Source organism: Callorhinchus milii, unplaced genomic scaffold (assembly GCF_018977255.1).
Source record: "Callorhinchus milii isolate IMCB2004 unplaced genomic scaffold, IMCB_Cmil_1.0 Scaffold4, whole genome shotgun sequence".
NCBI lineage: Eukaryota > Metazoa > Chordata > Chondrichthyes > Chimaeriformes > Callorhinchidae > Callorhinchus > Callorhinchus milii.
The window spans coordinates 62,986,901-63,047,848 of record NW_024704745.1 but is presented as its reverse complement, the minus strand read 5'-3'; the positions used below and the strand labels follow the sequence as shown (position 1 = coordinate 63,047,848).

Genomic DNA, 60,948 nt, shown 5'->3' with positions numbered 1-60,948 from the left:
CGCTCTATTAAACTAAAGTAGCTATACTCAAAAGTTAAAGGCTGAAGTTATATAATTCCTTAACTACATTTGCAAATGCACATTGGTTTTGAAACAATTTGTGCAAATATGTAAACTTGAGTTTTAAGTTAACTTACAGGCCCTGAAAAATATCAAGAGGAGCCACAAACGTGGAATCCATCCTTCACCATTCTATGATGTAGAATATAATGATAATAATCCTTGCATTTGATATAGCGCTTTTCACGTCGGGAGGACGTCCCAAAGCGCTTCACAGAACACACTGTAAAGTGAATTGACTATATTTGTGGGCGAACGCGGCAGCCAATTGCGCACAGCATATCCACAAATGAGGCTTGCCTCTCCATTTCACTTTTGAGTTACGGTGAATGGTTCATCATAGCGAGTGGGCAGTTTGTGTTTGTATGTAACTATAGTGCAAAAAGACAGAAGTCAGTCACAAATGTGTCCTTTTTTTAAAAAAAAACTGTGAGAGGGATCAGTAGCTGGTTTCTCAAACACACATTTATACAGTTCAGTGGCTGAAAGAGACCAGACAGCAGCTTGTTTACCTGTCCTCTGCCATTCAATATGTGGTCCAACAGGAAAAGGGGAGAAAAATAACTTTGGGGAGACAGGAAATTGCATCTGCACACAAACACACGATCACATACACCACACAGAAATACAGGGAAAAAATCTGCATACTGAAATACAAATGTACAGTTTGGGGGGGACATTGTCAGAAAATATAAGATGTTAAAGTACCTCATTACATATATTTTAAGTTATTTAACATCCTTTGCTAAGAAACAAATATATTGACTTAATTTGTATTAATATTAAAAAAATAAAATATTCTTGTTCTAAATGTGTGTATTCAGCTTTGATCTTGCTTTAATGGCTTGATAGTATCCATCTTCAATGTATGGGAATCATGCCACAAATCCCTTCAGTACTTTCGTTTTCTTCACATGTTGTTTACATTTTTGGTACCATACAAGGGTGTAATTAATTTAGATAATTGATTTACCCACATTAAAGTCATAGGAAACCATAACAAACCACTGAATCCTAATGGTTATGTAGCTGATAGCCTTATGCTTATACAGTGACATATTATGACAGTGATGAATACATTGGAATTTGTTTGTTAAGATCATGCTTAAATTTATGAGGACTCCACTGTCACCTGACATGCAACTTGGGTAGACTTGCAACACTAATTTTATGTGCAAGAACTCAACAGTTTCTCAAGTCTGGATGCTCAGTGCTAATGGACAACAGATGTGACAAATAGGATCAAACTTTAACTGAAGAAAAAAAATCTTACATTCCTTTCACATTTTGAAGACATTAACTATTTTAGTCCAACAGGTTGATCGTAACATTCATTGAATAATTCTCATTTACAGATAGAGACCCATTGCCACAAGACCAAATTGCATCAGATAACGATAAACTTCAATATCCCCTTTTCATAATTACAATCATAAGTATATGGGTTTATCATGCAAGTGTCATGCTAATTCTGATATGGCTTTCATCCATTTGAGTAGATAAACTGGGCCATTAATCTAATTTAAACAAAACCTGCTCAAGACCAATTCCTTTTCTGTGAAAATACCTGAAAAAATGTTATTTTTCAGCTACAAATGTTTGCTAAGTCACTATTGTGATACAAAAATCAGATTTAGAAGTGTCAAAAATGACTCTTTTATGAATGCATTACAGATTGAGGCTAATTACAAGCCAAATCCGCAGCCTTCTGAGAAGTTGATGTAATGACCACTCCATCATCACCTACATAAGAGAGATTGGTGTTTTTTTTCTGAAAAAGCTGGAATGTTAAATTCTTATCCCATCCATCTTTATCTCAGTCCTGACCAACTGTGAAGATATGATGCCCAGCCAGAGGACCTTGAAGTGTTCTCTTCTTCTCCTAGAAAATCAAAAATGGTGTCATTACATTAGAATACATTAGAATATACAGCATAGAAACAGGCCATTTGGCCCAACTGGTCTATGCTGGTGTTTATGCTCCACATGAGCCTCCTCTTGCCCTTCCTCAACTCAGTCTTCAAGCATAACTTTCTATTCATCAGCTTGAAAGGGAAGAAGTTTAGATAAAGCTAAGTCCTCCATGGCCTTTCTCCCTCTCCCTCCACTCATCGTGCTCTGGCCTGCTTCACATCCCCTGTCCCTCCATTGGCAGGCGGGCCTTCAGTCAGTCTGCCCCCACCTCCTGAAACTCCATCCCGCAGTCCCTCCGCCTCACCCCCTCCCTTGCCTCCTCCAAAACCCGTCTCAAGACCTTCCTCTTTGACCGTGCCTTCAGTCACCCTCCTTCCCCCCCTGCCCTCCACCCTCCCCGATCATGACCCCCAGCTCGGGTCCAAAAAATACTGATTGTCCAGCGCCTTAAGACATCCTCCCAACATGAAAGACATCATACAAATGTAATTTTGCTTATTTGTGTAAGTATTTCACTTCAAAATAAGGAAAGAGTACATTTCTGAAAGCATAGTTTTCATAGGTCAAGGAATCCTTGCTTTTCTAGAGTATCTAGAACATCTCCTGTTTCCATGATTCTCTCCCCTCCCTATGTTAAACTCAATGTAGTCACTCAGGGATGATCAAGTGCGAAAAAGAATGGCTTCCTCACTGCAAGGAAAGTACACTTTTACCCCTCTGTACCTAGTGACATAGTTCAAAAGAAAGTACTCCCTCTAGAAATTTTATCCACTTCATAAGTTTTCCCCTAGATTCATTGTGCATCTAATTGACTAAGGGTGAATCTGGTACTGCTCATCTTGTAAAATTATCGAGAACATCGTGTGAGAAACTGCTTCTTGCCATTCTGTAGCACAGGACTTTTTGGTTCATTAGTGTGTTGTGGTAAAGTATAGCCTTATGTTGAATGGTCAACTTAATGTGTACCGATATCATCATTCAACATGTTTATTTCAAGGTTGAATTTTCTTGATTTCATTCAACTTACCTTGAGCTATGACCGCAAGCTTGGACCTCTCTTCCGGGCTGAGTTGCAGCATTGTATCAATGACTGGGAGCAGGTTCTGTCTCTCGCTCCCTGCATTTAGGAATATGAACTTCAGCAGAACATTCTTCAAGTACTCCAGGTTTGCAACAGACTTCTCACGTTCCTGGTTCCTTTCTAGCCTCCTCACTTCATTTTTCAAGAGCTATTGGAAGGAACACATGAACATGAATGCTAGAGAACACAGAATGGGAGGCTCAATTGGAGAAAATTGGGTTATAACCTTTGATAATTTTTGCTACAGAAAAGAAAGCTCATTGCATGTATGGGGTTACAGGATTCAAGCAGTCTTTTCTATACTAGCACAATCCCAAATAAAACAACTTAAAGTAACTAAAAAACTGCAGCAAAGGAGTTTGACAAAAGTCATTTTAAAGGAACAGTTTATTTTTTGGGGATATAAAAAAAACTAAAATTGCTGTAGTGCAAGCTTTTGATAACATAATGTCTAAACACAATTAAAATGTTCTGTCTTCATTTGTCACATTTTACAAAGCAAAATCTAGAACAAGCAACTTCATCCTTGCATTCAGTACTAAATATACACGTCACTTGGGTACTCCTGTCCGTAACCACTTGATAATAGTTTATATGGACTTTCAAAAGGCATTTGACAAAGTGCCACATGAAAGACTTGTAAGAAAGATAGAAGACCATGGTATAAAAGGGACAGTGGCAGCATGGATCCAGAACTGGTTGGAAGACAGAAAGCAGATTGTGGTGAACGGCTGCTTTTCTGACTGGAGGGAAGTGTACAGTGGCGTCCCCCAGGGATCGGTATTAGGACCACTGCTCTTCTTAATATACATAAATGATCTGGACTTGGGTATAGCAAGCACCATTTCCAAGTTTGCGGATGACACAAAGTTAGGTAGAGTAGTAGACAGTGAGAAGGATAGTAGCCAACTGCAGGAAGACATAGACAGAATGTTAAATGGGCAGACACATGGCAGATGAATTTCAATGTGGAGAAATGCGAGGTAATGCATTTTGGTAGAAAGAATGAGGGGAGGCAATACAGGCTGGTAATACAATTTTAGGGAGGGGTGAAAGAACAGAGACACCTGGGGGTTCAGGTAAATTAATCCTTGAAGGTGGCAGGACAGGTAGATAAAGCTGTAAAACGGGCATATGGGATACTAGGCTTTATAAATAGGGGCACAGAGTACAAGAGTCAGGAGGTTATGATTAACCTATATAAAACACTGGTTAGGCCTGAGTTAGAATACTGCGCCCAGTTCTGGGCACCACACTATAGGAAGGATGTTAAGGCATTGAAAAGAGTGCAGAGAAGATTTACAAGAATGGTACCAGGAATGAGGGACCTTGATTATGAGGAAAGGCTAGAGAGGTTAGGATTATTCTCATTGGAGCAGAGAAGGTTACGAGGAGACCTAATAGAGGTCTTCAAAATCATGAGGGGATTTAATAGGTTAGAAAGGGAAAAACTGTTTCCAGTGGTGGGTGTGTCGGTGACTTGAGATCACAGATTCAAAATAGTATCTAAAAGAAGCAGAGTGGAAGTGAGAAGAATTTTTTTCACGTAGCGCGTTGTTCGAATCTGGAACGCATTGCCTGAAAGGGTGGTGGAGGGCGATTCGGTAACTACTTTTAAAAACGCGATGGATGGGTATTTGAGGAGGACGGGTTTGCTGGGTTATGGGGAAAGGGCTGGGGAGTGGGATTGACATTACATTGCTCTTCTCAAAGAGCCGGCACAGACTCGATGGGCCGAATGGCCTCTTTTTGTGCTGTACGATTCTATGATTCTATGATAATTAGCAAAGCATTAAACAGGTTCAAAAAGTTTTTAACTGGAATCTAAAGTTAATTCATTAAAAAAANGTGATTGTAAAAACATCCCAAACACATATCAGACTGGTTTTCAATAACTGCCAAACAGCAGAGGGAGCTCCAATTGTAAGTTTCTTAAATTCTATTTCATACATTTGGTTTCCAGTGACTGGAACAAGAAGAGCTTCACTCACATGATGATTACTGTAAATTTCAATACCATTTCAATACCAACTGACAAACCGAATCAACATCTTAGTACTTAGTCTAAAACCTGATCCATTCATTTGCATTTTCCTTATAACAACTTGAATATTTGTATAGGACATTTCATATAAACAACAATAAATTACATTTATATTGTGTCCTTCACCGAGGGAGGACACTCCAAGGCACTGGACAGTCGAGGGTTTGCACCTGAGCTGGGACTTAGATTCCAGAGCGGGGAAGGAACAGCTAATCAAAGGCACAGTAAAAGAGAAAGGTCTTGAGATGGACCTCGAAGGAGACAAGAGTTGGTAGAGTTTTAGAAGGTTACAGGTAGGGCAAGGCCATGAAGGAATTTAAAAGTGAGGACGAGGATCTTGATCCTATGGGGATGGGGAGCCAGTAAGGCGGGATAGATTCACGGAGCTTAGTGCGGGAGAGGACATGAGCTACAGAGTTCTGGATGTTCTGCAGCTTGTGAAGGGAAGAGTTGGGAAGTGCCGTGTGCAGAGAGTTGGTGCAGGCTAGTCTGGACGCAATAATCGTGATAAAATAAGCAATTTGAAACAAAACAATGGCTGTTATGTAAGGAAATTCTGGAATTCTCCCTCCAAAAAGCTGTGGATGCTGGATCTATTCACATCTTCAAGACAGAAGTAGATAAGATATTTGTTAGGTCAGGGTATTAAGGAATACAGGGCAAGGGCAGGTAATTGGACTTGAGGTACAGATCAGCCATGATCTTAGAAAATGGCGGAACAGGCTCGAGGGACTGAATGGCCTATACGCCTGTTTCTATGTTTCTGAATTCAGTCACTAATTTGTGCATCGGCCAACAACTGAGATAAGTAAGCAATTAATCTTATGTGGGAAAGGGGGGTTGGGGGGAGGCACAGAAGTAATTAAATGAAGGAGAGATATTAGCCATAACAATCAGGAGATATTCCCAATGCTTTTTTGTAATAACGGCAAGAGTTCTTGCCGTTATTACAAAAGTTCAATGCACAGTCATTTGAATCCCAAGGCAGATAAACAGCTGGCAATAAAAACAACTAGGTATATGGACAAAGGGCTATACAGTGGGATTAATAAACAAATGGGGTGATTCAGGAGACCAAGTAGCAGTGTCACAGATAGGATGGAACAAATGACCTCATGTGCTAGGTTTCTACAGGAGCTCAGATTTAATAGCTCATTTTGAAAAAGGGATGATTTGGAATAAATATTTAAATTTATAGAGAAGTACATAACATGAAAGCATCCCAAAGCATTTAAAAAGTGGCTATACTAAATTTTGATGACACTGGCATAATATTTTATTAAGGAATTAACAGAATTACGGTTGATTGTTATGAGTACATTTCACAAGCAATGTTTTCACATTTTAGTGGTTCTTTTACTACTACGCAGAACTGTTTGTACTCACCGTGATTTGTTCAATAAGGATGGCATTGGTGGCTTCAGTCTCACGGAGAAGCCCATTTAAGTGGTCAATGCTCTTTGTAGCCGTGTTTAACTTTTGTACCATTTCATCTTTGGATGGCTCAGGCTGCCATTGGGGAGCATCTAAAAATGAGTGTAACAGACACAGAATAAAGATCAGCATTATTTTGTTTACGGTTATTACATTTGTTGCAACTTTTTTAAAAAAAATAAGAAAGCATTTCAAATTAAGAAGTGGAAAGTAACTTTGCAGTTGGTCATTTCATATTCTCTCTGGTTGAGAGCAGGTAGCTGACCTGTTTCCAGATGTCTACCTACGGTCACCTTCCCCCTCCCATTGGCTCGGCCATTAAGCGCTCTGAGACACCGTCCGGCGTGGAGGGCACTATATAAATGCAAGTTGTTGTTGTTTTTGTCGTCTAGGACACATTGGAAGAAGGTCCAGGGTGATTGTACCTAATACCCACTTCCCTGCAGGGAATTCATAAGTCTACACTTAATAATAATTCTTACATTTGCTAGACAAATCAGGATGACGTCCCAAAGCGCTTCACAGGATATACTATAAAGTGGAGTTACTGTATATTTTGTGGGCAAACACCAATTTTTTTAAACAGCATTGCCCCACAAACATGAAGTGAATGACCAATCGGATGAAACTCCCTTCTCTCCCACTTGCTGCTGCCCACCAACCGACTATCCACTGGTTTAAGCAAGATTTAGAATTTATCGAGTGTGGACCAATTAAAATCTCAATGTGCAGAAGGTAGTATTACTGATAAGCAAGTGCTGCAAACTGCATAAATTAGTTTTACAAAAACTTCCACAAATATGAAAAACTTCTCAAAGATTTATTTAACTATAAATTAGTATGCGATGAGGCTTCTTCTCAGTCTCAGTAGAGGACACATTCAGTGATTAGCTTGATACATTGCAGATGGTGAAATAGTTTTCCCTTGGCTTCAATTATACATTAGATAGTCACAAAGTAAACTATAGAGAGCAGGATAATTATGGGTTTATGACCCTGAAAATTTTTGTAAACATTTTTATCAGATGCGAAAGTATATCAACACTGTTGGTAATCAGATAAAGGCAAAAAAAATACCACCATGGGACCATTTTAAATTCAGAAGTTTTGACCAACCTAACTTAACCTCAGGAGAATTGAGCAGTTGCTCAAGAGAACCAATTTGTGTGCTGGAGGAAGACACTGACTCGGTTTCAATCATTTCCATTCCTTCCCCTTCCTCTCGGTCAATGGTATTAATATCCAACACAGGTATGTCCCCGTTTCTCCGTTCTCGCAAAGGCTTCCCTGATGGCTGAGGTGGTGAAGGACCTTAAATAAGGAAAAAAAGAGAAAACAGAATCAGAACAACAAATTACATTCGTATAGCACTTTCACGTCGGGATGACGTCTCAAGGTGCTGGATAGTCCGGGATTTGGACCCGAGCAGGGTGTTGGGATCAGGAAGGGTGTAGGGTGATCAAAGGCATAGTCAAAGAGGAGGGTCTTGAGATGTGCCTTGAAGGAAGCAAGGGAGGGAGCAAGGCAAAGGGACTGAGGGATGGAGTTTCAAAGGATTGGACAGAAAGGTCGAAGGTCCAACCGCCGATGGTGGGGTGGGCAAGGTACATGGAGCAGGCTGAGCCCGCTGAGCGGAGGGACCGAACAGGTCAATATGGTGTTAGCACGTCATAGAGGTAGGAAGGAACAAGGCCGTGGAGGGCTTTGAAGGCGAGGAATTTGAACTCTATCTTTTGGGGGATGGGGAGTCAGTGAAGCCGGGCAAGTGTGTGGGTGTCAGGGTCATACAAACAGTGGGTGCTGGAACGAGACTAAAGCAATCAATGTGTAAGTTATTCAAATTATTTAGAACATACTGTATTTTGCCCAATTTCGCATATCTGCAGTTATTACAAATGTTATCTTGCTTCATGAGGGGGAACTGGCTTTTTTGAAACATTGGAATTTCATAACAAAATCCAAGTCAATACAGAAGAAACTGCTCTTTAAATAAAAACAAAGAATTGATGAGTGACGATATACATTATTCAGCTACTATTTAATTTTTAGGAATACTATATTTATAATGGGAAGGTTCTTACTAAGAATTAAATGAAATAGTTGTTTTGAATGGTGAATCAGAGGCTAGTTTTTTTNGTAGTAAATTTGTAGCGAAAGATCTAAAGACCATAAATAATGTTCAAGAAACCAGGAGCCATGAATGATTCATGTTCAGAGGGCTTATGTAAGCAGAGTGAAAGCAACCAAGCAGCTTGTTGAAATATGTAGGTTAGCAGGGGAATATGAATTGAAACAAAGAGGGGAAATAAGTGAAAGGCAAAAAAGTTAATTAAATAGAACAGTTTACACCTTGCAATCATTTCATTAAGAACATTGTAAATGTGAACAAACAATCTGTGCAAGAAAAACTAAGTTTGTATACACCATAACTGTTTTACTTAAAACATTCATCTTCACTCCTACAGCTCAGTTGGTAAAGTCACCTATAATAAATTAGATAGTAACCATGTATCTGATTTGAATGCATCAAAGTTCCTCTCCGAATCCAGAGATCTCTGAAAAACGCACATGCAGATACTGGATAAGGAAAGGATTGGATTTGTCTGTGAAGATTTCCCATGATCAATTGTCCTAATGACTATTGCTGTTTGGTCTCTATGGCCCAGGTAACAGAGTGCTCATATGGAACTATATCTTCAACATTAGAGAGTGCCTTCACCAGAGAAAGACATAAAAATGGTGAATAAGCCAATAAATAATCAATTTCTTTGGTTTGAACATTTTCTCAAATTTCATTAAAAATCTGACTATCTGAAAATTGAAGCAAATCAGACCAATAGAAATTAGGATGAAAGCAAAGTGAAACTGCACTCAAAATTACACAGATGATTATTTTCTGCCCTTCTGGACCTCATTCATTCCCAATGTGAAGTATGTAGTTAAGACTGCTTCAGGGATTGGTTTGAACTAATGCTTCAGTAAATGTTTTAGTTGGTCACAAAAATAAATGGCATTTATTTCTACAATTGCCTATTGTTCAACAATAAATGCCTTTAAGAGGAAATTAGATAATTTTTGAAAAAGAGAAATTTTATATTTAAGTTTAAAATTAAATGTTTAAAGGGTATAAGAGTTAAATAAGAGAGTGTGATTAGATTAGTAACTCATGTGGAGAAAAAATACCAATAAAGAGTTGAAGGGCTGAATAGCGTTTCTGTGCTGTAATCATTGAATCAGTGATACATGCAATAAAAATGCCTTTATATCAACATTTCCTTTTAAATAAAACATTGGACAATATTTCCTGTTCCAACAAGCCTCTTTAGATTAACAAGATAGTTCTCTTAAATTAAACACCGGGTTACTCAGTGGGACGTAATATTGGTTGCCTCAAAGTGCAATAGTATGGCTCGAGATGGTGAGGGAAAGGGTGTACATTTCATTCTAGACAAAGGGAGATTTCCATGCACAGGTAGTTTACTTTCAACCACAAATACATTGCCACAAAATTAGTGCAATCTGTCATTGGGCAGAGACATCCTGACTCACTTGCTAAAGTGCTTTCACTCTGGAGTTGGAACAGTTGTGCCTCCATCTTGGACAACTGCTTTTGTAAGGTTTCGACCGTCTTTCTGTGTTCCTCTTGCAGTCGCCGAACCTGCTCTCGGAAGCTTTGATGTGCTGCATCGTTCTGGGCAGTCAGCTGACTCACAGCCTGAGTGTACTCTGATTTTAGCACCATATTTTCAGATTGCACACAGCAAAGCCTGTAAATGATTATTTAAAAAAAAACACAATTGTCCTCCATTAAGTTCTTTGAAATTTAGTTTTAAATGTAAGTGATCAGTACAAAATGTAACTATAATCATCATCATATAGTTTCATACCTCTTTCAAGATCCCTTATCATGTACAGGACTAGGAGGATCGGTGGATCAGGAGAGCTCCTCTACAACCTTTGGTAATGAGACTATCCTGCTTAATAATAATATTAAACCTTGCGTTTGATATAGCGCTTTTCACGTCTTCTAGACGTCTCAAAGCGCTTCACAGAATATGCTGTAAAGTGATTTAACTGTATATTTGTGGGCAAAACGCGGCAGCCAATTGCGCACAGCAGTGTCCCACAAACAGTCGTGGATTGAAAATGACCAATTTTTTTTTGTTTTGGAGGGAGTATTATTAGGCGTGTGGAGCAAGGAAACTTGCCCAAGGTTTCGCCCTGCCTGGAATTGAACCCAGGTGTCTTGCTTGCAAGGCAAGTGCTCTAACTACTAAGCTGTAGGGTTGCTTGGTGGATGACGAGGTGTGAGGGGAGGTAAGCAGGAACTCCTTAGAGTTGACGTAACTCCAAGGTGACATGCTTAGCAAAGTAATGTTGGATATAGTCACCCTTTGTGATGGTCTCAATAGTCAGGTTCCTGAGTTATGCGGGTCCGCAATACTCCAGAGCCCTACTGAAGCCAGACAAGTCAGGCTGGCTCATCAGGAGGATATGGAAGGGCTGACCAGTCACTGGGGGCAGGGACTCTTCCCACTCAGCTCCTGTTAACCTTGCAAGCTAACATCCTAATTGGTGGGGTGGTCCTAGCTAGACCAGTAGTGGGAAGCTTGCAAGACAGTACTTTCAATGGCAAGCTATCGTGGTATTCAATATACAATTTGGCCCCCCAAGCCTTCACTCTTGCCAACCAGTGCCTAATATCCCTCGGAAGTAGGTAAGAAGGGTTCGTCCCTCCAGAGAGAGTATGCACAGACAATTCCAAAGAAAGTTTCAAGTGTAGGTGATATACACATATGTAACTCTCAGTCTGATTTGGATACTCTTAAGCTCGGTGATGAAAGTGAATGGGGAAAGGGCACGGGAGTGGAAGAAAATGGATGTCTCTTTGAAAGAGTCAGAGTGAATGGCTTCCTTCCACATTGTAAAACTGCAAATTTACTGACAAGCAGAAAATTACCCTTTTCAATGTTTCTAAAAATAGATGCATTACTACATTTTGAGTATTGGCTCTTAACACTGAAAATAAATCTAAACTCAGTGAGAAAAAAATCCTTGCTGTACAGCACTTAAGAAACAGTAACTTCAGGTTCAATTAATCAATAATCGTAAGAAATTACTTTACACAATTTGTATTCGACAGACAGTTGACTGCTTTTAGTCTTTGCTCCATCTCACTGAACTTCTAGAACAAGAGCAATTAGTCCTCAAGGTGAAAGAGTGAATTCATACACATCATGCTGTAAAATCTATTAATTTAAAAAACAAGTTTATAGGATTAGTGCAACAGATGCAATTAGTTATTTTTTACTCCTGACAATTTTTATCCGTCAACCATCCCTCCTTTTCTGAAGGAGTTTGATTATTTTTTCTTTCCATAGGCACCAGATGGACTATTATTCTGAGCCTTGACAGTGAGTGCTAGCAGGCTAATCGACTGGTAAAGGGCATGCGGCTAGTGAACCAACTGTTCTCACTCGGTGTCCACAATTACACACACTTTCCAGCACACAATTTCCAAAGGGGTTAAAAAAGGGTTCAGTTGGGAAGCTGCAAATCACCTCAACACTTCACGCCAAACAGACATAAGGACCTTAGTTACCGTGGATTAATTGTGTAATCTGTGAGTTAATACATTTACAGTATATCCCGTAAAGCACTTTGAAAAGCTTGACATTTCAAAAGGTGCCATATCATATGCAAGGATTATTATTATTATTACACCAAAACCTACTACAAGTTACATGAAGGTATCCCATTTAAATTATAGATTCCTTATTAAGGAATCCCATAAAGAGATACCGCAAATTAGAACTATATGGAAAAAAATACCTATTTTGTACCACTTTATGTAATTTATAGCCTTTCATAAAACATGACTGAACAGAAACAGATCAACTAGTCCATGCCAGGGTTTATGCTCAAAAGTGGGCATGGGTTGAATAGCCCATTTCTATGCTGGAGATTTCAATATAATTCTATAGTTACACAAACTGGTACAAAATAGTTATCTAAGTTTTGTGGGGAACTATAATATTTATAACTATTTAGTAACTGACAAGTTTGCATGTTAGTGTGAAGAGCTTAAATAATCAAACGAAAACACATACTTTTCTCGAAGTTCTGCCTCCTTCGACACAGTCTCCTGCAGGATCCTGTTGTGTCGCTCCAACAGTGTGTCATGTTCTGACTGTAATGCCTGCAATTCAGCTACATTGGCCTGTAGATTACACTGAAACTCTTGTAACTTGGCCTTCAGCTGATCAATTACCTTTTCTAGGTGCTCTCTACAAAGAGGAAAATACACATCCACTTAAATTTACTGGATTCTGTCTTTCTCCCAGTCACTCATCAAGGTTACCGATGATAACAACTGTAACTATACTCTGGGTCAGGCATGGGGCAAGCCACTTTCAATATGCAGTTATATTACATTGATCCAAAGATTTGGTACTTGGGTTTATGACATTCAGCAGATTTCGGACAAAGGAGTCAGTCATCCTACTTGATTACATTGGATTTGAACCTAGAACTCAATTACAACTGCCCCAAAGAAGCAGTTTTGTCATTCATGTAAAACATAGGGAAAAGCTAATTAGGAAAATGAACATAATCAGCCTGGATTGTTATTCAAATATCTCAATGTAGGTTTTATGACCCCGTAGCAGGGTTTTGCAGTAGCAGATTTGGCCCAACAATCTGAATCAAAAAGAACCTAAAAGAACAAAAGGAAGTGAGTGTGATATTGGGTCGCAGAAGCACATCAGTCAGGTCATCACAGGTCAGTAGGCAAAGTTCACAGCTTAGATCACACTTTCCTTGTGGTCAAAGGAGGCAGTGATCACAAATAGAAACAGCATTTTTTCATGTTATAAATCCACTCATCAGTAATACAAGCTTTTTTTAGGATCCAATAACTTGCCTTTCTTGCTTGGTTAACTCTGTCTCACTTTGGGCAGCTGACCGGTTTTTCTGCTGCTTTAGTACATTGTGAACACGGACTTTGTAACTTTCAAATTCGGCTCCAATTGCAGTCTGCTCGGCCTGCAATACCAATAAACTTATTTCAATAGGAGTTTCCATTGACAAAATGCAATCAACATTTAAACAAACATGCTTATGGCTTAGATGATTTATATACTATAAGGTGAGGATGATGTTTTATGTCATCAAAATATGCCCCTGAGCACTTTAATTTCCACAGGAGGCTCTATGGTAGAATTTAAGTGAATATTTTTACAATTTGACAGCTATTTTCTATCCTGCCAATTTGTGTGCATAGCGCTTGCCATGTTCTAGGTGGTGATAATGTGACAGGAATGCTAATTGATGTGCTATGTGGTAGTGATGTATTTTGTTTGAAGTTGATGACTATTTTCTTTTTAACAACCACACTGACAGCAAGGATTTGGACTTGCAATATTGTGAATCTAGTCTGTGGTATTATTCAGACAGCATGAACACAAAAGAAGATTTTGCTGAAAAATATTACAATATATGTTTGCTATGTTGAAGAATATTAGATTTAGTGACAGATACATAGAAGGAATCTTATGGGAAATAGGATACATAGGCTAAATGACAAATTGTACACTGTTTGGAAAAGTTACTGTGTTACTATTAATCCTTAATAATAACTATAAATAATCTCTCAAAAGTTACACCAATTATATCAATTTTGGTCAATATGCAGTAAACGGAGTTGCAATGTAGTTTCATTTATTGGTTGCACATATTTGCACAAGGTTACAATATACTGAGCATGACTGTGAAACAGCAGCAGAAGGTGGAGGTTTGAGGTTTGAGTCTCAGAGCACTTTCAGAATGAACCATCAGTGGTGGCTTCAGATTCTACAGCCTTAACCTCTGGAATCTCTCCCTCTACCCCTCTGCTCAGCCCCTCTCTATTTTTAAGTTCTGCCTTAAAACATACCTCTTCATATGTGCCTGTAACCACCTCCGCACTCCCCATGCTCGGCGTCAGACCTTGTCTGGTGCTATGAGACATTATCTTAAGTGCCCTATATAATATAAGTTGTTGTTTAAAAAAATGATTTTTTTCAGTCTCAGGATGCATCGGTTTCCATGAATGTTCACACATACAATTGTGAATTCAGTTGTGTGCAAGTACAAAGTTGTGTAGGAGTTTAACAGTGAAACAGTTTCAGCAACTCCAGTAATTTCACTCATGCACACAAATGGATTTTTGTTTGAGCTGAAGGCAAGTCTGTAATACAGAATAACCCCCTTATTTGGGGTTTGGATCCATAAACCCTAACCCAATGAACCATAAACCGGTGCATTATAACAAACGGGGCACAATAATAACAATAATAATCCTTACATTTGACATAGTGCCTTTTCATGTCTTCTAGATGTGTCAAAGCGTTTCACAGGATATACTGTAAAGTGAATTGATTACGTTTTGTGGGCAAAACACAAAGCCAAAATGGCCACAGCAATATCACTTCCCGCGCACTCTGCATGCAGGAAGCATGGCATTCCCGGAAAATGGCCACTACTGACATCATCAGCACTTTGGACTGTCCTCCTGACATGAAAGGTGCTATACAAATGTAATTGTTGTTGTTATGTCCCACATGCTGTGCATGTGCATGAAACACTGCTTACACCAATTCCTTCTGGTTACTTGTTTTGAAAATAGGGTGCTTAAAAATGGGGTTGCCTGATATATGGTTTCCACAAAACCTTCATCTAATTTTCTTTTAGTGGAAATTGGCTATTACATTTAATCTATTTATGATTTCCGTCATAACCAAACTATTCTAGAAACTACAGGGAGCATTGGGACTAATAAAAACATCTGCTTTGTGTACAGACATGCCCATCTGAGCCACAGGGCCAATAGAGACACTGCATTTGTACGTCATTGATAAATAATTTCTGAAACCACTGCTGAATGTTGTTGAAGTTTGCATCAAAGGTGTTTGTTTTTTCTCTGCTCAACAGATTAACCAAATCTTCTCTTCACAAGATATCTGCAATTTGAGTCCATCACCCTCATCCACCTCAAAACATTCCTCTTTCACCACGCCTTTGGTCATCTTCCATCCTCTCCTGTGCCATTCCCCTTGGCTCCCACCCCAGCTTGGGTGCAAACTCTAGATTGTTCAGCACCTTGTGATGTTCAACATGATGAATTGAACTTCCCAATGGGCAGGGCGCTATACAAATCTAAATTTGTTGCTTTTTTACATCTATCTTAACTTTAGAGCAAGTCAGAGTTGAAAGTCTGCTCATGGTGCAATCACAAATTGTACCTTTGCAATATTGCGCTCTTCTTCAAGAGCTGCTGTCTTCTGTGTTAACGCACTCACTGTACGATGGTTCTGTTCATTTGCCAGCCGAAACTGTTCTTGAATTCGGTGTTTTTCAGCAGTTAGCTCAGCTACCAGGATCTACAATATTAAATAGTCTGAATGTTCAATTCCAACCAAGGTTACACAGTCTAATTTCTACAGATTCTCTCTCTCTCATATATAAACAGACACAAACATTTCTTTTTAAGATTCAATAAACCTAACTTGCTACTTGCATTGTAATAATTTTTAAAACTTGTTTAGATTAAATTTATTATTTTAAAATTTAAATCATGCTGAAATTCAGAAAATTCGTAAATTTAGCCTTAATTTTGAAGCCACTTTTTCTCAGCTCTTAAAAAGAACTGGCTTCCAAATCAAGCTTGATTTTAAACACTTCTATCAATTTGCCAAATTCTTAACTTTTAGAAAAAGCCCTCAAGGCTAGGACCATGACGGTGAGAAATTTCAGGATATCTACAGCAGAAAGGAACAAGGATGAAATCTCAAATTATAGCCCTATATTAACATAACCATTTAAAAAAAAACTGATTGTATTGTGCAAGATTTCAAACAGTTTTTTGTTTTCCCGATAATACAAATGTTATACAGTACATTCAAAATAGATTTTTTTTCAAAGGTATTACAAAAATTTTATCTGATGATCGCACTGTATACTTCAACCCACCACATGGTACATGTATTTTATACTGAACTAGCGCCACGACAGGTAAACTTGCACAAACAAATTTAGTGCTTTTGATGATGCCCAGAGGGATTTAGCAGAATCTGATTAATAATTTAACAGTGGATATTTGGGTTTAATTAATCATCAAATGAATTCTAATGTTAAAAATGAAATGCAGCTCGCTTTGATTATACACAAGTCATAAAAGGTTCTTTCAAAAAAAATTCCATACTGTCTGATAAAGATTTTAACCCAAATTTAATTTAAACCCAAATTAGAGCAACAGAACAGTGGCTGAGAAATATGTTTCAGAAAGAAACTGGGTAACTAGTACTAGACTTGCTGATGTGATTCAAGGAACAGTGCCAGCAATTCAATTTAAATGTTCAAACCTAAGCTTATTGGACATTAAAGGGCACAGAGTACAAGCTTATAAGAACTACATAGCTGAAACACACACGACCATATGTAGAAATCAATTATTAAGAAAATAAAGTTCTGGCTAGGTTTGCAACACTAAGTCATGTTTGATCCAGGTGAAAAATGGTTGCCAACTTTAGTGCGACTCTTGGAACATATAAGCAATCACCACATGAGTATTGGGATTGATTAAGAAAGTTGTTTTGAACTACACACTCTCCAAGAGTGACTACACTTGACAGTAATTCTCTGAAGCACTTTGAGATGTTAAAATATGACAAGACAATACACTGTAAAACTTAAATTTGTTCTTTACATAACCCACTATACACCCAGAAATATTTTGTATTGAACGTAGTCAGTCCATGTCTCACTTTCCAAAGTACTTAAAGGCAAACTTTACATAAAATATACATGGTGTGTCAAGACGTGTTCAATAACCCATTACAAACTGGACAAATCTAACATTGTGGAGTCCTGTAGCTCAGTGGTTAGAGCACTCGCTTTGCAAGCGAGAGACCTGAGTTCAATTCCAGGCAGAGCGAAACCTTGGGCAAGTTTCCTTACTCCACACAGAGCCTAATAATAATCCCTCCAAAAACCAAAAACAATAATAACTTGTTCATTTTCAATCTACGACTGTTTGTGGGACATTGCTGTGCGCAATTGGCTGCCGCGTTCGCCCACAAATATACAGTCAATTCACTTTACAGTGTGTTCTGTGAAGCGCTTTGGGACGTCCTCCCGACGTGAAAAGCGCTATATCAAATGCAAGGATTATTATTATTATTATTATTGTACACTGTACAAATCTTTCAAAAGCCAGCTCAAACAAGTTAATTCCTATTTGCTGGAATTCATGGAATGGTATCACAGTGCATAGTTGGTACATAACCTGTTTGTGACATGCTGCTTTGAAGTGATACATTTCAAAGCATTTTGTTCAATTATAAATTAAATTACCTTGCAGTTTTCCACTTGCTGCTGACTTGCTTCCAATTCTCCCTTTATAGAAGCTTGGAGAACTGATTGGTCCGCTTCCTAAATAAGAAAATTAATCAATTCCACATTGATTATTCATATGTATTATATAATGCACTTCATTATAATTCAAGCTCGCTTATGGAGCATTGGGGTGTGGACACTGCCAGTAACTTAACAAATAATGTAAAGTGTGTGCAGAAAGCTAACTTGTTGGGACAGCTTCTCCTGTGCTAAAAAATGGCTGACTGCCAGGTAATTAAGTTGCCGCTGATGTCACATCCTGTGGACATTAGCAGTGAATTGGACGTCAGCCATGTTTTGGTGTGGGAAGCCAGGTGGCTTTATGTTCGATGACTGCAGAAGTGCAGACAATCAATCATGCCCATTGTAAAACTGGTTGGATTTTATGGCCTCCAACCACGGAGCTGTAATGGGTTTCCAATGTTTTGAAAATGCGTTTTACAGCAGGGTTTTCCGGATAATCTTCCGCTCTCCTGATCAATCTCTAGTGCAGAATGATGTAAAGCTAGTGAGTATACAAAGACTGCAGGCAGATGGACCATCATGATTAAGGTAACTATCCTGCTAAATAGGAGGATGGAATTAGAGGCTGTTTTGTACTGTATGTCCATGCCTGTGGTGAACTAGGTTGAAACCTATTAAATTTACAGCCAAAAGACAAAGGAGACCTTCAACCCATGCGTCAGGGCTTTATACAAACCTGGCTTCAAGAAGTACATCACATAAAGAGGTGAGAAGATGACTGAAAATGCGGTTGAAGAGGAAGGTCTTCAGATGGACCTTGAAAGAGGCGAGGGAAGGGGCAAGGCAACTGGATTGTGGGATGGAGTTCCAGAGAATGGGGCCTGAAAGACCAAAGTCCTGACCACTAAGGTGGGGTGGGTAGGGCAGACCAGTGACGGCTAAGCGAAGGGGAGCAGGCAGGTTGGTATAAGTAGCTGTGTGAACTGGGTTTGAAACATCCTCTCAAAGTGAAAGGCGCTATATTAATGTAAATTTTAATTTCTCCCTCAAACTTGAATAAGGTGAACCGGTTCATCATATAGCAATTCGTACAGAGACGTGTATGGTACAAGTCTATAAATGTTGTGAAAAACATGCTTTTTGTGGTGATTATGGGCAAGCTGGACCAGTTGAAGCTACTCACAACTCTCTTTGAATCAGCAAGCTCCTTTTTAGTTTTTACTAGGATTTGTTTCATCCGGGTATTTTTCTCTTTTTCCTCCTCCAGGGTTTTCTGAAGAGATACTGCAATAGCAAAGATAATTTTAAAAAATCAAAAAATTTATTTTGCTTCAAAGGCCAAAACAAAGATTCAAAGGTGTGAAAAAGCTTTAAATCTCAATTATATTATACTGGTGGTGTTGATTTGTGTTTATGATATTATTTTTAAATTTGTTTGAAAATATACCTAAAAGTATTGCCCACTTGTACAATGTCCCATAATACAATACAACTTACATTTTTAGAGTGCTTTTCACATAATGAGATGTCCCAAAGGGCATTCACAGTGCTGGATGGAAAAGCCACTCTAAGCCTCAAATAGCAAGATCGGCTGGTAACTGAAAGAGGATCATACCAACCAATAGGTACTCCATCTCCCCGTAATCTACTTCAGGTTAGTAGAATCGCCACATCATTCTGATCCACTTTTAGGAGTTGCTATTTGTGACTCATAGAGTAATGAATATCACATTTTAGCTCAAATTCTAAACAACCCAAGTAAACCAATTTCACTGCTTCTAAACTAAGATTCAACACGTTTATGGAACGTAGACAGTAATAGGGATGAATTTGTGTAGGAATGGAGAATGCAGTCCTAGAATCGCTTCTGAAACAGTCAAGTTTAAATCAGCATTAGATTTTGTCCAATATTCTCACCTCCTTTTCTGAAAGGGCTGAATCTTGCTATGGTCTGCAGGCGCCAGCCAGACTTGTTCACAAAGTCTCTATATTTGCCAGGCTATTCAACTATAGAGACTTGAACTGCAGACCAATCGACTCCGGATGATGTTCTCACTCAACGTCCAGTCAAGGGTATGCATCACCAGCAATCACTGGATACCCTCAGAACCAGCTGATGTTCACTTCCTTACCCCAGGGTGCTCATGCCAATGCCCCAACTGGAAAACCTTTCAGCTCTATTCATAAAACCACTGGGGTAAACCAGCAATAGATTTAGAGAATTCAAACTGTTTAACTTACTTATTTCATCTTCTAGTGTTTTCTGTTTCTGCTTGTATAAAGCCATGTCTTCTTCAAACTGTACAATCCGGTTGTCTCGATCACTAATTTTTTGGTTGAGCTCTTTCACAAAACGCTCATAGTCTGCAATCTCCATGTCCATCAGGGTGCTTTGCTGAGCATCCTAGTACAGAATCACAACAGCAAATATTCAACTAAAATGTTCACAATAATATTTGCCTGGAAAACATGACTTTTTCTATTAAGCTTTTATTATTACATAATGCACCACTACTTGTAACAATATTTTTTTCCCTTTGAAATGTTTAATGTTAAACATTGTAACTGTACCAAACTATACAAAGACCATACAATATTTGTACTGCACTAAATGACTCATTGCCACCTTCAGTTTAAATGATGCTACTACAGCTCTCTGATCGCTTGTTTTTGTGTCATCTGAAGGTTTGACACCTGCTGGAAACCCATACCATCCTTTAGCGTATTCAAACCAGCCAGAATTTCAGACATATACGCCACCTACGTATGGAAATTGCCATGTGTCTGGAATGGAGTGTGTACTCTCTCCCTGGAAGAAAACACCCTGCTTCCCTAGTTCTAGAGAGTATAAGACAGTTTGCCAAGAGCTGAGGCTTGGGGACCTCAGATTATGATGAGCTACTGCTGGAGTCTAACCAGCTAACCACATAGCTTGCCTTTGAAATCACTATCTGGCATGCTTCCTGCTGTTTGTCCAACCAGGACTGCCTACCCGTTTGGGCTTTGGCTTGCAGAGTTAAAGGGAGCAAAGTGGGAAGAGTCCCTCTCCTCAGTGACTGGTCTGCCCCTCCAAGACTTCTGATGACGAGCCTGGCTAGCTGGACTGTTCATCAGCAGGAATGCTGATGTTCTGCAGACCTGACTAGCTCAGGAACCGGGCTACCAAGACTGCCAGAGGATTTACTTGATTCCAACAATCTAGTGCCAAAGCCCCTTGGGAGCCACCTCGCAACCTATCAAAATCCTGATAGCAAACATAATAATAATCCTAGTATTTGCATTTGATGTATTACCTTTCACTTTGGGAGGATATCTCAAAATGTTTCAGAGGGTTTACTGTAAAGTGTAGTTACTGCGTATTTTGTAGGCAAATGCGGCACCAATTCGCACACACGAATGTGTGACAAACAGCCAATGAGAGAATGACCACCTGGAGGATTGTTGACCAGCACTCTGGGAAAAACTCGCTTCTCATTTTAAATAGTGACATGGGATCTTTAACGTCCATCTGAACAAGCAAACGTGACCCCTGTCTAATGTCTCATTTGAAGGATGGAACCTCCCACAATGTATCACATCCCCAGCAGTCTACTGGATCAGTGTTCGGCTGTATGAGTTCAAAATCTCGATGTTGAACTTGAACACACAACCTTTTGACTGGGGTAAGAGCGCTATTAACTGAGCTGACACAGCTTATTAGAATTATAGGTTGACAATTTTTTGAACCGCATTTTTAAAGATATTCCGAGGTTTTTTTTTACCTTTCTCACAAATTCTAGTTCTTGGACAGTTTGTTGCAGCTGCTGTTTCTCTTTCTGAAGTTGCTTTTTAAGTTCATCAATTTCTCTCAACACCGTGTGATGCTCCTAAATAGAACAGCATTCAGTTTTTTGTTAAATAAAACGTAAATCTTAAAAGAAAATAATAGAAAGTTCCATGGAATGCATCAACAACTGCAAGGCACTCATTTATGTTCAGTTTCCATTACCTTTGTCTTCTGCTCCCTAAGAAGCTTTTCCCCCTCAAGCTCTATTTCTAGAGCTGACTTGGCTTTATGCGATTCTAAGATTTGCACTTCAAGCTGCCTGGTATTTGACTGTAAAGTCTCCACTCGAGCTAACAAATCTTCTTTTTCTGAAGTCAGCTGGTCTTGCTGCAACGAACACATTAAAAATATTGAACAAGATTAAAGAAGTGACACAGTATTCCCACTCTGGGGCTCTTCAGCCTCAAAAACATCTCAAACTGAACCGTATATATAAAAAAGCTTTATATGATGTTCAAAGGGATAGACAACTAAACCCAACAACAACAAATTACATTTGTATAGCGCCTTTCACGCCTAATAATAATCCCTTCAAAACAAAACAATAGTAAATTGGTCATTTTCAATCCACGACTGTTTGTGGGACACTGCTGTGCGCAATTGGCTGCCATGTTTCACCCACAAATATACGGTCAATTCACTTTACAGCATATTCTGTGAAGCGCTTTGAGATGTCTAAAAGATGTGAAAAGCACTATATCAAACATAAGATTTATTATTATTATTATTATGGTTGGGAGGACGTCCCAAGGTGCTGGACAGTCAAGAATTTGCTCAGAAACTGTGGGATGGAATCAGGAGGAATACCCACTAAAATTAATATTAAACGTATTTATATTAAAAANTTTAAATACCCAGAACTGTATTTTCAGATACACCAAAGTACAGGGACAATCCACCATAGGCTGTGAATGACAATTTTAGGAAGTATTTCATCACACATATGCTAATTGGCAGCTGAAATGGGTTGCTAGGAAAAGGTGGTTGAGATCAGGATGTGAGATTAGTTCAACAAATAGCTTGATACTGTAATGGGAAGATGATGGAAGGATCAGATAAAATGAGCTGAGTGGCCTTCTGCTTCCGAATCGGAATAAATGAAGGATGTTGGTGCGGACTGAATAGGAGTTTTGTAAGAAAATGTTTACTTTTCCCTTGAGGTATCTTGAAAACTTTCTTAACATGAAGCAAACAGCTGAAATGTATCACAGTTCCTAAAATTCTCATTGAAGAGCTAGTTAAAATTTTCAGCTTGTAATCCAAAGCACCATACTTTTTTTAATAAATCAAAAATTACACTTTACCTCACGACTTAATGAATGCTCTGCATTTGCTCATTTTTTAATTGTACACAAAACAACCTTTACTAAGTTGCTAGAATACAGATGGTAGTGATGGGACTTATAAACAGAAAATGCTGGAAATGTACAGAAGCTATGAAGATTAATTCTTATTTCATTTCAAGATTCATCAAAATAGGACAAGATTCCTTTCAATACCTGTATGTTTTACTTAAGGAAAATATTGCTGTAAGCCTGGACAACATCTAGGCTTACATCCTGTGAGACAACATCCTCGTACCTGTTGAATAGCTGTCTGCATGTGTCGTGTAAGCTCCTCCACTTGAAGTTCACAGTAATTTGCTCGCTCCTTTTCCATATCCAGCCGCTCAGCTTGTTTATCATACTCAAGCAAAAGATTCTAAACCAAAGTAAAATGGCTTTAAATTAGAGATAGTGTACCTTAAAAAGGAATCTTGGTCTGCATTTCTGTCATTTAGGTTGGCTGATTTTTTACAAAAAAAAACATATTTTAGTTAAAACAGCCAGCATTGGCGGGATTTTTGCCTTACGTGAATGGAGGGGACAATTGGAATGAATTAACACTTGTTTAATCTTGTTGAATGTAGACTGAAGCTCTCCAAATTCCTGAGAAATCTGGTCTGCAAATGACAATGCAGTGCATGTTCTTAATCTCTTAAGGAAGCAGAATAGCTCCACAAAACCTTCAATTGTTCACGTTCAGTCATAATGCAGTTCAGATGGAAACTGGGATCACTGCAACCAACTTTCCAGGGAGACGGAATAAACAGACCAATGAACAGCTGAAAGAAGTCAATCACTCTGGGTTAAAGATTCAATTATCTTGAATAATAATTTAACTGCTCATACTGTAGACTCATATTAACTCTTTCAAATCTTTTCTTTTGAACAAGATCTTTAGCATCTGCTGTTTCAACACACAAGTGCCTCGTAGGTTTTGCCCAGGGCATATCCTTCTTTGTTAAACTTGAAAGACAGGCACACATAATTATCACAGTTCAATAAACGTCAGCCTTTCTCAAGTTTTTTTTAAAAATCAATTTTGCTACTTAATAAGCTGCTTCTACAAAAAGTGTTGATCATCCAACATTGTGCTGGAGAGGAGATGCGTTGCCTTACTAATTTTAATTGGCCTAATTATAAGTTACAGCGCAAATTGGATGCTTTCAGGGCATTGGTCTACAAAGAGATTAAAGGACCCCCACGATTGATTACAAGCAATAATCTAATACGGGGTTGAGATGATGACAGTTATAAAACCTCAGAAGCTTTCATCTCATGATTTATAATTACCATTTGAACATGAGAAGAGACTATGCCTTAACATCATTCTCAAGCAGAATAATAATCTTTGCATTTGGTAGAGTGTCTTATCAAGTCAGAAGGATGTCTCAAAGCACTTCACAGGATTTACTGAAATGGAGTGACCGTGAATGTGTATTTGTTGGCAAACACGGCAGCCCAATTGTGCACAGCAATGTCCCACAAACAGCCATGAAAAGAATAATCAATTTTATTTGTGGGATTGTTGGCCACACACCAGGAGAAACTGCCTTCTCTTTTTGAATAGTGCCATAGGATCTACAACATCCACCTGAACAGGCAGACGGAAACTCAGTTTAATATCTCATCTGAAGGATGGCACCTCCGACGATGAAACATACTCCCAGCACTATATTTGTGTGTCAGCTTACACTATGTGAGTTCAAGTCCTAATTTCAAACTTGAACCCACAACCTTCTGACTCAGAGATAAGAGCGCTATCACTGAATCAAGCTGACACACACATTGTATCATATATTATGTCTAAAACAATATCTATTACAATAAATGCTATAGATTTACTGCATACTCTTCCCTTTTTTATTCTTTTCCTGGCAATCAATATCATGTCAGACATCAATGACCAGAACATTGGATTGATGTGGGTTAATACCCTTGAAGGTTTGTGACATAATCAATGCAAATTTATCAAGTAATAATTTGCAGTTGATCATGAGAAAATAGTAGGATCAACATAAAAGTTACATTTTTATTAAAATGGAAATATAAAAATAATCCTTTCATTTTATATGGTGGGAGAACTTCCCATCATATCAAATGCTTTGAGACGTCCTCCCATGTCAGAAGGACGTCTCAAAGCCCTTCACAGGATTTATTGTAAAGTGTAGTGACTGTATATTTTGCATGGCAATGTCTCACAAATAGCCATGAGGTGAGTGTCCAATTTTATTTGGGGGATTGAAGTCCCCTCCCTTTTCGAAGAATGCCATGGGATCTTTAACATCCACCTGAACAGGCAGACGGGTGGATCTCGATTAACATCTCATGCAAAGGACTGCAACAATGCAGGGCTCCTGAGCTCCTGTATTGAAGTGTCAGCCTAGACTGTGAGTGCCAAGTTCCACATTTGGCTAGAACCCACAACCTTCTCACTCAGTAGCAAGAGAGCTACAACTCAGCTAGGCTGACACCTTAATATAATTGCATTATCTCCAATTTGTTTTCAAAAATGAGCCACTTAAAACAGAACTACTTCCTTTCTTAGTTTTTTTAATGAGTTATGTATGATCTACATAAATCAATGTTTGGTTTCTCTAATAGTAGACAGTAATGGAAAACCGGCAGCCTGATGCAGGATGAGGAAATAACAGGCACAATTTGTAGGCAACTGTAATTCGCTAAAGTACAGTACTCATTTGTTTCCAGTGCTTTCACAAGTGTAAGATATTACTCATATGCTGATTAAATCAATGAATTGCATATTTTGTAATTGAGACAGTTTCCTGAACTGGATAACCAAGAATTATTATTCATTATTCTAGGCCTCGAACTCTCCAATGTGCATGAATTGGTTGCCAATGTATTGGTCTGAGCTCCCGACATCCCTGTCTTCCCTTTAATTTTACTCCATATTTACTAATTTTTCTTTTCTTTACTCTCATTTTTCTTTTTTTCCTTTCCTTCTCAATTTTACTCTCAGTTTGTAGAACGTTGCTGGCCCAGATTGGCTGTCACATTTGCCTACATACCAGCATTTTATATTAAGTACAATATTATTATTATTTCCAGGTCATCATTCCAGATTTTCATTGCATTATCAATTTTAAAACCCATTTAACCTTGTGGTTCAGTTGGATAAAGAAGGGATCACCACTTCACTGACTTTTCACAGAAATAGCTTACATTCACCTTCAGTGTCAGCCTAGACTGGGTGAGTTCAAGTCACAATATGGGGCTTGAACCCATAACCTTCTGACTCAAGAGGCGAGAATGCCACCATTGAGCTAGGCTGAAGCATGATAGTACATACTGATAATACATTCTATAAATTAATAGTGTACCTTGTAACCCTCTGCTCCTTGGATAAGGTCTTTCATGGCATCCGATAATCTGTCCCTCTCGGATTTCACAATTTCTATTTCTTCTGTTAATAGCAGCACCTAATTGGAATCAAGATCAATTTTTTTTTACAAAAAAAATCCCACACTGCAAAGACTAAAACAAAATCCTGAAAGCATGCTTTACCTGTTTTTTGCTGCCATCAAGTTCTTTCTTAGCTTTTACTGCTACCGCTTTGATCTTATTGAATCTTGTATCTTTGTCTTTACTTGTGTTTTCCAGAGCAACTTTTTAAAAATAAATAAAATCAGACAGGAGTCAAAATTCATTTTTATATTGTTCATTTTTAAAGTTCATTATCTGCAAGTACTATGCTGTGACTTTGTAATATAGTAAACTCCTAGTAGCTCAACCCTGGCTTAACTTGTCATTAAATCATCATGCTATCAGTATCCCAGCTGTATTTATTTATATATTTCACGACACCAGGGAAAAACTCTTCTCTTTTTGAATAGTTCCATGGGATCTTTAATGTCCATTTGAACAGGCAAACAGGACCTTGGTTTAATGTCTCATCCAATACGATGCCACTTGCAACAAGACAACGCATTCCCAGCACTATAATGTTGGGACCAAAACCACTTTCAAAATCCAGTGACGATACTGAATACATAAAATGACCTCAAAACATATACTATATTACTTGAATCGTACATAGTTCAATCCTTTACTATAGCCAGATGTAATGCCATATATATTGAAGTGTAAATCTAGACTAGGTGAGTTCAAAGTCCCAAGGTGGGGCTCGAACCCACACCAAAACCTTCGGATTCAGAGACAAAAGTGCTACTAAGTTTGCTGACACCTTGCAAGAAAAGTTAGCATCAATGCTTCAAAATAAGAGATGCTTGTTTTTGATAAATTAAATAATCCTTGGCATAAGGACATTGTCCCCACTGTATACCATGGGAGAATTATGCTCAACATCAAAAGTGGCTCCCAGGTGGCCTTTTGACAGCTGCTTAAAGGGAGCTAAGAGTCACCATCTGTATAAGGAAGAATGATTATGCAAGCATATATTTGTACATCAAAACAAATAAGACTACATTTTGTAGACCAGGTGTTTCTGTACATAAGAATAAAAAGTTTTGGTGCTTTCAAACAGCATAAGAGGATTTTAATATACTTAGTTTCCATTTTCAGCAGTTGCAAGTCTAGACAGTCTTTCATCAAGACTGAAATATACTAAAATGAAATTCTGACTGAGAGGAAAATATTTACAGATTTGGCATTACATCTGGCTATAAATAAAGAATTGAAGCATTTATGATTTAAGTAATATATGGTTTGTAGTCATATTGTTCAGCATTGACACTAGATTTTGAAAGTGTTTTTGGTCCTAACACTATACCAGAGGTTCCATTAATGCAGTCTCACTACATGTTATGTCTGGGTTTGTATTTGGACCACTCTACATCTGTGACTGGAGACTTGGAATGATCTGCTACCTATGTGGGTTACCATCCCAATAAAGACACAAGGTTACAAAACTACAATTTACATTTATATAACGTTTTTCATATTGGGAGGACATACCAAGGCGATGAACAGTCCAGGATTTACACTTGAGCTGGGGTTGGGGCCGAGGGTGGGAAAGGATATTAATAAATAATAATCCTTGCATTTGATATAGCGCCTTATCACATCGTTGAGATGTCAAAGTACTTCACAGAATTTATTGTAAAGTAAGTTGACTGTATCTTGTGGGCGCAACATGGCAGTCAATTGTGCACAGCAGTGTTCCACAATCAGTCGTGGAGTCAGTTTCTTTTTTCAAGGGATTATTACCCTTGGAAAGTGATCCGTCAATCGACTAACAAACGGATTGCTACAAACGCTAACATGATCTTAAATTTTCCAACTGAAAATAAGATAGCTTAAGAGAGTAGATGATGCATTGTTATGAAAGTACATAGTTTACGGCCACAATTAAAGATTTAATTTAATATTAGCTTGCTGGGGCAGTTATGATGGTAGTTCAGTTTTCCTGTTATTAGGGTCAATTTTATTAACAGGATTTTAATCAAATTGGAGGAAAAGGGAAAAATATGCCTCCCTATGAAAATATTAAAACAAACTCCAATTCTATACAGTTTAACTGAATGCACGTAACAAAACATTGATAATTTAAGTTAAAGGAAGCCGTACCTATTTTGTCATTCATCTCTACGACGGTGCTTTGCAAGCTATTCTCTTCACTGGATGATTTTTGCATCAAGTCCTGCATTGAATCAAAGAAGCAAAAGTTTTTTTTTAAAAAAGTTGTCCTGTATTAAGGATGACTTCATTTTAAAAATTGGAACGATCATTAGGTTCCAAAAATGATTATCCTGTTTCCCAATGAGTGCTTGAGTTATGGACATTTCACTTTGGAAACAAATGCTGTATCTCATTATTAATAAGAAGGAATTCTTTATCCAAACTGGAACTGACCTTTAGCCTGCTAAATATCCATTGGTTAAAAGTGTGAATTGGTATGCAGTATGGTAAAGGCGATTTGCTGCATAAAAGGGAATCCCCTATTTAATTCAAACTTTTAATTACATTTTTTTTAGAATTTAATACATAAAAAATTCAGAATTGATCTAATTAAACAAATACTGTGTTAAGCTTACCACAAAAGGGGACCAATACCTTTTAAAACAGATTTTTCAAAACTCCTAAAGAAAGTCAGGCCATCTTACAGAAAAAATAAAACACATTATTATTGTATATTTTATAATTACAAAGGCCATTTTATATAAATGGCATACAAAGTGTAATTTACCCCTAAGTACCTCACTGAATATTAGGCATTTTAGCTGCAACTTGAGGCTAGCAAATAAGAGTTTAAATAGAACAAGCTCAATAGGTTGAATGGACTCTTCCAGTTCCTATGAAACTGCCTAAACTCATTCCAACATTTATAGTTGACAGAATGAAATGGTCATCCCTTTGGTGTGGCGTAGATTAGAACACACCCCAACTTGGTGAAAATTCACTGATCTATCTTGTCACCAAGTTTCTATAATAATATTTTGTCTTTTTTGATATTTCTAATTTTGCAAATCGGGAAAGGAGACAAATACCTTCAAAGATTCCAGCTCCTGTTTAAGCTTTGACAACTCAGAATCTTTCTCCTTTAGCTGGTGCTCCAATTGCTCCTCTTCCTCAGTGCCCTCGGTCGCTTGTTTTTCACTCCTCTCATTCTGTTCGTTCTTCTCTTTTTCCAGGTTCTCAATCTTTTCTGTGGCATTCTGAACCTGAGCCAGTAGACACTCATTTTCAAGTGTGAGTTTTTCACTGAGGTTCTGCATCTCGCACACATCCCGTTGCAGCCCTTCCTTATCCAACAGAGAGTCATCCAGGTGCTTTTGCAAGAAGGATTTCTCTTTGCTAAGATCATCAATTAAAGACCTAAACTCAGCTTGTTGACCACCATTTGCATCTCTCAGTGTGTCCAACTCTTGCTGGAATTGTAGCACTATAGACTGCCTCTCCTCCTGAATTTTTGCTACAGATTCCTTCAGCAGTTTCACAGACTCCAACACATCCAGCTCAGGGCTATCATTTGCATACTTGAAGTCCACTTGTTCAAGAATATTCATTACTGTAAGTCTAATATCAGTCAGGTTTTGTTTTTTAATTTCATCTGCTTGTTGGAGACTGTCTCTTCCCTGAATTACAGCTTCCAGATGCTTACTGAGATCATCTCTTTCCCGGATCAGAGATTCGAGTTGTTCATTGATATTGTGAAGATTTTCATCCCTGACTTCCAGATTTTCACTCTCTTCTGTGTCTTTCTGCAAAGCCTTTTGCTTTTCTAAATTTGTATTAAAGTCTTTCAAATTCTTAATTTCAGCAACCAGATGTTCCTTCTCTGTAACAGCTGCACCCAGTCTGTTCTCCAACTCCTCTGCTTTATGATAGCTGGAGTTTGTTTCTGAAATTGCCACGTCCAACTTAGCTGCAGTTTCGTCCAATCTTTCTTGCAATTTGTATCTGTCCTCATAAAGTACTTGTATTTGCTGCTGAAAATCTACACATTTAGCCTGCTCCTTTTCAAAAGATTCTTTCAACCTACAACTTACCTCTTCTGAGGTCTGTGCTGCAGTCACTAGTTCCTCCTTCTCTCTGAGAGAAATTTCTAGTTGTTCCTGTGTTTTAGTTAACGTTGACTCCTTCTGCTCAATTGAAGACATCAGATCTTGAATCTTCACTTCAAGCTTACTCATTTGATTCAGCTCTTCAATTGCCTTGTTTTTAGTTTCCACTTCAGCTTGTAGCCTGTTCATAGTTTCCTGAAGAGAATCCTTTTCACTAAAAGCTCTTCTGAGTTTCTGTTGCAAATCGTGAACCTCGTTGGCCTGTTGTTGTTTCATGGCTTCAAATTCATGGCTGATCTTTGAAGCAGATTCTTCCAGTTCAGTCTGTAATGTTTCCATGTTTTTACGCAAGTTTTCATAATTAGTCTGTGCCTCTTCCTTCTCCTGCAGCAACATTTGGCATTGTTTTTTAAGATTCTCTGCCTCAAGTAGGAATTCTTGGATATCTTTTTCAGCAGCAGTACGCAAATTCTCCTCTAAAGTTGAAAGCTCTTTAGCATGTTGCTGTTCTATAACCTGAATTTCATAGGATTGCTGGTTCATCATCAATTCACAGCGGTCATTGACAGATTTGACTTCTTCTGTTAACTTTGTAGTTGTACTCATGTATTCCTCTTTAGAAAGCTGCAGTTCGTTTATTTTGAACTCCCAGTCTTCTCTCTCATGAAAAAAGTCATCCTTAATATGATTCAGTTCTGTCTCCAACTTCTCTTTTAAATTTGTTGTGTATTTAAACTCATCTTGCACCAACCTATGCTGCACTTCTAATGCTTTCAAACTTTTCTCTAGACATTTCAACCGTTCCTCTTCAACAATTGATTCTTTAGGCACTTCCCCTTGCAACTGCTCCGTTTGCTTTTCTGTCATTTCCCTTAACTGTTCTTTCAGTTGATTTAACTGATGCTCGTTGTTGGTCCTACAAGTAAGCAGCTCATCCTGGAGACTTTTCCCCTTTAGTAAATATTGCTCTGCTAAGTCTTCTTCCAACGTCTTAAGCTCTTTTTGATGCGCAGAAGCAGCAGATTCAAGCTGTTCTTTCAACTGTGACACTTCGTCACAATGATTGGTTTGCATTACCTGAAATTCCTCCTGGAGATTTTTTCATTTTATTTTGATATTCTGCAACAGAGTTCCCACTGGCTTCCTGTAGTCTTGTTATTTCATTCTTCTGTTTCTCAGCATTGGCTTCAAATTGTTGTCTCAACTGCAAAATCTGTTCCTCAGAAGTAACCTGAACTCGATTTATTTCTTCTAAAAGTCTCTTCACTTCATGTTGTTGAACTAAATGAGCTTCAAGCTGTTGCTCAAGTTGTGCACTCAGGGTATTGTGTTTGACGTTTGATTCTTGAAGCTCATTTTCTAATCTGGTGATTTCTTCTTTGTGTTTTTCATGAGCGGTCTTCAATTCCTCATTCAGAACTTCAATCTTGTTCAAATGCTGATTTTCTGACGATTCCTGTTTCTTCTGGAGATCCTGTACTGCTGCCAATGCATCCTAAAGAGGTCAAGAAAATATTGTCAGGGATTCTGCTTTAACAAAGCAGACACACTGGGGTCTAATATACAGGTTTTTGTAACAGAATTTGGAAATATTAAAACCTGAATACACCCAAACGGGCCTTGTTTTGAACTACCAGAGCTCTTAAAATGTTCTTAAATTGGGAATTCAGGTGCAGTTCACAACAAACTGCTACAAATCATACAACATAAATTGTATACCACATCGAATAATCAATACACCTGACAGGCAGGGCATTCATCTCAACAACTCAAGTGACGAGTCTAAATAGTTTAATTCTTAAACTCTTGAAAATCCATTGCAAAAAAAGACTAGGGTAAATGAAAACCCTAAATGAAAACTTTTTTTTCCTCAAACTTTTGTGCTCATCAGGGTGAGACTTTTTTTAAATGTGGCATAGATAGCGTCAATATCAAACATAAACAGGTCAAATGCACAGAATGCAACCAGAAAAGTACTAAAACTGTCCAGGCTGAATGCAAATCTCAGATCTCTGCTCTCTTCAAGACCTGTAGTAATATTTCCATTTTCAAATCCAGGTATCCATATTAATGAACTACCAATTAGTATTCAGTTATGGGCTTTGGGTCCATGACCACCAGTAATTGGACTAAGAATGCTGCAGCTAGTTTTACCGACAACTCTTACAAATAAGACAAAACTTTCATTATAACAATCTATCCCAGATTTGCATAGATTCAAGAACACTGTACCATCCAGTCCCAGAATACTGGTTTCTTACAGTACATCTAAAAGACAAAAAAAATGTAATTCGCTAACCTTCAATTCTTCCTTTGTTTTTTCATTCACCTTTCTGAGAGAAACCATACTTTGATGAGACTCTGCTTTTTCCAAAAGTACAGACTCCAGCCGAGTTGTCAGCTCCTGCTCAAGTAAACAAATTAGTGCAAATTATATCAAAAAGAATATTACTGCAGTTTACAAAAACAAATTCTGTTTTTGTAAACTTTACTTTGAAGTAGGTAGCTTTCTAATAGCCATAGAAAATAAAGAATTTACACCAAAATACTGTTTATTGATTTGTGTCTAAAGGGACCGGGTAGTCACACAAACCATTATAAATTATTTCTATTTCAACAAATGCATATGGTTAAGTCTACTTATATTTTAATCCCAGTTCTACTTAAACAATTTCTCCCTCAAGCTTGCAAATGTGGGAGATTTCCATACATTCAGAGTTGCATACAAACAGTGATTTTAAAGAATATTGTCAGTTTTGCTTTCTCTTTTAATAGAAGCAAACTACTTTATATCCTTGTGGAGCAGTTTACCCTATTATAAGGAATGTGAAAAACTATTGCCTCCACAGCACAACTAATTACAATTCTCTCATGGTGTCCTGGTAAAACCTCGCTTGCTCATCTTCTCCATCTCTCCTGGTACTGCTGGAAGAGCCTATGTCTGTACATTTGTGCAGATGAAAGTACAACTTATATAGTGCCCTCCACCCAGGGTAGCGTCTCAGAGCGCTTAAAGTTACCTTACCGATTAAGGATTTTTTTCTATAAGATTATTTAGGATATTTATTTATGGTTAGGAATATTGGTAACCATGCACAATTCTGTTGAACATAGTCAGTTCCACTTGCATGTTTGTTTTGTATGGTCTACATCACTAAAATAAAGTGATGGAATGAGCTTCTTGGATTGTACCTGAATGACAGCATCATCAGTTCCACCACTTGATTGTGTTTTCAGCTCTTCAATTTCCTTTTGCAGCTCTGAAACATCACATCATTATGAATTTTGAAGTCACACAAATGCTTTCAATTGTGCTAATATTTCTAGTCCAGTAGAGGGATTAGCCTCATCTAATACCAACCATTTCTAGGATACAGGCTCTATGTTTTTAAAGGAGAAATAAGATAAAGAAGAATGCACTGGTAATATTGTATTGAAAGAACACACTGGTAAGTAGTCATGTAGGTTTGAACGATTGCTGGACAGCTGAATGATGGTGTAAATCCATTTTTTCTGTGAGCTACATAATTCATAGGACTGTCCTTAAAATAAAATATAGTACGTAGGGAATACTTTTTGTTCAATGTACTCCCACTAGAAAAAGAAAACTTACTTTCCTGAAGGAAGGAATTTGGTCCTTTTGAATCTAATTGCATATTTTACTGCAAAGTGCTGGAGCAGCTCCATAGTGTTTTGGTTCACTGGGAGAATACAATATCCAGTACTGAATTTCATTGGGGTCAGTTCACAGAGGGTCCAAAGCTTTCCCTCCCTCAGTAAACTAAACAAAGTCATTCTGACTCATCTCTCTATCATGAGTTACCTGAGTGGCTTAGTGCAGGAGGATGCAGGTCCCTGAACACAAGATCTGCACTCATCATTTATTCAACATCTTCAACAAAATAGAAAGAACAAGGCAGAATAATACAGCTAATTGGCATTAATTCTAATTTCTGATTTTAGAGAAGTGTACTACTGGTTGTGGATTCTTTTTTCACAGAGCAGCACTGCATACAGTATATACATTACCAGTGCATTTCGATTTGGCCTTCTGTAAAATCACAATCTGCTTCTTCACAAATTTTATAAGGTCTTCCTTTGATAGTGTATCCAGCTGCAAATATAGAAGAACCTGAATCAGCTTGAGGGCAGCAATTTACATTTTTGAGTTACAAGCAATTAGTATGCAGATAGTGTGGAAATAAAAGTTCGTGGAGAAATAGTGCATTTAAAGACTGAACCAAAGGAAAGTCGAACAGAGGAAACTGCTCATTATACCTTTGATTTCCCTGATCCTGGAGTTGCTGGTGAAGCCATTCCATCCTGACCATCGCATTGCTAAACAGGTAAATAATAAAGGCATTATGATGATTTATGAACCATGTCAGAGATACTGTTTAAACAATTTATCATTGCTGTAGCTGTACTAAACATTTTAGCAACAATTCACCATCAAACATCCAGTATACGTATTGTGGTTGAACCAGCACAAATCAAATTGTAAACCTGGTCCTGACATCACCTGTATGAGGTGGATTTGCACACACTGAGGTAAAAATGTGTCAGGCGCTTACTCTCTCTCATGGTCTACTCCAATAGCAAGCTCATTTATCTAAAAAATCATCAAACAAATGTTACTACATTAAAACGCCAAGACAAGCACCTGGTTATGGTGTTTTGCACATGTGCCAAAGTGGAAAAATCACATGTTTGTTTTTTTCACAATCTGATTTCACACAATATGGAAATGGGAACTATACATCAGGCTTGCCATTCTACTTCACTCTCAGCAATATAACAGACCATTTGATGTATGTTTCTAATGTTAATTGACAGGAATAACACAGATTTGTGTACTGGTGCATTTACTATGGTCAAATGCATATCCAGGCCTGACATGTAGTATGCTGTCAAATCAGTCCATTTAAAAAAAGCTTAGCCAGGGAGGAACACACCTCTAATTATTCTGCAGAGTGAACTCAATACCTGGTGACTTAAATCAAATACAAGCTTGACCTTAAACTATTTCAAATGAGCTGGAACTATGCTGCAAATACCACAAAATCATTCATTTGAAACAAAAATATTGATAAGTTTTGTAAACATCTGGAATGAGCAGGCTTGATGAGTTTGAATGGCTTCTTCATGATCCATTCTCACACATTTTCTTATGAGACCAATGGCAATGGAATACAACTCCACGGCCAATTTAAAATCCAACCTGATGAATGCCAGAAATGCTACAGTAGTCTCAGGAGGTATAAATGCTTACAGAAAATTTCAAGAGGTAACCACTGCTGGCTGTTGTGACAGCAGAGATAAAATAGTATAAATAATAGTTTGAAAGAACAATGCCGTTGTAAACGCCCTCTCTTCCCTCCTTAGGCAATGCTGCACCTTGAATTTTTTAAATAAAAATACTGAAGTAGAACTATATGACCATTATTTCAGTAGCATATTGTCTAAGTGTTACGGACTCCTGCCAGCATACTGGCATCTAGCACTATAGTGAACAATCGTGGATTGAGCGGCCAATTTTTTTAAAGGAATTATTACCCCGGAAAGCAATCCGCCAAAAGACTAACAACCGGGTTCCTACTTACTGCTAAGTAAACAGACGCATGCGGAGTGAGGAAACTTGCCCAAAGTTTTGCCCTGCCGGGAATCGAACCCAGGTCCTCTCGCTTGTAAGGCAAATGCTACAGATTGGACGTGCCATAAATAAACTGTTGTATAGTTGTTTTATTTGCAAAAGTTATAAAATACAGGAATGAAAATTACATCATAGGTTCTGGTCCAGGTGAAAGAATCACGTTGCTTTCAGCTATCTTTTCTACTTTAAACTTTGTCTGCTGGACCTCTCCAAAGCACACTATTCCTCAGCTGCTGTTAGTGGAAAGTAGCCAGAAATGAAAAGGTTACAAGAGTGGATTAGAATAATCCATCTTCCAATTGCTGTATTTTTTATCCCATTGTAGAAATAGCCAACTCCAAGTTGGCAGCTCTGTAGCAGAGAAGTGCATGACCTCAGACTGACACATGTGCACAGATTTAAAAAATGAGGCTTTTGAGCCACAGTGACTGAAATAGATCACTCTGCCACCCTAATGTTATCGATGAGTTATGCACTCATGCACAGCAATGTACAACACATTGCAGGTTTCTTTGTAAATTGTCTGAAATGCTGTACACTGTCCAGCACCTTGGGACGTCCTCCCAACGTGAAAGGCACTATACAAATGTAATCTTGTTGTTGTAAATAACGTTAGTCATTGGGGATGCACAATATGCAATAATAATGTTTTACTTTAGTTCAAAAGCTGCTGAAACCCACACTCATGCTTTTGTCACTGCATTAATTTGTTAATAGTCTCCCCAGCTTCACTATCCACAAGGTCCAAATAATACAAAACTCTGCCACCTGTTTATGTTATTTATAAAGAAACCACAAGATTTCCTCATTGACTGCGTGCTCTCACGCCTCAACCATCCTCACCTCAAATGCCAACTGCGACGCGATGCTGGACTTCCCTAAATCCAAAGTCGAGGAAATCCGCTCAGCTGCCACTGCATCTGCTATCCCCTCCCCATCTCCTGCTCTCACCCCAGCCCTACCTATCCCTCCCTCCACACCTATCAACCTGTCTCCTCCTCCTCTCTCATCACCACCATAACCTGTATGAAACCTACCACCTGCTCCCTCAACCCCATCCCTACCCCTCTCCTTACCTCCCAGCTCCACCTCCTTGCCCCTCTACTCACTGACATCGTAAGCCTCTCCCTGTCCTCTGGTACTGTTCTCACCCTATTAAAAACCATCACTCCTTAAATCCACCCCCCCCAGACCTTTCTCTACTCCCTAACTATGGCCCCATCTCCAACCTCCCCTTCTTCTCCATGGTCCAGGAATGAGTTTCTCAGGTTGCTTCTCAGCTTTGCTCCTTCCTCTCCTGCCACTCCCTTCTCGAACCCCTCCAATCGGGTTTCCATGCTGCCCACAGCACAGAAATCGCCATGGGCAAAGTGACAAATGGCATTCTGTTCATCTGCGACCAGGGCTCCCTCTGCCTCCTGTCCTCCTTGACCTCACTGCTACTTTCGACACCATTGACCACTCTATCCTCATCCACCACCTCTCCTCTCACCTCAACCTCCACTGTGCTGTCTTTGACTGGTTCAGATCGTACCTCTCACACCGCCTGCACTTTATGTCCTCAAATGGCTTCTCCTCTAGCCCCTGAACCAACTTGTGCAGCATTTCTCAGGGCTCTGTCCTTGGTCCCCTCCTCTTCAATAACCATATGCTCCCCCTTGGTGACATCATCCGCACACGTGGGGTCAACTTCCATATGTATGCGGATGATACCCAATCTACCTCTCTGCCTCCACCCTTAACTGCAGGACCACTGCTGTCCTGACAGAATGTCGGCCAGACATCAATTCCTGGATGAGAGCGAACTTTCTTCAGTTGAACGTCAACAAGACCGACCCGTCAGCTCCTCCTCACCTCAGGCTCTGACAGCATTTCCATCCATGGTTGCACACTCCACCTTGCTAAGCCATTCCGGAAACTTGTTTGACCCTCAACTATCCTTTCTACCCCACATCTGCTCCGACTGCCTCTGCCTTCCCCCACCTCCGCAACGTTGCCCGGCTCTGACACTATCTCACACCGTAGGCCACCGAAACCCTCATACATGCCTTCATTACAGCGAGGCTCAACTATGGAAACTCATTGCTTGTCGGCCTCCCCAACTCCTCCCTCCACAGGCTGCAGATCATCCAGAACTTTGCAGCCTGTGTCCTCTTCCACACTAGGCACCGCGACCCTATCACCCCCATCCTTGCCCAACTCCACTGGTTTCTCATCACACAGAGGATACAGTTCAAGATCCTGGTCCTCACTTTCAAAGCCCTCCATGGTCTTGTTCCCCCTACCTCTCTGACCTCCTAACCACCCTGTTCGCTCCCTCCGCTCAGCGGGCACCGGCCTGCTTCATGTCCCCTGCTTTGCTCGCCCCACTATTGGCAGGCGGGCCTTCTGCCACTATGCCCCCACCCTCTGGAACTTCATCCCGCACCTTCAAGACCCACCTCAAGACCCTCCTCTTCGACCTTGCTTTCGATCTCCATCTCAATGACAGGAAAAATTTGTTCCATTCATCATAAGTAAAAGTGCAGTCTGTTGGCTGATTATAGAGCAAAACTAATAGGAGCCAAAAGTCCATGGGTCAGACCATCCTATCTCTACTATCTGAAGGCAGCAACTTAGTTGCAAAACAAGAGTTGTTGCAAGGATAACAACCATAAATATTTATATAGTGCTAACAATTCCCAGAAAATAAACCTTTTGACCAACTTAATATGTTTTATTGTGATTGTCAAAATTTCCCTAATTTATTCATTATTGGAAATTATATCAATTGTCAGTTTATGACTTCCAAATAAACCAAAAGCAGCACATTTGCTTTGGAATTATTCGGCTGCCAATGCAATGACACCAACTCACAATAAAATCAATTATGCCAATTCGCAACAGCCACTTGCATTTATTTAGCACTCGTCATGCAGGACAGAGTCTTGCACAATAGCAGGGTTGCACACTGAGCAAGGCAGAAGAGAAAGTGACAATAGGCATGGTTGAAGAGGTTAAGTCTCAAGGTGCGATTTACAATATAATATTTATTGATAAAGTGGGGGTAAAGCAGAGGGATTGAGTCAGGGAGTTCCATAGGTTAGGGGCGAGTGACTAAAGTCATGGCCACCAACAGTTATTAAGTCTTACTAAGTTTTTATTACAAAAAAAGCACAGATTATCCTTGCATTTGATAGAGCACCTTAGCACACGTCAAGAGGTCTCAAAGCACTTCATGCGACGTTACTGTGTTTTTGTAGGCAAATGCAGCAGCTATTTTGCACACAGCAATGTCCCACAAACAGCGATGAAGTGAATGAGCAATTTTATCTGTGATATGTTGGGCAGGAAGGAAGGAACTACATTCTCTTGTCGAATAGTGCCATGGGATCTTCAACATTCACCTCAACAAACTCTTCAACATTTCATCAGAAGGACAACACCTCCATCATTGCGGCACACTCCCAGCACTACACTGGAGTGTCAAAAAACAAGCTGAAAGTCACGATATGGGGCTTCTAACTCACAGGCAACAACCAAATCGACAACTCATGCGCATATGAACGTTTGTACATATCTGATGCAACATCATATGTTCTCCACATACACTAAACCTTTTACATTATTTTCATGCTACATATCAGTCAACGTTTCTCCTTTTTCTAAGCTCCAATATCATTATTCAAATAGAGATGATTGTGAAAAACGAAAGAAAAAAAGACAGGACTGCCTTTCACATATCTGTATTTATATCTAATTTTTCAGTGAGATTCATATCAATGCTTCAATGATGCCATAATCTAAACCCCTACTGCTAAACAAATGCTCTATTTACACTGTCAGTTCTGTTGGCAGAAAATTGATCATATAAACAAAGAGGTTCTGTTTCTACCAGGAGCTGTAAGCTGCACCATAAAAAGGTGTCAAATCCACTCCTAACAGGAACAAAATAAAATGTGGGATTGATATTCTATGTGGAAGTAGTTGTGACTCGATTTTTGCTTACTCACAGGCTAGCCTTATCTAATTCTGGAAAATATTAGGATCAGAACAAGGCCTGGGAACACCAGAGTCTGTGTTGTGGTAACTGCTGGAAGTTAACAAGCTAAAACCGCAAGGCTTAACATTATAATAATAATCCTTGCATGTGATATAGCGCTTTTCACGTCTTCTAGATGTCTTAAAGTGCTTCATAGAATATACTGTAAAGTGAATTGACTGTATATTTTGTGGGTGAAACGTGGCAGCCAACTGCGCACAGCAGTGTCCCACAAACAGTCGTGGATTGAAGTGATCAATTTATTGTTTGTTTGTTTTTCTTGAGGGATTATTATCAGGCGTGTAGAGTAAGGAAACTTGCCCAAAGTTTCGCCCAGTTGGGAATCGAACCCAGGTCTCTTGCTTGCGAGGTGAATGCTCTAACCACTGAGCTTCAGGACTCCACTGAGCTCCATTGAGAGTCTGCTAAGCTTCCTGATGTCTGTCCAGCTAGGACCGTCCTACCCAATAAAGCTTTGGCTTACAGTGTTAACAGGAGTTGAATGAGACAAATTCCTGCTTCCAAGATGGTCTGTCCCTCCAAGCCCTGCCAACGATCCAAGTTGACAAGAGTGGGTTTGAGCCTTCAAAAGTTGGATGGCGGGTACTGCTGTGACCAATTGGCTGCCCACAAAACACAGTCAATTCGCTTTACAGTGTATTCTGTGAAGCGTTTTGAGACTCCTCAAAGACGTGACAAGGCGCTATATAAAATGCAAGGATTATTATTATTATTATTATGACTATTATTATCATCATCAGGATCTGGCGAGGCTCCCGGTAGACAGCGCATCTCAGCATGAAATGAGTGAGAGCCTTGCCACCATCTTCCTGCCCACAGCTATAACCAGGGGGAGACACTCCAAGGGAAGGTTCGAGTTCCTCAGGGCGGCAGCAGGGTCGAGCCACGTTGCTTTGCCCTTCAGTCCAAGCGGATGTAATGGGGTTCAAGTGACTCCCACACAGCCATTGTTGTTGCCTCCTCCTCCTCCCAGGTCCCTGAGGCCTCCTGGGTGTGGGGAGCCCGAGGCCCTGCCACAACCCACACCAGCCCCGCACTCACCTCCATGCCGCCTCTCGCTCTCAGTGCAGCAGCAGCAGGCGGTGAGGGAGAGAAGCTCTGGTCCAGCCTCAGGCTCCGGCTATGGCCGTCGTTTCCGCTTTCGCGGCCTCTCTCCAGCTGACGTTGGCCGGATCCAACGTCACCGGAAGTGAGCGTAACCATGGCGACGCGGCCCGCCCGCCCGCCTGCCCAATAGTGACGGGTTGGGCGGGTTCACGCTCAATTGGGCGGGTTGTTATTATTATTATTGTTTGGTGCGTGAACAAATACGGTGCCTGATTTTTAACATTTTTATAATGCCGCAACGCGTTTTTTTTTTGCCCCCCCCCCCCCCCCCCGAAGATCTTTTCTAACCCAGTTCGAAAAGCACTAACCTAAATTGGCCACTCGGCTGCTCATGGGAGGCAGCGCAGAATATTGGGCTAGTTTTGGGCTAGTGTTTGGTTGCCTTTGGGCTACGGATGTACTTTGATTTCTGGCAAAACCGGAGCCCATCCCCCGGGATGTGAAGCACAGTCGCTGGTGTGTGTGTGTGCGTGTGTGCATGTGCGCTCCGGGGGTCCGAGTCAGACAGGTCACCCTCTATCTGTGCGTCTCTTTCCCTACATAATAATAATAATAATAATCCTTGCATTTGATATAGCGCTTTTCACGTCGGGAGGACGTCCCAAAGCGCTTCACAGAACACACTGTAAAGTGAATTGACTGTATATTTGTGGGCGAACGCGGCAGCCAATTGCGCACAGCAATGTCCCACAAACAGTCGTGGATTGAAAATGATCAATTTATTATTTTTTTTGTTTTTGTTTTGGAGGGATTATTATTAGGCTCTGTGTGGAGTAAGGAAACTTGCCCAAGGTTTCGCCCTCTGCCTGGAATTGAACTCAGGTCTCTCACTTGCAAAGCGAGTGCTCTAACCACTGAGCTACAGGACAACGAATAATCGCGGCTCCCACGAGCTTCCCCTCTTGCTGGTCAGAAACCATCGCCCTGGCTCAGATGGCGGTTACTCTCGTCTCCGAGTCAGAAGGTTGTGGGACTTGAACTCACGCAGTTCAGGCTGACACTCCAGTGCAGGGCTGGGCGCGTGTTGTGCCGTCCTCCAGATGAGACGTTAAACTGAGGCCCTGCCTTGTCTGCCGGTCCGGGTGGATGTTAAAGATCCCACGGCACTATTCGATAAGAGAAATATCACTCTGGCCGCCAGTCCCCCATTCACTTCATGGCGGCTTGTGAGATGTACGTGGAAACCCCAAACCATGCTTAAGATTATCAAAATCGGACTTGAGGTACGTATGCCACGTACACATAGAAATTTCCCTACATCTGGAATGGAACACTCACTCAATCCCTGGAGGGATCCATCCTGCTTACCTAATTCCAGATCGTATTAGGCACAGGTTGGGAAGAGCCAAGGCTTGCCAGAGTGTGTGTTGGGGTACTGCAAGAGTTTAACTAGTTAAAACCACATAGCTGCCATTAGAGGACTGTATAGCAAGTTTTCCGATGTTTGTCCAGCTAGGACAATCCTACCTATTTGGGCTTTGGTTTGCAGGATTAACAGAAACAAAGTGGGAAGAATCACTGCTCCCAGTGGATCCCCCTCCAATTTCTCTTCCTTCTACCCCAAATAACTACATCCCTTAACCTTTTATTGTTCAGGTGCTTATTAGGTTTGGCTGATTCTATCGACCTAGCCTCAGTAACCTCTGGTGGGAATAAATTGTCAGCCTGGTGTAGTTGCTAGCATTCTCAACAACAACAAAGACTTGCATTTATATGGCGCCCTTCACGGAGGTAGCATCTCAGAGCACTTAACATTGGCATGGTTTAACACCAAGTGGAAAGGGAGGGGAGGTGATCCAAGGCACGTCTGAAGGGGAAAGTCTTCAGGTACGATTTGAAGACAGGCATGGGTATGGGTATGGGTGAGGACATGGGCAGCATCATTTAGAATCATTTGGACCTTGTTACTAGTGGAACCAGTTAGTCCATGAAGCCCACCACCTGCTCCCTGCACCCCATCCCCACCCCTCTCCTTAAATCCCAGCTCCACCTCCTTGGCCCACTACTCGCCAACATCATCAACTTCTCCCTGTCACCTGGCACTGTTCCTTCCCCCCTCAAAACAGCCATTATCACCCCCACCTTGAAGAAACTTTCCCTTGACCCATCACAGCTATCTGGCTACCGGCCAATCTCAAACCTCCCTTTCCTATCCAAGGTCCTTGAGAGAGCCGTTGCCTCCCAGCTTTGTTCTTTCCTCTCCTCCCACTCCCTCCATGAACCCCTCCAATTGGGTTTCCATGCCACCCACAGCACAGAAACTGCTCTGGTCAAGGTGACAAATGACATCCTGACAATGTGCGACCAGGGCTCCCTCTATCTCCTCGACCTCTCCGCTGCCTTTGAAACCGTGGACCACTCAATCCTCCTCCACCACCTCTCCTCCCACCTCAACCTTCAAGGTTCTGTCCTTGACTGGTTCAGGTCCTACCTTTCACACCGCCTCCACTTCGTTGCAGCAAATGCCTTCTCCTCCAGCCCCTGCACCATCTCATGCGGTGTTCCTCAGGGCTCTGTCCTCAGTCTCCTCCTCTTCACCCTCTACATGATCCATGGTGACATCATCCGCAGACATGAGATAAATTTCCACATGTATGCGGATGACACCCAACTCTATCTCTCTGCCTCCACCCTCAAATCCAGGACTACTGATGTACTGACCGACTGCCTGTCTGACATCAAGTCCTGGAAGAGGGACAACCTCGGGCGTTGGCAGCATCAGCCTCCATAGCTGCACACTCAACCTCACTAAGACAGTCAGGAACTTGGGTGTCTTGTTTGACCCTGAACTGTCCTTTCTCCCCCACATCCGTGCCATGACTAGCACTGCCTACCACCACCTCCGCAACATTGCCAGACTCTGCCACTGCCTCACCCGTCAGGCTGCTGAAACCTCACCCACGCATTCCTCACATCAAGGCTCGATTACGGGAACACCCTCACATCAGCCTTCCCGACTTTTGCCTTCACAAGCTGCAGATCATCCAAAACTCTGCAGCTCATGTACTCTCACGCACCAGACTCCGCGACCCCATTACTCTCACCCTCGCCCGACTCCACTCGCTCCCCATCCCCCAGAGGGTCGTGTTCAAGATCTTTGTCCTCACTTTCAAGGCCATCCATGGCCTTGCCCCCTCACACCTCTCTGACTTGCTGACTCCCTACCAACCTGCCCCCTCCCTCCATTTAGCGGGCTCTGGTCTGCTCCATGTCTCCCGCCCGCCCCGCCCTACCATCGGTGGCTGGGCTTTCGGCCTCTCTGTCCCCACACTCTGGAGTTCCATCTCATGGTCCCCTTGCCTCGCTTCCTCCCTTGCCTCATTCAAGACTGGTCTCAAGACTCTTCGATCGTTCCTTTGGTCGCCCTCCCACTCGCTGCTTCCCTCACCCCTACACCACCCCTCCCCCAAGCTCGAGCCCTGACACCTGACTGTTCAGCGCTTTGGGACATCCTACCGACACGAAAGACACTGTATAAATGTAATTTTGTTGTTGTTGTTTTCCAGCAAGGAGTGTATTGGAAAAATTGAGGCACGAGTTGGTGAATGAAATTTTCACCACATTTGAAGTAAGATAGGGGCGAAGGCGGGCAATGTGGAAGAGGTGGGGTAAGGCAATCCTTGTCACTCAGAGAGTGGTGAAAATGCTGGGGGTGAAAAAGCACGAAACATTTTTTCTGTTCAGGTGGAGGTTAAATGTTCCTTGGCATTATTTGGATAGAGAAATCCTGGCCAACAATACCCCAGATATAGCTTGAGAGCAACTGACCTTTCATTCAAAAACTGACAGCTCTTCCAGAATGATGGATCCTTCCTTTCCTATACTGTATTTAGAGTACTTCTTGTTATTAAGCCAATAAAATTGGTCATTTACTTCATGGCCCTTTGTGAGACACTGCTGTGCACAAATTAGCTTCTGCATTTGCCTGTGAATACAAAGCCACAGCAGAATAAGCAGCGGGAAGCTTGACAGATAGTGTTCACAATGGCAAGCAAAGTGATTTATTGCATTTGTGGAACTTTCATTTTGGTTTGGATAGTCTTAAGAATGTTTTTTTGCATTTATAATAATAATAATAATCCTTGCATTTGATATAGCGCTTTTCACGTCGGGAGGACGTCCCAAAGCGCTTCACAGAACACACTGTAAAGTGAATTGACTGTATATTTGTGGGCGAACGCGGCAGCCAATTGCGCACAGCAATGTCCCACAAACAGTCATGGATTGAAAATGACCAATTTTATTATTGTTTTTGGTTTTGGAGGGATTATTATTAGGCGTGTGGAGTAAGGAAACTTGCCCAAGGTTTCGCCCTGCCTGGAATTGAACTCAGGTCTCTAGCTTGCAAAGCGAGTGCTCAACCACTGAGCTACAGGACTCCACAAGACTGGTCAGACCATTTGTCAGACACCTGGCTGACCCCCAAAAAGTATCTTTCCCGCTCTCCCCTGACCACAACCCAAAAAACAAGAACTATCCCTGCTGATGGGAGGTTATAGTCCCTTCAAAAACACAAACCAGAAAAATAATAAATTGGTCACTCAATCCATGACTGTTTGTGGGACACTGCTGTATGCAATTGGTTGCTGCGTTTCGCCCACGAAAATATACAATCAATTCACTTTGCACTATATTCTGTGAGGCGCTTTGAGACATCTTGAAGATGTGATAAGCGCTTTATCAAATGTAAGGATTATTATTGGTATTATTATTATCTGTCACAAATCAGAAAAAATGGGTGTACAGGGAATTAATAACAAGAAGTACTCTAAATATAGCTTAAGAAAGTTAGGATCCATCATTCTGGAGCAGCTGTCAACTTTTGAATGAAAGGTCAGTTGCTCCCAAGCTCCATGAATTTGGGTTATTGTAAATCATCACAATATCTGAAATAATTGCACCTCTACAAGTTTGTGCTAGAATATTTTTTAAGATTCTCTTGCTTTATACTACTGTATTGTTGCCTTAAACAAAAAAATTGTGAGAAAGCTTTTAAAATCGTAACAATAGTTTTCAGGGCCATTACAATTTGTTTAAGGATATCATTTTCAATTTAGTGGTCAAATATTGTTTCCATCGTTAGTATTAAAAACTTGCCAGAAAAGATGTCAGCCTGACATATTTGGTAGCACTGATCTTTGGGTCCACAGAGGTGTCCCAAGGTGTGAGGATCTTTGTTAACAGCACTGAGATTTATTGGGTGATATGCTACTTAATGAATCAGTTTGATTTCGTTATCTTCTAAAGTAAAATGAAACACTGTAACCTGAAGAAGGACTCCCCTGGAATATTAAATTTAACATGTTTAAATTTGTAGTTTCACACCTGAACTTAGGTGTGGTTTCAAATATCCTTAAATGGAAACTCCAATTATTTTTAATGTTTTAAAGTATTATGCTTGATAGGATTGTTTCGGTTAACTTAATTAATGTGTCTCTCATTACCTGATTGAAACAGTATAGAAAACGTTCAGCTATGATGTTTGAAGCACAAAGGTGCTTTGCATAATGTAGCAGTTGCTTAAATACAATTGTTGGAAATGCTGTCCTTCTGATAGTACATTCAGCTGAGGTCTTAAATATTGTACTATTTCAATAGTGAATGGAGTTTCTCCTGGTGTTCTGATCAACAAACCCAAACAAAATTGATCTATTTGTTCTTATAACATAAACTCCTTTTTCCTTTGTTCTTATTCACTGACTTTTCCTCATTTTCCTATTATTCTTTTTGTGGCTCTCTTGTTTGTTGCCTTATTTTTCTTAAAATGAAGTATTTATGTCGTAACACGGAAACACTTTTTTTTCCAGAGTCGGGTTTGAAGGCTCTGGATTAGCTGCCAAACGGTTTCAGACCTAAGACTTGAAGTAAATGGACAGATGTGGCTATTCTCTAACAATGATGTCAGGGTCCCACTCTTGGCGAAGAGATCTGAAACAACAAATCTTTGCCATCGTCAAACTGAAGACAACAACAACAACAACAACGATTCCATTTATTGAGCGCCTTTCACGTCGGGAGGACGTCCCAAGGCGCTGTACAGTTGGGTCAGGACCCGAGTAGGGGGGAAATGGTCAGGGTGAGGGGAGGGAAGGGAGGGAGCGAGGAGGGGGTAGAGAGTCGAGAGGGGAGCTGAAGGCACGGTAGACATGGTAGAACTTGCTACATGGTGGCACATTTACTACTAATATTATTATTGGATAGATCTGGGGGAAATGTATTGAAGATACATAAATACTTATTTATAAATAGATAAAGAAAATATTATTTTTTTAAATAATAATAACATAATATTTATTTATAAATAGATAAAGAAAACTCCTTCTGGATTTTCCAATTTTTTAATCCCATTTGTACAAGAGGAAAAATGCACATTCTATGTCATCACTTGATCAAAATACTGTCGATCAAGTCACAGACTTTGTATTGTTTCTTTTGGCAGATGATGAATACGACCATTGAAATGTCTTAAAGCAGACTAAATGTCATTCTCCACTTCTGCCAAACCTTGCATATGTAATGACTGCAACCCTTCTCTGATATCAGCTCACTTTCCCTGGAGAGTTGACCTCATCTGCAATGTAGACTGGGTATGGACAGAGCAGAATGCCCTGTGTTTCTGAATCCACAAATATATGAGAATTATACTACATATTAGATCATATTAGATCATAGTCTGTGTTTACTGTATTTACTACAATATATATATCAGAGAACTCAACAGTAACCACTAAGCTCTACATGCATTTGCTCTTTTATTTTCCTAACATCCACGATGCTCAAATATATCACAATCTCTTTAAGTTACCTTTGCTACATCCACTTTGCCAAGTGAATATTCATGGGATGGAAATATATTCACTTATGTAAATGGCTGCAGCATTATACTGGTATGTATTAAGATGATAATTCTACCTGGGTACTGCTTGTAACAACTCCTTTGATTTTGTAGGTTCAGCTCTAGTTGTTTGATTTATTTGAATGCAATCAGACAATCTCCTTTGTGATTGGCCTCATATTATGAGTCTCTTCATGTCTTGGAATCTCTTCCTAACCTCTTTCCATCTTGTCTTATTTTCTAAGATAGTATTCAACCTATGAGTTGCCTCTTTACATATCTCCTTATTGTATTCCAGGGTTAGATGGATTTACTCCTGTACCGAAGAAATAATATAATAATAATCCTTGCATTTGATATAGTGCTTTTCATGTCTTCTCGACGTCTCAAAGCACTTCACAGGATAGACTGTAAAATGAATTGACTGCATATTTGTGGGCAAAACGTGGCAGCCAATTGCGCACAGCAGTGAGTGTCCCACAAACAGTCATGGATTGAAAATTACCAATTTATTATTATTTTTGTTTTTTGGAGGGATTATAATTAGGCGTGTGGAGTAAATCTGTACTTCTTACCACTGAGGCCTAAAACACAGCATTTGCACCTTCTATTTCGCAGGGTTTGTAAAGTATTGAAATTTCCCTGAAACTGGATATACATTAGGCCAACTTGTGGAAACTCATTCCAGCATAATCTTTTTACAGGCGCTTTGCAGCAGATTTCCCACAGATTAGCATGATGCACAAGTAGTTACTGACAGAATTCAAAAGGCCCATTGTCTCCTTCACTACCAAATCTACTTTTTGTTTGATAAACCACAGCTTCTGAAATATTTGGTTGGTATGCCATTTCCTGATCAGCTGTAGTAGCAATGATGCTTCCCAGTTATTTAAAGAGATTACAAACCTCATCTCCTGCTTATTGAGGTTTTTAACTTTTATTGTTCCTGGACTCCAATAATTTACCAGCTTAACCGTTGCAGAGAAAACACACTTTTCACTCTAGGTTTGATTAAAGTCCTAAACCGTCATCTCACCTACAGCTTCTACTTACTTAACCTCCCCGGCCTATTGCTCAGACTTACTGAAGCAGTGCGTGACCTGGACATCGGGTTTGATCCCAGTATTCTTCCTACCCCACATCCAGTCACTTATCAACAACAAAAAAATGGGGGTGATAGGGTCATGGAGCCTAGTGCGGGAAAGGACACAGGCTGCAGAGTTCTGGATGATCTGCACCTATGGAGGGAGAAGTTGAGGAGGCCGACAAGCAAGGAGTTTGCATAGTCAAGCCTCGATGTAATGAATGTGTGTATGAGGGTTTCAGCAACCTGGAGTATGAGACAATAGCGGAGCTAGGAGATGTTGCAGAGGTGGGGGAAGGCAGAGCGGGTCATGGCATGGATGTGGGGTAGAAAGGATAGTTGAGGGTCATACAAGTTGCCAAGGTTCCGGACTGGCTTAGTAAGGTGGAGTGTGCATCTTTGGATGGTGATGCTGCCAGTGCCTGAGGTGTGGAGGCGCTCGTAGGGCCAATCAGGAGGGCCTTGATCTTGTTGACGTTCAACTGAATAAAGTTAGCTCTCATCCAGGATTTGATATCTGACAGACATTCTGTCAGGACAGCAGTCGTCCTGAAGTCAAGGGTAGAGGCAGAGAGGTAGAGTTGGGTGACATCCTCATACATGTGGAAGTTGACCCCATGTCTGCGGATGATGTGAGAGGTACGATCTGAACCAGTCAAGGACAGAGCCATGAAGGTTGAAGTGAGAGGAGAGGCTGTGGATGAGAATAGCATGGTCAATGATGTCGAAAGCAGCAGAGAGATCAAGGAGGACGTAGAGGCAGAGGAAGCCCTGGTCACCGAAGGACAGAATGTCATTTGCCACTTTGATGATGGCTGTTTCTGTGTTGTGGGTGGTATGGAAACACGATTGGAGGGGTTTGTGAAGGCAGTGGCGGGAGAGGAAGGTTTTTTCAACCCTTCCCTTCACAAGCTGCAGATCATACAAAACTCTGCAGCTTGTGTACTCTCACGCACCAGGCTCGGTGACCCCATCACTCCCACCCTCGCCCGACTCCACTGGCTCCCCATTCCCCAGAGGACTGAGTTCAAGATCCTTGTCCTCACCTTTAAGGCCGCCCATTGCTTTGCCCCCTCCTAGTTCTCTGACCTGCTGACTCCCTACCAACCTGCCCGCTCCTTCCATTCAACGGGCTCCAGTCTGCTCCATGTCTTCCGCCCGAACCGCCCTATCATCGATGGCCGGGCTTTCAGCCTCTCTGCCCCCACACTCTGGAACTCCATCCCATGATCCCTTTGCCTCACTTCCTCCCTTGCCTTCTTCAAGGCCGGTCTCAAGACCCTTCTCTTTGATCGTGCCTTCAGTCACCCTTTCACCTCTCTGCCTCCCTCACCCCTACACCATCCCTCCCCCATGCTCGGGCCCCGACACCTGATTGTTCAGTGCTTTGGGACGTCCAAGTTGTTGTTGTTGTTCCAGAGTGTGGGGGCAGAGAGGCTGAAAGCCCAGTCACCGATGGTAGGGCGGGTCGGGCGAGAGACATGGAGCAGGTCGGAGCCCGCTGAACGGAGGGAGCAGGCAAGTTGGTAGGGAGTCAGCAGGTCAGAGAGGTATGAGGGGGTAAGGCCGCGGATGGCCTTGAAAGTGAGGACAAAGATCTTGATCTCGATCCTCTGGGGGATGGGGAGCCAGTGGAGTCTGGCGAGGGTGAGAGTGATGGGGTCGCGGAATCTGGTGCGTGAGAGTACATGAGCTGTAGAGTTTTGGATGATCTGCAGCTTGGGAAGGGAAGAGTTGGGAAGGCCAATGACGATCTAATTAAGGAAAGATTGAATGTTTCAGAAAACGTTTTGCCCATTTGTCACAAAATGAAAGTGAAAACATGCTGAATGAGTCAGGCATTTCACAAGCAGTCACACAACTGTGCTCCCACTTTTCTTATATAAATATCCTGTCAGTCAAATCGTGACAACGATCTTTCAAGATTTTAGTTTTGCATTTGGTAAAAATCTGCCTTTCTTTGATAGCATTTTGAAATTCAAATGAACTTCTTTCAAGGATCAAAGCTGGATATAGCTTGTAATTATGAGCCACAGTGCAAAAATTTGCAAATAAAGTCCAGATATTCCTTGTGACTACCAATGTAATGAAATATTGAAATCCACCTTCAGCTGAAAAATAATATCATGGGTGGGAGAATTGTTTTCTCCTGTCACTAAGTTGACCAACCTTGTCTGTATTCACTTTAATGGGATTTTTCCTATTACGTGTATTTTCAGAAGGTATTTGATAATGTCCTGGTAAAATTAACGTATTTGGAGTTGGAGATAAAAATTGGGTATGAAATGTATTTCAATTTTCTTAGGCTCCTCACAAGTGCTTGAGAACAATATTTATCGACATGTCTTTAATGTAATTTCAGGTTTGTCACAGGTGCCAGCAACTCATCCGTTAATTATATTTGCATGGATCAAAAATTGGTAGAAAGGAGGTAGAGAATTGTCACAAAAAGAATATTCTTTGATTTACAGTGACCAAATTTTTTTTTAAGGATTATTATCCCAGGACAAGTGACCCGCCAATCGACTAACAACCAGGTTCCTACTTACTGCTATGTAAACAGAGGAGTGTGGAGTAAGGAAACTTGCCAAACAATTTGCCCTGCTGGGAATCAAACCCAGGTCTCTCGCTTGACGTGGAGTCCTGTAGCTCAGTGGTGAGAGCACTCGCTTTGCAAGCAAGCAAGCAAGCAAGAGACCTGAGTTCAATTCCAGGCAGGGCGAAACCTTGGGCAAGTTTCCTTACTCCACACAGAGCCTAATAATAATCCCTCCAAAAAACAAAAACAATAATAAATTGGTCATTTTCAATCTACGACTGTTTGTGGGACATTGCTGTGCGCAATTGGCTGCCGCATTCGCCCACAAATATACAGTCAATTCACTTTACAGTGTGTTCTGTAAAGCGCTTTGGGACGTCCTCCCGACGTGAAAAGCGCTATATCAAATGCAAGGATTATTATTATTATTATTGCGAGGTGAGTGCTCTAACCACTAAGCTACAAGACTCCACAAGACTCCACAGTTAGTGACAAGGATAGGTGCTGGGGGTCATTTCACTCTTGTCATTATTACCTAGATTTAGAAATAGAGAGAGTACTTCCAAGTTACTAATGGCACTAAATTAGGAAGTACAGTATAGAGAATAAATAAGAAAAGAGCAGGAAACAAAAAAGGACATAGATTACGTAAATGAAAAAATAGCAAGTAATAATAATAAGCCTTGCATTTCATATGGTGCCTTTCACATTGGGAGAATGTCTTAAAACATTTCACAGGATTTTTCAGTAAAGTATAGTGACTGTATTTTGTAGGCAAGCAACAGTAGAATCAGAAGGGGGAAAATGTGCAAAATGCTAAAATTTTAACATTAATGAAAAGCTGGGACTTATACACAAGTCTTAACATATAAACCTTAACAAGCTGTGAATACAAGTCTTACAAGTGAATACAAGTCTTAACATATTTTTTGGTTAAATCTGATAGAATAGTTATTTTCAGAATTTTATTTATAAGCTGTAAAGCTATGAAAACATAATTATTGCATAGAAAATATTCAAAAATATTGACTATGAAATACATTTTCATTTTCTCAGGCTCCTCACAAGTGCTTAAAAACAATCTTTTTCTATATGTCATTCATGTAAATTCTAAGAGGTTTGTCATGGGTGAAATCCTGCCAGCAACTCATCCATTAATTAGATTTGAAAACTTTTTTTTATTTTTGGACTTGGAATTTAGTTAAAAATGATAATCTACTACCATAAATCTTCGACCATTGATGTTTTTAATCAAATTGTAGTGCATTACCATGTCAACAAAGAGTTGTTGCAATTTAAACTAGGAATTATTTTGTCAATGCATCGATTTTCTGATTCAGCTGGATATATAACTGCCTTATGAACTAATGAATCCTGTCTGTGATAATTATGAACAAAATGGGCTCTAAAATGTTATATTTTAACAGGATTCCATAATAAGAAATCCTATTGACTCTGTTCGAAAGGACGTCGCATTGGAACTTAAGTTTTCATAGATTGCTATGATAATCCTTCTGTTTACTGGAAAGAATTCCCCTTTTGTGCAACTCAAATTCCTTATTAAGAAATCCCATTAAGAAACATCGCAAATTAGCCCTATTAACATGTAAGTAGCATTGTTTCTATTGTTCTTGACTCAATCATTCTCATTTCATTCATTTATACTTCTGAAAGCAAAATGATAGCATGTTTGCTTCCAGCATTAGAGGGAATTGGAGCACGTGATTCATATTTTTCATTCTTCACAGTATGTTCCAGGAGCTGTTAAATTCTGAACTTAATTGCCTGGAATTTTTGTCCATGAACAGCTAAATGAATGTGATGAACTCAGTTTTTTGCGCTATTCTATAACGTTAAATAATTATCGCTTTTTAGGCAACTTTCAAGACACAAGCCACTGATAACAGTCCATTTATCTGCAATGACATTGTCTATGCCTCCTCATCCTCTTTGCTGCTTTTTAAACGGTTTACTGTAAACCGTAAACTCTTTAAACCTTTGGCTAAGATGAAGCATAATATCTGTTCTTATCAGTGATCCCGAGGAGATCGATCCAACCCATAATGGGGATGGAGAAACTGAAACCAGGCCTACCTTATAAATGTAATCCTTGCATTTGATTGGTGCTTTTCACATCTTCTAGACATATCTAAGAGCTTCACAGAATATACTGGACTGTGAATAGACTGCATATTTGTGGGCAAAATGCAGCAGCCAATTGTGCACAGCAGTGTCCCACAAACAGTGTGGATTGAGTGAGCAAATTATTATTCTTTTTTATTTTTTTTGAAGGATTATTATGCCCAGAAAAGCAATCCGCCAATCAACTAATAACCAGGTTCTTACTTACTGCTAGGTAAACAGGCGTGCGGATTAAGGAAGCTTGCCCAAAATTTCACCCTGCCGGGAATCAAACCCGGGTCTTTTGCTTGCGAGGCGAGTGCTCTAACCACTGAGCTACAGGACTCCACTGAGCTACAGGACCTTGGCTCTTGACCTCAAGGCTCGGGTTTACCCAAACAGAGATGTCAATCCAGCACTTGCTTATGATGTTGTGAATTATGGTATCAGGTCCAAAGATTCTTAAGACAGTTTGGGGACGAGATTTGTGTTTTGGGGGTTTGAGATGCTTGGAAACAACACATATTCCCAATAGTGGAACAGGATTAATTTGGCACAGTGGGTGAGTGGCCCTGTGCCAAATTAATCCTGAAAAAAACTCTACTCCATCATCAGTGCCCAAGGCTTCACCCTTACTCTCTGGAAATGCAGAGGAAGGCATTAAGTCATTCCACTGAAAATAAAGAAAGCAAAACCACTCTCTAAGATATTGATAAATTAAATTTCAGTGATCCCTCACAAATTCCCTTACCCTTTTGTTTAGCCCCCGTGGCTTTAAACTTCTTGCTTTAACTGAGCCTTTGATACTCAAGTTCTTTTTCCTTCCTTCTCCTTGCTTTCGTCTCGGCAAAAGCACTTAAAGACATTTATCCTATGTAAAAGGTGCTATATTGTTATTGTAAATAAATTGGCTTCAATTGCTGAATTATATTTGGAGTAAATATGGTTTTCTTTGTTGTGCTTTTTTAAAAGGCATGAAAAACAAATGTCTTTTATTACCTCCAGGTCACTGAAATCTAATCTATCAATATTTCAAAGAGTGTGTCTGCTTCCTTAATTCTCAGTAGAATTACTTAACGGCTTCTCCTACTGCATGCCTTTTTCTTAGAAGTATTCTGAATTTTAGTGGATGTCAAGAGGGCATAATTATGTTTTGTTAAACTCCACTGGGTGAGAGAGTGAATGAGAATATATAGATAGTGTTCCTGAGTCCTGCAGCCATTCCGCATCAAACCTTGCAACAGCAGCTATTAAAACCTCTGGGAATACTGTAATCATGAGTTGTGCATCAAAACAACTGTATGTTCTCCTTTATTCTCAGAATACGTAATTAAGGAGTGCTCTTCAATTCTTTGCGTTTATTTAATTCTACTTTATATCAGTAATTATAACAAGGGGTCTGAAATATAAAAAACAAGGAACTATTGCTGCGGATATACATGGCAACCCTGTTATAATGCCTCCCATTTTAGTCAACTTCGCTTATAGCTCTTTTGTCCTGTGGATTCATGCCAACTGGATGCATGGAACAAGGAACACACAGAGTAGTGGAAAAACACTGCATTCTTGGAGCTACTGTCAATGGATGAAATACTGAAAACAAATTTCTGATCTGCCTGATATTCAGGTGAAATTGAAAGATTCAAGAAGAGAGAACAATGCTCCAAATAAATTATCATTCATCTCATTGCTCGTGAGATCTTTGAGCAAAATTTGCTGCCGTATTTGCCGACATAAAACAGGCACAAGTTTTAATTATTATCATCTGTGAAATGCTTTAAGACATCTTTCACAATAAAGTGCTATGAAAAGGCAAGTTCTTTCTTAATTCTTATATTATTCTGAAAGTTTATTTTTTAAAAGAAAATTACTTGATCTTTAGAAATCGATCCCATTTTCTCTAATTTGGTCATTTAAGTTGTAATTAAATGCGTTTCATAACTGCAATGTGATATTCACCTCAGTAACGGAAATAGAGGAGCAGAATATTTTATGGCTCCACAGCATGAGCTAAATATCAAGTAAATACAGAGTGCATCAGAATAATTTCAAAGCTAAGTAAAATTTTTGGAGATTCATCGCAAAATGCTGGCTACCTGGATTTGGACACAAATCCATCATTCGTGTTCCCTGCTGTGTGTGGATGTGCAGCAAGACAAACAGCTCTTCAATGAGATCTGCAGAAGGGTTAATGGTTTCATTTTTCACAGTAACCGTCAAGCTGACAGCACATTCAGCAGAGTGCTTGCCTCTTGAAAATAAGGTCAGATTCATGGTTTTGAGTCTCCTGGTTGACTGTCACTTACATTGTATGTGACAATTATATGAATGAGGATTGCTGATTCTTGGCTGAGCCACTAGGTAGAGCACAACACACAGAAATAAAGCTGCAAAACCCGGCATTTAATTTGTCAACTAGAATGCTGCTAACTGCTGGATCAATGATCCAACATTTACAAAACCATGGAGAAGTCAACAACTCAGACCATCTGCTGAGTGTCCAAAAGAACAGTTGCAATAGATTAAAAAATGGTAATTACATGATTTTTTCAATAATGTGAATGTGGATTTTATTTCTACATGGAATTTGTTTCTGTGGAATATTGAAGGATTGTTATATTTCTTTGTATGATCAGCTAAACCTGATGGGGTACAATATATAGGGTAGAATTGTCTGATAGGTTTCAAATTCCTTTTCTCATTTGACACAGAAGGATTCAACAGCTGGAACATGTTCTAACGAGCATGGATATGTGTTTAAGGGATGTGATTTTGATTAAGACTAAAAAAGCTAAGATTTCTAGTCTAGCATTCCGGTCAAAGCATCTACCACTATGCTAACTCAACCAAATCTTTAAAGTATACGTTAAAAAATAACTATTAGCTTCCTATAATGAAAACTGTGCTGTTACTCTGTCCTTTCAGCTTTGGATTTTAATGCAAAAAAAAGAGTGAAAGTGTCGTCCTTGCTCTTCATTGGTGAAATAATCTCAAAGCACATTTGATGTTAAGATAGTGGACTTTAATTGAAGACTGCAAGATAGCCAATGTTATCCAGTTATTCAAAATAGGAGTGAAAGATAGGCCTGAAAAATATCAACATTATAGATGTTAGTTCACCTAAAATCTGTAATGGGGAAACAATAATAATAATTAAAATTAAATACTAACAGTGATCATCAAAAAATACAGTTAAAATAAAAGAAAATTGCTGGCAATCAGACAATAAACACAAAAAAAAACTTATTATAGCAGTTGGAGCAGGGCCAGATGTAGGGTTTGAAAGATAGCTGAAGTCGAACAAAACGCCAAGCCTGCACACTAACTCAGTGAATTGGTTCCTAAAGCACCCATGTGTTTGTTAATTTATTTCTAATCTGACTGAAATAAATTAAATATGGTTAACATTAAAAGGAGTACTACAGAGGACACCTGATGTTTTCTGCTGCAGGCAATATACATTATTGATTAGCTAAATAACTATTTAGGAGTAGATTACAAATGTCAAACGTTTAGAACTATGTTATCTGTGAAAAATGTGAGATAAAAATAGCTTTTTAATCTCAGTACTGCACTTATGTTGAAGAGTTTGGAATGCTTATCTGAATTCATGCATGCATCAAAATGCCGATTTATTCTTTGAATTATACACAACATTTTCTATAACTAACATTGTATTAGAGAAGGTCACACTTGTGTGATCTCACTTTTGTTGTTCTGTTAATAGGCTGATATTTTAGATAAGGTTGCCATATACTGTAATGAACTTATTAGATTTCACGTTTCCTGAGGCGTGGGTATTCTATCATAAGGTGTTCTTTACAGCATAAATGAATGCCAAATATGACAAGATTTAATCACAGTTGACCTATTTCAAACAGCAATCTATTTGCCAAAAAAAGTTCAGAGAAACCTATAACTTGCATTATTGTAACTTTTTTGGTTAACAGATTTATTTTTATCAAAAACATACATATTTTGAATCAATTATCCCTTCAAGCAATCTGCCCCAATTGAAAAATACAAACTAAAAATTTGGTTTAGTTTAAGGACTACTTTAAAATATTTGATATATTCCACATTATTTTAGAATGATCAACATTTAGAAAGTGTAGGAAAATGATGAGGAGAATGCAAGCTATTTGGTTACGTTTTTGGAGATCACATGACTTTGTAGTAGAAAGTGATTTTTAAATTTTCTACCTCAGGATTAATTTCATATCTGTTTGTGCTGTTAGTGGATGAGGCAAATGTGTCGTGTACTGTGGGACCTAGATTCAAATCTAGCCCAGAGTGATGAGATTAATGACTTCACTCTATGTAAGATGGTCCACTCAGTGTAAACATAAAACACTTCAAAGTCTAGTGTAGCATGGGCCAAATGCAGAGCAAGATTCCTTCAATTCTGCCTTAGACCCAGACTCAGAAAACAATCCCCTGTTGCTCCAGTGAGAAGATTTCCATTTCACATGCCAGCCTTACATGGAGTGAACTTGCCAGTAGGTGTTGAATTATGGATTGTTTTGTCCTGGGATCTATGCCTATTAGGAAATGAGTTTCCAGACTCATTACACATAGGACCCTTCCAACTGGCAGATAGAGGAAGCATTCATTGAAACAGTTTGAGTTGGATTCAAAACTAGATCTCAGAGGTGAAGAGATAGTGTTGTAGCCAATCGTGTTGTAGTGATTGTAACAGCCAATCCCTCTGAATTTTTAAAAAAAATGTAGGTTTATATTACTTCTTATTTTCTTTTTGGACTTTTCTTTATCAGGTGAGACAGATCCTGTTTCGTACTTATCAATCAGTTGTGTACTTCAGTCACTGCAACTGTTTGCCCATAGGCTACCAGGTCTCTGATAAGAATTAAAGATAATAGTCTTGTCTTAGTTAATAAAGGAATTAAAGGATCCATTTCTTCTGCGCTTCCCTGACTGACTGACCAGTACTCTGCACAATAATACCCAAGACACATACATAACTTTTTAAAGATAATATGAAAGCATTTCAGGAGTGCTATCTTCCTATAGCTCAATTGGTGAGATAATTGCCAAGAGGGAAACTGGGCCATACAGAGCCTAGAAGGTTTCAGCTTCAGTCTGTGCTGAGGTAGCCTGATTTCAGCTGGGGCAGGAGTAGATGCATTATAATATAACCCCTGGGCTATGGAGAGGAAAAATTCAGCCAGGATTTGTATTTATGATTGCTATCAAGTGGCCCATTTGAATACGTATACGTGTAAATTGTATGTGTAACAGAACTGGCATGTGGACCAGAATTACCTGCATTATTTTTGTTGATTTTTAATTACATAATTAAAGGCAACTGTAATTTCCTTTCTACAAATATGTTTGCACAACTTGCATAATGTCTTCCTGTGTTTTTATCTGTTGACATATTGCTTCAAACCCACCATCATTCTGGATATGTTTTGATCTGCCCATGAGGCAGCTACATTTGTATTGAGTATTGATTTATAAACATACCTATTCTAGCAAATCAAACAGAAGGTAGTGATCATGAAAACTGGTGTGCCACACATTTAGTGGAGATAACCAAAAGAGGAAAAAGAGAATCTTGAGATACCCTGCTTCATGCCTCGTCTTAACCTGGAGAGAAGCGGATCAAATTGACTTAGAAATTTACTGTCAAAATTGTTCAGTTGTTCACCATAAATTGAAAAGGTGCTTTTGTTTGTGACAATTGGTTAGACTTTATGTATCTGATATTAACTTGTTCTTGGTAGTTAATTGATTTGTTAAAAGTTGATATTTATCAATTAAAAAATAATCACACATTTAAAAAGAGGTGAATTTTAACAGTTAATGCTTTCTGTATTTCGTCAATTAACAGACGCCTACTGGAAACTAAGTGAAACATTTTCTTTTTCTTTCCCCAGTTTTCTTTCCCGAAAGCACTGGCTTATGCTTGAGTTTGGGTGCTGACAGTTCTCCTATAAACCCAAACAGAGTGGCAGCAGGCTATTTGACCATGGTGGGTTGCAATTGCAACCAAAGTCAATCCTGTTCTGACTTTATCTGACAGACACACACACTTTCCAGGAAATGATTGGATAGAAACAAAGAAGAGGAATCTTGGCTGAAGTTTGCCCTTTCTAGTTTTAGGAGGACTGAATCCAATTGTACATCTCCCTACTATTGTCCCTCACCAGAGATCAAATTTGAGCTTGTGTGGTTCGTATGGCTTTGGTATACCACTTTCTGCATTTGCCCACTAAGACATAATATCAGCCTTTTCTCCCGTCCATTTCCATTTCATTCACATTGTGTACATGCACAGGGGTTGATTGCCACTTTACTGCAGTACTTCTACATTAACAAAATATAGTTGACCTGCTAATTTCCCTGACATTAGAAGCTCAGTTGGCTGCCTTTTTCCTTTGTGGATATCTTCATTGTTATATGCAGTTCTGGTAAAACTACAGTTTGTGTGTATGTTCGAAGTTCAAAAATATTGTTCTTTACCTGCAATAACAATCTCTCTTAAACAAATGAAACAGTTCATATCTTGCAAATGTATTTTGTTCATTACCTTGTCTCCTTCTCTGTGCCAGTAAAGTAATTTCATTTCATTGGAAATGTACTGTATGTTGTTTTCTCGTCCTCCAGGGCACAAGTCTCAATATTTCAGCAACACTCTACCAAATGTGTATTTCTTTTATCATGTAGATCCTCTGCATCCTGATGGTATTAATATATTCATGTAATGGGTGGTCTGGATTTTGCCTCTTGAAAAATTCAACAGGTGCTGTACAACTATTGAGCAATGACTTCAGACAAGGGCTCTTCAGGGAACCTCATAGAGGCGTATAATATTTTAAATGGCATTGAAAATGTAGATCGAAATAAATACTTTAGGATATATCAAGAAAGTTGAATAAGAGAACCTAGGTTTGGAGCTGTAAAAGGCAATTTCAGGACAGATATCAAGAGGTTTTCTTTACACAGAGGGAACAGTTTGCCACTGTAGATGCCAGGATA

General features: G+C 39.7%; 1 protein-coding gene across 1 annotated transcript; it reads right to left on the bottom strand.

The window, feature by feature from the left end:
* Nucleotides 1-290: 290 nt before the first annotated feature.
* On the bottom strand, nt 291-41,415 carry LOC103185755 (GRIP and coiled-coil domain-containing protein 2). Its single transcript, XM_007904413.2, is given in 24 exon segments — nt 291-1,942; nt 3,002-3,203; nt 6,486-6,625; nt 7,650-7,844; nt 10,083-10,300; nt 12,644-12,820; nt 13,456-13,577; nt 15,815-15,952; nt 17,925-18,002; nt 19,114-19,214; nt 20,172-20,334; nt 21,692-21,796; nt 21,919-22,083; nt 23,338-23,457; nt 26,423-26,521; nt 26,607-26,707; nt 28,629-28,701; nt 29,549-31,666; nt 31,668-32,060; nt 32,865-32,969; nt 33,758-33,825; nt 34,595-34,679; nt 34,844-34,903; nt 41,302-41,415. Coding segments are annotated over 24 exon segments (5,103 nt in total). The 5' UTR covers nt 41,308-41,415; the 3' UTR covers nt 291-1,871.
* Nucleotides 41,416-60,948: the final 19,533 nt, after the last annotated feature.